Source organism: Castor canadensis, chromosome 17 (genome assembly GCF_047511655.1).
Source record: "Castor canadensis chromosome 17, mCasCan1.hap1v2, whole genome shotgun sequence".
NCBI lineage: Eukaryota > Metazoa > Chordata > Mammalia > Rodentia > Castoridae > Castor > Castor canadensis.
Window position 1 is genome coordinate 51,784,288 of NC_133402.1, and position 60,948 is coordinate 51,845,235.

At 47.8% G+C, this 60,948-nt stretch overlaps 3 protein-coding genes, 1 non-coding gene and 1 pseudogene across 8 annotated transcripts; 3 read left to right on the top strand and 2 right to left on the bottom strand.

Moving 5' to 3' along the window:
- Positions 1-2,901: 2,901 nt before the first annotated feature.
- On the top strand, positions 2,902-7,976 carry Ppm1m (protein phosphatase, Mg2+/Mn2+ dependent 1M). 3 transcript variants are annotated; one of them, XM_074059915.1, is made up of 10 exons: positions 2,902-3,140; positions 3,716-3,839; positions 4,450-4,704; positions 5,126-5,238; positions 5,596-5,680; positions 5,779-5,897; positions 6,091-6,154; positions 6,375-6,482; positions 6,592-6,740; positions 7,052-7,976. In XM_074059915.1, exons 1-10 carry the CDS (start codon positions 2,917-2,919, stop codon positions 7,158-7,160), a joined length of 1,350 nt encoding a protein of 449 aa, XP_073916016.1. In that variant the 5' UTR covers positions 2,902-2,916; the 3' UTR covers positions 7,161-7,976. The 3 variants fall into 3 exon arrangements, with proteins under 3 accessions (XP_073916016.1, XP_073916015.1, XP_073916017.1); XM_074059914.1 differs by having other exon boundaries at positions 7,077-7,976; XM_074059916.1 differs by having other exon boundaries at positions 4,450-4,668; positions 7,077-7,976.
- A 1,700-nt stretch (positions 7,977-9,676) lies between these two features.
- Wdr82 (WD repeat domain 82) lies at positions 9,677-32,628 on the bottom strand. The gene is made up of 9 exons (XM_074059917.1): positions 32,159-32,628; positions 26,068-26,165; positions 22,274-22,340; positions 17,300-17,399; positions 16,677-16,793; positions 15,825-15,980; positions 15,247-15,316; positions 14,251-14,393; positions 9,677-12,493 (listed from the first exon to the last, which is right to left on the bottom strand). Exons 1-9 carry the CDS (start codon positions 32,317-32,319, stop codon positions 12,464-12,466), a joined length of 942 nt encoding a protein of 313 aa, XP_073916018.1. The 5' UTR covers positions 32,320-32,628; the 3' UTR covers positions 9,677-12,463.
- Positions 13,621-13,721, bottom strand: LOC141418737 (small nucleolar RNA U13). Its single transcript, XR_012443383.1, has one exon. It is a non-coding gene; the product is annotated as a small nucleolar RNA U13 (small nucleolar RNA).
- On the top strand, positions 22,722-22,815 carry LOC141418659 (U6 spliceosomal RNA; annotated as a pseudogene).
- A 13,438-nt stretch (positions 32,629-46,066) lies between the features above and the next one.
- Positions 46,067-51,046, top strand: Glyctk (glycerate kinase). 3 transcript variants are annotated; one of them, XM_074060394.1, is made up of 5 exons: positions 46,067-46,169; positions 47,979-48,394; positions 48,604-48,755; positions 49,361-49,536; positions 49,817-51,046. In XM_074060394.1, exons 2-5 carry the CDS (start codon positions 48,018-48,020, stop codon positions 50,681-50,683), a joined length of 1,572 nt encoding a protein of 523 aa, XP_073916495.1. In that variant the 5' UTR covers positions 46,067-46,169; positions 47,979-48,017; the 3' UTR covers positions 50,684-51,046. The 3 variants fall into 3 exon arrangements, with proteins under 3 accessions (XP_073916495.1, XP_020034906.1, XP_073916494.1); XM_020179317.2 differs by lacking the exon at positions 46,067-46,169 and adding an exon at positions 46,220-46,402; XM_074060393.1 differs by lacking the exon at positions 46,067-46,169 and adding an exon at positions 47,684-47,832.
- Positions 51,047-60,948: the final 9,902 nt, after the last annotated feature.

The window sequence follows — 60,948 nt, forward strand, 5'->3', positions numbered from 1 at the left end:
TCAAGCCCCAGTACTGCCAAGAAGAAAAAGATTTTTTTGCTTGAGTTTGCACAGTATATTGTTAATGTATCTCTGGAAGGATCCCCAAGAGATTATGAACACAGGATGTCTCAGGGAGAGGAACCAGATAGCCAGGGAGTGGGTTTGTGGTGGAGACTAGCTGGTAAAGAAATACACTTTTATACCTTTTGGATTTTAAGGTGTGAAAATATTAAGGTAAAAAAATCTAAAAACAAACACATAGCTGTGTGTGGTAGTACAAGCCTATAATCCCAGCAGTTGGGAGGCAGACTGATGAAGGAGGATGATTTGGAGGCCACTCTGGGCTACATGGTGAGAGACCATGTAAAGTAAGTAAAAAATAAAATAAATATCTTGTCAAAGAACAGAGCTAGAACTCAAATAAACCCATTTTGTGGCTGGATGAGGTGTATCATGCCTGTAATCCTAACTAATCCGGAGGCAGAGATCAGGAGAATCGTGGTTTGAAGCTAGCCCAGGCAAATAGTTCGTGAGACCCTGTCTCGAAGAACCTATCACGAAAAAGGGATGGTAGAGTGGCTCAAGGTGTAGGCCCTGAGTTAAAACCCCAGTACCATAAAAAAAAAGCAAAAAAACCCAAAACAAAACAAAAACTATTTTGTGAGTGAAAACTGTAAGATAGAAACCTTTTTCTTGGCTCACTCCCCTGCTGCCCTACCCCCACCCACAGCACTGGGTGAGAGAGGCCTCTGGCCAGGAGCAGGCGGGCTTTGGGTTCATTTGAGCAGTTGGGTATCTCTTGGGAGTAAGGGGTGGCATGGCCCCTGGGAGAGCCCAGCCCAAGAATGAAGACAGATCTACCCAAGGAATCTCATCTGACTTTAGACCCCAGAGGAGAGACTGGAAGTTCTATGAAGAGAGAAGAGCAAACACGGGCCAATCTGTAGCCTAAAGATCGTGACCACAGCAGTCATAATTCTCGAGTCCAAATATCAGGCAAAAGCAAAGGCAGATGCCCAGCGCCTTCAGAGCTCCCCGCAAGCATCTTTTCTTGGAAAGTTGTTAAAGGGTGTGCTTAGCGAAAGAAGAATGTAAACTGAAAGAAGCAAGTTTGTGTTCTTGACAAGACCAGATGTAGTTAGATAGCACAGCCTGAGGAATCTGGGTAGCATTAAGGAACCACCCAGGCCACTTTGGAACAGAGAGGATGGCACTGCCATAGGACGCCACATGGCTCTGAGAAAACAAAGTGGTTAGATTGGGATGCAGACTGTGACATCTGGCTGCCCAGAGCTTCTGTGAAAACATCTTAGGATAGGACTTTCACCTTACCTGGGCAGTGGGTTAAGGAACAGAGTGAGTTTTCCTTGTTTCTTCCAATTTCAGAATTTAAAAACCTCTGGACCATCAGTTGGTAGGGGTGAGGAGGCAGCCCCATAGACTTAATTGGGCCTGTCTTAGCTTGAGTCCTGGTCCATCTCTGTCCTGATGAGAGGTGTCCTTTGGGACACCTTTCTCTGACATTGACTCCACCCTCTTGACACCTGAATCAAGCATCCTCCATCAGGTCTTCTATTACTCGGGTTCAGTGGGCAGGTGCCTGGCTCATCTCTGCTGTGCTTTGGTGCCCAGCATGGGCCTGGCACACACAGTATGTTCTGTAAATTGGCCTCCAGGCTGCTCTGGAGTTGAGGTGTTTGAGCGATGGGATTCTGGGCACAGTTTTCTGCCCTAAGAACCTTTCTTCCTTGGGCTGGAGGAACTTCCAGGGGGGACAGGACTGGCTTCCTGAAGGAAGTGGGGCCTGCTGAACTTGGGCCTGGGCTTAGGAGTGGAGGTGGAGGTAGGGACTCCTAATGCAGCCATCCGTGGGCACTGGCTAGCTTTGGGGACTTTGAGTTGGCTTCCTGGAGGAGGAAAGGGGAAGAGAAATCCCCTAGGGAGGGAGGGTGGTTTTGACTCAGTTGTAATGTCAAAATGGAAACACAGAGCCCTGCACATCACAGACTTCCCCTCTGAAAGCCTGAGGGCCACCTTATGAAATGGAAATAGCAGTCCTGCACAGGGAGTGACAGAAGGGTGACAAGGTGCTGTGTAAAGGGGGACATTGCTGCTGACCTCACAGGGACAGCTGGTTAGGGATTAAGAGATTACAGCATGTTGCATGAAGCCCACATGAAAGTCTTTCACTTCTTTTAGTCCCAGGACCAGACTCTCATCAGCTGGAGCCTTTGGGGGGACCATGATGCTCCTTTAAATTCCCATACATTCTTCCTGTCCATCAGTTAGTCACAGCCCAGTGAGAATCCTGCTATGTGTGTTCAGAGAAGACGTCTTGACTGGAGGGACAGCCATTTGGGAGACTGGCCTTTGGGACAGGAGCAGTCTCTTGGGAGGGGAGGGGCCAAGGTGACCACAAAGCCACCCATGGGGGGGGGGTGGTGAGGAACGGAGGCCTCCTGAGGGAACACAGTCCTCTGACTCCCTCTTACCCAATGTGTCAGTCTGACAGCTCCAAGGACGTCCTGTCCCCAGCTTCCCCTTGCGCAAGGGCCCCGCCCCGCAGCAGAAGGAGGCTTGAGGTTCTGCAATGCTTTGAATGACCCTACAGAGCCCCCTGGGCAGAGGGCGGGACTTCCCCTCCTCTCACAGGCCGCTGTCGCCCAGGTGTGGGTGAACGTTGCGCTGTGTGACTCAGGCAGGCGACTCCACCTCGCTGAGCCTGATTAACGGGGCTGCCAACAGCGCTCGCTTCCTGGGACGTGGGGAGGATCGCCACGTCGGGTAGCCCAGGCCGCGCACGCACGCGGCTGGGGCGGGAGGCCGGGGAGGGGGCGTCGCCGTCCCCGCCCCGAGCCTGGCCGCTTCCTCCTCCCAGGGGCGGCGGCGGTGCGGGTGCCAGGCGCAGACCCCGGCCCGCGCGCTCGCCGCGCCATGTCGGCCGGCTGGTTCCGGCGCCGCTTCCTGCCGGGGGGTCCGCTGCCCACGCCGCGGCCGGCCGGGCCGCACGCCAGCCCCGTGCCCTACCGGCGGCCCCGCTTCCTGCGCGGCTCGGGTTCCAGCCCAGGCCCCGCCGACGCCTCGCGCCGCCCGGACGCCCGGCCCGTGCGCAGCCCCTCGCGAGGCCGCACGCTGCCCTGGAACGCGGGCTATGCAGAGTGAGTGCCCCGCCCCCGCCCTACCCGACCCAGGCTGGGCTTCTGCGACGCTCTGGGGAGCCAGTGTCACCCCACCCCACCTGTGGATCACCCCTTGCTGCGCTCACCTCCGACCCCTGCATCCTCCCCCTCAGCCCACCCCAGTGGTCTCTTTGGATCTCTAGAGCCCCTCGGAGAAGGATGGAGCCCGGGGGCTTTGCAAGATGAGGACAGGAGACTGGGGTTCCAGCATTCTGGGCTTTGGAGATCTTCCCGTACCCTTCCCTCGCATTTCACCCTGGGTTTGGCCTGTGCGGTGTGGAACAGGGTGGTGCAGAGATGGGAAAGGGACCCCAGATCACCGCCCCCCAGGAAGTCCACCCTCACCTCCAGCCCTGGGCCAGCAGACTGCCTCCACAGGGTCTGGGCCCTGAGTTTTTACCTTAGCAAAAACACTAAACACAAAGTTTACATCGTAGCTGTCCAGCTGTGTGGCAGGGACAGCACACAGGAGCTGTTGCTCCAGCTGGGGGTCTCTGTGCCTTCAGGGACATAAATGTGTCCCTAGAGGGTCACTGACCATTTTCCGGCCTCAGAATCATCAACGCAGAGAAATCTGAGTTTAACGAGGACCAAGCTGCCTGTGGGAAGCTGCGCATCCGGCGATGTGAATTCGGGACTGAGGAGGAGCAAGAGTGGCTGACTGTGTGCTCAGAGGAGGTGAGTGCAGCCGGCCCAACACCTCTTTTTTTTTTTTTTTGCGGCACTGGCGTTTGAACTCAGGGCCTCATACTCGTTAGGCAGGAGCTCTTACTACTTGAGCCACTCCGCCAGCCCTTTGTTGCGATGGGTTTTTTCAAGATAGGGTCTCTCTTGAACTATTTGCCTGGATTGGCTTTGAACCTCGATACTCCTGATCTTTGCCTCCTGAGTAGCTAAGATTACAGGTGTGAGCCACCGGCACCCGGTCTTGAGCCTCTTTTTCAAGCTGCAACCAGAGCTGGGTGCCAGTGGCTCACACCTACAATCATAGCTACTTGAGGGGCTGAGATCAGGAGGATCACAGTTCAAGACCAGCCTGGGGAACTATTCTTGAGACCTTTTCCGTTTCCAAAATAACCAGAACAAAATGGCTCAAGCAGTAGAGCACCTGCTCTGCAAGTGCAAAGCCCTGAGTTCAAACTCCAATCCCACCAAAAAACAAAAGCAAACAGAAGCTGGGACCAGTACAATCACACTCGCCTTGCAGCCCCATATCCTGGTTCAGGCTGGGCCAGGGGGACAGGTGGGGAAGCCAGGCAGAAGCTGACCCGGAGTCCTTCCTGTGCAGTTTCTGACAGGTCACTACTGGGCACTGTTTGATGGGCATGGTGGTCCTGCAGCAGCCATCCTAGCTGCCAACACCCTGCACTCCTGCCTGCGCCGGCAGCTAGAGGCTGTGGTAGAAGGAGTGGTGGCTTCTCAGCCCCCTATGCATCTCAGTGGCCGCTGCGTCTGTCTTAGTGACCCCCAGTTTGTGGAGGAAAAGGGCATCCGGACAGAAGACTTGGTAATCGGGGCTCTGGAGAACGCCTTCCAGGAATGTGTGAGTGTGGCCTTTGTGGGGAGGGAAACAGAATTTTTTGCCCCCAGGTACCCGAGGATTTGGGGCATCCCTGTGCACCAGTCACCCCAGGTCCTTGGACTGGGAAGGCAAGATTGGGTTGGTTTGTTCATTACTAATCACCATCATCACCATCTTCAGCCCTCCCACTTATCTAGCACCTAGTATGTGCTTGTTGCTCTTAATGGCATCATGTCATTGCACTGGCTTTTGGCCCTTGGCGCAGGTGCTGGTTTCTGTTCCAGTTTGGAGTAGCACTTCCCTTATGTAGCTCTCCTGATACAGGGGTGGGGAGTCATGGCTAGACTTGGGGCTGGAACTGCATACCTGCTGTGGGAAGTGAACTGGTGAGGGGCTTGGGGTAGAGTGGCAATACAACTGAGGTGGCCTTGGTTTACACCAGGATGAGGTGATCGGGAGGGAGCTGGAGGCCTCGGGCCAGATGGGTGGCTGCACAGCCCTGGTGGCTGTGTCTCTGCAGGGAAAGCTGTACGTGGCCAATGCTGGAGATAGCAGGTAAGTGAACCCTTGGAACTGGGCAGAGGGGAGAGGAAGTAGGGCGCCATAGAGGCAGTGGGGACAACGAAAGGTGACTGAAAGTGGAGTATTAGAGACTAGGATTGACTGACTGAGTTGTTGGTATTTGTACCTGGTGTATGTCCAGTGTGAGTGTGGACAGTGCCAGGGAGGGGAGGACCTTGTGCCAGGCTAGAGGGCTGAGTCTTCACCCTACAGGTCCTAGGCATTCATTGAGGACTTCAAGCAAGGGATGGGCATGGTTGGAGCTGGCCCTGATAGTTGGAGGGGCTGATAAGAGGGTGGCTACGAATGAGAGGAGGTTGTCTTACACACCCTTCCCCCAAACCCATCCAGAGCCATCTTGGTGCGGAGGGATGAGATCCGGCCGCTGAGCTCTGAGTTCACCCCAGAGACAGAGCGGCAGCGGATTCAGCAGCTGGTAGGTCCCCTTAGCAGGAGGTGGCTCTGGAGACCCAGTTCCCTGGGTCCAGGGGCCATAGGAGAGAGCCTGACTTGTGCCTGGCCTCTCCACTCTAGGCCTTTATCTACCCTGAGCTTCTGGCTGGTGAGTTCACCCGACTGGAGTTCCCACGGCGGCTGAAGGGGGATGACTTGGGGCAGAAGGTTTTGTTCAGGGATCACCACATGAGCGGCTGGTGAGCGGGATGGGATAGGGGGAGGTGGGGAGGGAGAAGCCTGGGATCCAGCCTTAGCTGGGTGGCCTAGGGTAGTCCCCCTCCTCTACTCAGATAAGGTGGGCACTGGGAGGGCGCAATAGCTGGGTTCAAGGTTGGGAGAAGATAAAGTAGAATGTAGGCCTTGGGCTGACCCTGGATCTGTTCCTGGTAGGAGCTATAAACGTGTGGAGAAATCGGATCTCAAGTACCCACTGATCCACGGACAGGGTAGGCAGGTCAGTGCCTGGGCCTCTATCAAGAATTCCTCTTCAGTTGCTCCCTGGAGGTGGGGACTCTATTGTGCCTTACTACTGGCTGTGGCTAGTGTCCTGGGATCTGCTCCCTTGTCTCTCAGCCCAGGGCTCCTCTCTCCGTGTGTGTTCAGCAGTGCCATAGCCTAGCACTGTGCCTTTGTTGGAGCCGTTCACCATCACCTCACGCCTCCCTTGCCCCCAGGCTCGGTTACTAGGAACACTGGCTGTCTCTCGGGGCCTGGGAGATCATCAGCTTAGAGTCTTGGACACAAACATCCAGCTCAAGCCTTTTTTGCTCTCTGTCCCACAGGTAAGGGGCCAGTATGGTCCACCCCAGCTTCCTACAGCCCAGAAAGGCAGAGTGAGACTGGTGGGAGCTGGGAAGGGAGCACTGAAGGATCCCCAGGCTTAACTTGCAGGTGACTGTACTGGATGTGGATCAACTGGCACTGCAGGAGGAGGACGTGGTTGTCATGGCAACTGATGGGCTCTGGGATGTCCTATCCAATGAACAGGTGGCATGGCTGGTACGGAGCTTCCTCCCTGCGAACCAACAGGACCCACACAGGTACTGAAGCTACTGGGGACCTGCCTGGGCCTGGCTTGGTGCCGCCAAATAGTTATGGCTGAGAAGACAGCACTGACAGTGAGCCCAGTTCAGGGCAGATGGCCAGGATTGGGGTGTCTCAAGTTGCCCGGGGGAAGAGAGGTTGGTATGGATTTCAAAAAATCTTTGGCTGAAGATTCTCGTAGTCGTTTGTGGCCCTCCCAGGCTTGTCGCCTTGGCCTAGCTTGACTACATTCTTTGGGTGCCCCAAGTGTTCAGCTTTGTGCAGAGACTGGAGAGCTGGCCTTACCCTTTTTGCTCTGTCCCCAAAGTACATCTGCAGGATGGTCTTCACAGGTTCTCGGAATTGGCCCAAATGCTGATACACAGCACACAGGGGAAGGACGGTTCCATGGGGGAAGGACAGGTGTCCTACGATGACGTCTCTGTGTTCGTGATTCCCTTGCACAGCCAGGGCCAAAGGGACAGTGGCCACTGAGGATTCCGACACTGCATTCCAGAACCTCTCCAGGGCTGGTACAGTCTGAGCATCCCTTACTATAGCTAAGAGAGGCCCTGCCTGTCCTGTCCCCAGTCACAGCCCAATTTTCTTGCCTTCCACCCCAATTTGCCTGTTTCATGGGGATCATACCAGGCAGGGAGAGCTGGAAGGAGGTGGCGAGCCCAGCCCTCTAGGTCCTGCCTTTTGCAGTAATATCCCTCTGACGGAGACATTGTACAATTTAGGAGCCTTGTGAGGCTTCTCAGACAGGATCCTCAACAGCCCCAGGTGTTATTCTCAGATAGGGACATCTGGGGTAAGGGTATTAGCCAAAGATGCCTTGAGGGGCAGGCAACCTGTTTTGATGCAGATCTCCAGTCCACGTATGTCAGGGCATCCATTCCATTCAATCCCAGTCCATGCAAGGTGCCTCATAGAGAATATTGGGAGCCCTCTGGAATGCCATCCTGATATGCCTGAGGAGAAACCAGCTAAAGTTGGGGGACAGCAGAAAGGAGCCAGAGGGGCTGGGAGCATGACTCAAGTGGCAGAGCACCTGCCTGTCTAGCAGCTCAAAGCCCAGTGCCACCAAAAAAAAAAAAAAAAAAAAAGGGAGCAGCTTTCCAGAGTTGGTGGGCAGACTCACCTTCTAAATGGTTGCTTCTCCCTGGCCCCAATACTACCCTAGTCTAATGCCAACAATGCCTTTATTTTGTTGCTCCTAGTCACCTGTTATTAAATGTTTGTACGCAAAAGAGCCCTTGTGAATCATGAATTGCTTGTACAGCTTGGATACCTTTTTCAAATTCATGTGACCTTCCAGTGGATTCCTTTTAGCTCCACCTTGTAAACTTGCATGGAATCAAGACTGTTATATTTTGTCGGCTGGCACCCTCCCGCCTGCCTCATTGTTACCAAAGAACAGAAAGGCCTTTTACCATCACCTGTGAGCTCCGGGTTTGAGTTACCAGGTTTGCTTTTTTGTTTGTCTCTACCCCATCTCTCCTCAGATCTGGGGTTTGAATTCAGGGGCCTCAGGTTGGCTAGGCAGGTACTCTAACCAGAGCTATGCCAGCCCTTTTCTTGCTTTTGAATGCAGATTTCTATAAAGCTAGGTTTACCTGGAGACAGTTAAGGCCCCTAAGGCTTGTTGTTTGATAAACAGTTTAGTTCTTCACCTTCGCCACAACACTGTGTTGTCATCTAAAACTTGGGGAGGCTTAGGTGCTCAAGAAGTATTTGGTGAATTATAAGACAAATTGCCTTCAAGACCCCAGCTTTGCCTGACTCACTTCTAGTTTACATTTAGGTGACTTACCAGGCAACTCACAACCCTTGAGTGCAGCCAGGAAGATCCGGTAGCAGCTGATAGTAAAGCTTGTATAGAACTGACCTGCTGCCCATTTAGATTTCATTTTCTACACATTGTTCAGGAATAGGAAAAACTGTATCAGCTAGTTCCCATTTTCCATGTTAACTATTCCAGAGTCTAGGACTTCTGGCCCTGACAAACTGCTTGACTTCTCTAGCTCAGGGCAGCCTCTCCATGATTCTCCTCAGGCAGCTGGCAAATGCTCAAGTGCCACTCTACCAGCCCCCAAGATCTGACTTCCTTCTTCCTCAGCACAGCCCTCTCCACCCCCCGAACAAAGCGTGGGCAGCACCCTGTGCCTGCGTTGTATCACACCAGGTGCTGAGCAGCTCGCCCCCACAGCCGGCTGATCCTGCTTCCGACCCAGCCTGCTACCTCTTCCCTGTTCTTGCCTGGGGAGTGGGTACAGCAGGTCTTTTCACTGCAAGCAGGCCAGAGGACTAGCTGCAGCAAGGGCAGCCAGCTGATGGCGTTGTGTCTCTCAGCAGACCTGAGGCTGCAGCAGCCCTCTCACCAGCTCAAGGGGTTCTCTTCCTTCTTGAGCAGTCTTGGGAGAGCCTATGCATGGCCAGGTTGTTTGGTCCAACCTCCAAAGTGGCAGGCCAAGGTTTTCATCTCTGGTTCACAGATGCAGGAAGCAGGTCCTACAGCCCTGAGGATACTAAGATAAAGCAGCAGGCTCCAGGAGTTATCAACTCACTAGCCCAGGAATGAGTTACCAAGCAACTAACTAGGACTACTGTTAGAAGGCCTATCCTTGCCCTCTGTGAGACAGGGTCCAGCAGGATGAAACTTACTCCAACGAGAGGTGCCGGTCTCATCAAGGTCTAATGCAAACAACCTGAGGGAAGGTCTGAAGATGGTCGGGTCAGGCTTGCTTTTCCTAGTCACTCATTTCTGGCCCTATGGCTGGGATGGGTCTGGATGTTCCAGCCCACACGCCTTAGTTAGCAGGGGGTCTGAGAATCCACATAGGATTAGAGAGCGCCCCATGTGAGCTGGGGCATAGTAGACAACCCATCACTCCCTCCCACCCCTCTGGGAACCAGGCAAACAGTGCTACAGAAACTCAATGGAAGAGGCTCCAGCCATAAAATTATGTTTATGACTGATAACATGGAAAAATGTTTATATGTTAAGTACAAAAGGGACATAAAATTGTATATACAGAATAACAACTATGTAAACACACCAAGAATCTATGCACAGAAATGTAGAGAAGAACATTTAACATCAAAAGATTAACAGTGGTAGCATTTGGGCAGCAAACTGATCCTAAAATTCCCAGATTTTCCTTAATAAGCAATAATTATGATTGCAACAGGGAATTTTTTTTTTCTTTTTTTTTTTTTATAAAAACACCCCACTGGAGAGCTGGGAGTGTAGCTCAAGTGGTAAAGCGCTTGCCTAGCAAGCTCAAGGTCCTGGGATCAATCCCTAGTACTGCAAAATAAAACAAAAACCCACTAGAGCTGGGCGTGGTGGTGCACACCTGTAATCCCAAGTCAGGAGGATCCTGAGTTCCAGGCCGTCTCCAAAAACAACCCTCCCCCCACTAGCTGGGGTTTGAGCAGTTAGCTGTAAAATAGAAAAAGTGGCCTTGGCCCAAGCTCTTCAGAGGGTGGCGAGAGCCCCTCTCTGATACACTCCTGCATGCCATCACCACCCATCTCACATCACTCCACTTTGAATCTTTCCATTTCCTAACTCACTCAGCTGCCACAGGGCTCAAAAATAGAGGCTGTGAGTAGGTACATTTTCAAAAGACATGGCACACAGGAACTCAAATCATTTCTTGCTACTAGGCAAGCCACTATCTCTCTGAAGTTCCTAATGTGAATTTGCTATCCTGAAGGTGGGCAGTAATAGCTCACATCATTTGGTTCCTTACAGTCCCTCCACTCTGGGAGGGCAGAACTACAATGGGTGACATAGCAGCACTTGCAGATTCCAGTCTACTTTTGACAAAGGTGTCTGCCTCTTGCCCTTTCAATCTGAGTAACAAGTTGAAAAATAATTGCTTTTAAAAAATAAAGAAAGTGCTAGTGGTTCATAGCCTGTGCCTGAACAGAAGCAGTGATGGCTTGATTTACATCCCTCCCCCCCAAGTAGCTGTGTTCCCCTGGGTAAGTCACAACCCTGTGGGGCCTCAGTTTCTGATCTGCAGGGAGTGTTGCCTACATAAATGGTTGGGAACTTAGTCAAGTAACATGCCACTTGCTCTGCTCTAAGGAGGCCATACAGGGGAAGAAAAGGCCATGGGCCAGCTGCAGTTCTCAACTTGGGCCTAGCTAGAGCCCCTTCCTCAAGAGAAGGCAAGAAAGATATACCAGGTAAATGAGAGTGGCCTATAATTGGCAAAGAAGCTTCAGACTGATGCTTCAGACAAACACTCTGGTTCCAGCACCCTGTCCCCAAATACAGCAAGCCAGGAACAGAAGCCATGCAAAAGTGACTGTCACACATACACAGGTGCAGACAGAGCATAACCAGGCAAAAAGGAGACTAATACTTTAGAGAGGGCCCCAAATGTGGCTTGAGGAACACAAGGGAATCACCCCAAGACCCTCACTTAGCTGCCATAGAAATAGCAAATACTAGAAGCTTTGCTTCATTTAGTCTCCCAAAGGAAAAAAGGTTAACAGGGAAGGCTAACACTGGTAAACACTATTAGCAAGGACGTAGTCCGGGGTGCAAAACTCCCTCTCTTTCAGCTGAACACTTAGAAACTATAGACAAGGTAGATAGATATGCATACACACACATATATGCATATATGTCTGCACAAGTATATTTAAATGGAGGCACGCACACTGTGCTAAAATACAAACAGAAGTCAAAGGTCATATATAAAAAAACCTAAGTATAACATATAACACAGGCCTAGAACCAGCTCTTCGGTGGGAGCTGGGGAAAAGGGGTGTCATCTGCAGACTATGTACACGATTTGTGGTTGGCAGGAAAGGAAGGCATCAGTGTAAACAACTCAGACTTACTCCACAATACTGGCCCACAGAAAGTGTGATGCATCTCAGGTACAAAAATAGACTCCTACCTTGCTTTTGTACAAACCAAGCTCAGTAGGCCCCCAAAAGGACTGTGGGTTTGTCTTGAAGATGGACTGTACCAGGCTGTTTCTAAACCTTCCAACCCTCAGAACTCACCTGCTACCCCTTTCCCTCCCTTTCAGGCTCTTGGGTCTGTTTCTACCCTGTATTAGAGCCTGAAGCCTGCCCAAACCACCCACCCTCTCAGGACTAACTGCACGGCTTCCTGACAAGAAAGGTTCTTCTATATCTGTCCCTTTCTCTGACCCCAAGGTATGTGAAGACTTACTTCTGTAGAACATTTGGCACCTAAGCAACACAATGGTTGTGGAATAATGCCACAATTACACAGGGAGACCCAGTAACAAGACATGCAGGGTGAGGGCAAGGGGCACTGAGCTGCCCTAATATCTTAAAACCAGAACTGAGGCTTCCCATGCATTTATCAGGATGGGAAAAGGGATGTGCAGAATTGATGACTTCACCGGCTCTTCAGCAGCAAATACATTCAAAATTGAAGGCGTCTTGAGAGCTCCGCTATAACCGAATTGTGAGTCTGGTCACCCCTCTGGAGGAGCTTGGTGCAGTGACAGCTGGAAAGGCTAAGTTCCAACTGAATCTGCAGTGCCAGAGTCCTTTTGATGAAGCTCAGCAACTAATCTGTTTTTCTTTTGAGTAGATGTACAGCACATCCATGGGAAGGCCATATGAAAGGATGTTTTCCAGCCTAGTCAAATGATCCAATCCCACTGTTATCTCAGTCCCCTCTGAGTTTTTCCACTTGGTTGCCCTCACTGTACAAAATAGCCGAGTAACATCAGGGTCAGTCATCAATGGTGGGCAACCAGAAGGCCTGAAAAGAAAACATACGTAAACTTTAAAAAGCCAAGTATCTCCTCACTGTAAAGCATTTGTCATACTCCCCCCCACCCGCAGTATGAAGATGCCCAACCCCAATTATGGACGAGCTATGGCCTGTGGCTGTCCCTCCTTACTGACCAACTGTGGCAGTCTATGGAGACAAACACTCCTGGTCTCTGCAAATAGGCTGGTCTGTTTCCCTCCAACACTTACAATACCACACCAGCTCAGTATTATAAAGGAAAAAGAAACGTACTGCTTAGGAGGGGAGTGCTTGGGTAACACGGCCTCACTGCTAATCTTAAGGTGATTTCAGACAGGTCTTCTTTCTAAGCTGAGCAAATGAGGATAGCTCACCCAGATATGAAAAAAAAAAAAGGAATGGGTGGTTTTACTTCATTCTTTCTTTTTTTTTTGTGGTAGTTTTGGCACTGGGGTTTAAACTCAGGGTCTCACACTTGCTGGGCAGGTGCTCATATCACTTGAGCCATTCCACCAGCCCTGACATATGTTCTTATTAGCTTGTTTAAAAAAAAAAAAAAAGGGTGGTGGTGGAGGCACTGGGATGCCCCCTCACTGGGTCTCAGTGGTAAAGATTAAAAAAAAAAAAAAAAGGGAGGAAGAGGAGTACAATGTGCCCTGAGTCAGGATGGGCGTGAAATGCCCAATCCTCAACTACTGAGGAAGTTTAGGAGAAGAAACTGTAGGCTGAGACTCACTGATCCTTTACTCTGCTGGTATTATTACAGAAGCAAGGGCTTGGAGTTAACTGTAAGTGACGTAAGAATTTCTGAGGAATTCAGTGTAAAGAGGAATGGAAAACTAAGGTTGAGTGGGGTGCGGGTAGCTCATGCCTATAATCCTGGCTACTTGGGAGGCAGAGATCAGGAGGATTGTGGTTTAAAGCCAGCCTGGGGAAATAGTTCATGAGACCCTATCTCAAAAATATCCAACCACAAAACAGGGCTGGCAGAGTGGCTCAAGTAGTAGAGCACCTGCCTACCAACAGTAAGGCCCCGAGTTCAAATTCCAGTATCACCCCCTACCGCTCCAAAACAAAAACAAAAACCACCACTCTGAAAGGATACAGTCACAAAAGGCTGGTTCCTTTTTTCTTCACATCAGATAGGTAATGTGCCAACGTCTTAACAAAGTTTAAAGGAGGCACATTACACAATCACATGAACCCCAATCATCACACCTGTGTGGTTCAAAATATTTTAAGGAGCAAACCAGGTGCCAGTGGCTCTGCCTGTACCCCTAGCTACTTGGGACCTAAGATTAGGAGAATCTCGATTTTGAAGCCACCCAAGGCAAGCAGTTTGCAACGCTCACCTCCAAAAATCAGAGCAAAATCAACTGGAGGTATGGTTCAAGGAGCAGAGTGCCTGCTTTGCAAATTGAAGCCCTGAGTGAGTTCAAATCCCAGTACCACACACACACAAAAATAAATAAAAAATTTTAAGGAGGAAAAAAGATGTTGAGCATAGTCCAGGGAATTTGGGCCTAAAACTCTGGGCCAGAGGGAAACCTGCCCTGCCCTCTTGGGAGCCAGAAGTGACCCACATTGTGAAAAGAATAAAAGTAAAAAGACCATCCCAATCACAGATCACATGACAGGTGAAATAGGTAAGATGCCAGTGGAGCAACATGGTTGCCTAGACCTAAGTACAACACAACTGATTAAACTCATTGACCTCAACTGGAGAGGGGCACCCATGTGGAAGACAACTTCAACTGTTCACATACCATGTTAGAACATGCGCTGGCAAATGTCATGAACTTGGGGTTGAACTGCAAACAGGTAATGGGGCCTGTGTGTTTACCATCCAATACAGCTACTTTTATACCACTCTCTCCATTCCAGACATGGATCTTGCCATCCTCTGAACCTAAAGAGAACGTTTAAGAAAATGTAATAGCTCAAAACAAAGACAAGTAAGAGAAAGAAATACAGATTAAGGTCTGGAGACAGGCAATGTTCACACCAATCCTCAGAAGAAACAGAGAGAGGAGACAGTGAGGGAAGGACACTTTGGGAACTGATCTTGGTCCTGGGCAAGTCATACACCTCCCACCCCCTTCTCCCTTTTCATGATCTTATTATGTAGCCCAGGCTAGCCTGCTTCTGCCTCCCAGTGTTGTGGTTAGAGGAGTGTACAGCCATGCCTCTCTATCTTTTCTCATCTACAAAAGGGGCTGAATGACATTAGCTTACCAACATAGACCAACTGAGATAACTGAATGCAGGATTACATCAAGACATTAGAAATGCTAATAAGGTAGTGATTTTAGAGTTTAACCCTAATACTAATCCAGGAATAAAGCCACTTCCAGTAAAGAAGAACTCCAAGCCTAGTGCTTGTGGTGCATGCCTGTAATCCTAGCTACTTGGGAGGCTGGAATCAGAAGGATCATGATTCCAGGCCAGCCCAAGCAAATAGTTCTTGAGACCTCCCAGCTCCAAAAACAACCAGAGCAAAATGGGCTGGAGGTGTGGCTCAAGTGGTAGCATGCTGACTTTGCAAGCATGAAGCCCTGAGTTCAAATCCCTGTCCAACAAAAAAGCAAACAAAAAAACTCCAAAGTCAAGTTGATTTAAAGATGCTATACTACTGGCATGATGTGTCATACAGAAACCTGAAAGCATCTCTTAAACAGGGACTATCTCAGTCTGCTTAATAACTTGAACAAACAAACGCACAGTACCAGAGAAACAACCCTGAGGGACATAAGGAAGCTCACCGATCATAATAAACTGAGAGTCTGGAGTAAATGAAGCCTCCAGTGTGACAGCTTTGCTGTTGGCATAACCCTAAAATGAAACAGACCAGTTCTCTTGTTATAGGGCCACTAATAAAAATTCCAACCCAGCACATGCATCTCTTACTTTTCCATAAAACTCTTTGTCAAGCACAATGCTACCAAGGTTCCAAATGTGACTCCCACCCTTCACAGTTCATTCCCAACCCTCAACTCCACATTCAGGGGAGCAAAACTATTTTATTTTTAAGAATAATTTTATGGGCAGGAGATGTGGCTCAAGCAGAAGAGCACCTGCTTTGCAAGCTGGAACACAGAGTTCAAACCCCAGTCCCACCAAAAATAAAAATTAAAATAAAAAAAAATAAAATAAAAACTTGGGTCACTTAGTGAGAAGTGAATGTCTCAGAATCCAAAGGAAGTAAGTTCATGTGCAAGAAATTGCAAGCCCATATCTTGATCATTAAGTCAAGGATAGGTATTGATCATCCAGCTAACCCAACTCTCAGCCCAGGAGGTATGGGCATGGAAACAGCTATGCTCAAGGCCGACAAGCTCACCCCAAACGTGTGCATCACCACTCCCTTGAATGCATCGATGAGACGGATGAAGCTGCCATTTGTGGAGATGAGTATGAGTTTACCATCATTGCTGAATTTAAGTCCTGTCCACTCACAAGTCCGATCATACTGCATCTTAAAGGTTGCAAATGGTCCCTGAAAGAGATAAAAAAGTTTCCCCATTCAAGGTACATAAATAATTTCTCTGACAGAGCCAGTTCCTAGTCTAGCCCTTTAGATTCCCTTTTTTTTATTTTTGATGGTACTGGGGTTGGACACAGGGCCTCATGCTTGCTAGGCAGGCACTCTACCACTTGAGCCATGCCCCTAAGTCCTTTAGTTAATTCTGAGATAGTCTCATGTTTTTGCCTAGGTTAGCTTGGACTGTGATCCTCCTATTCATACCTCCCATGTGGCTGAAATCATAGCGATACACTACCATGCTCAGGTATTGGTTGAGATAGGGTCTCAGTAACTTCCTGCCTCAGTTGAACAGTGATTCCTACCATCTCTGCTCCTGAGTAGCTGGGATTTTAAGTGTGAGCCACTGGCACCTGGCTCCATATTCCTTTTTGAGTGGAAAATCAGAGTGGATGGACTAGTGCTCTGTTACTCTCTAAAATGTACTATATACTTCCTCTACTACAAAAAAATGCTTTTAAATGTTCACCTCACCCTTAAAACTTCCAAACATCAAGATAGCACAAAGGCAGCTGGAATTGTGTGGCTCAAGTGGTAAAGCGCCTGCCTAGTAAGCACAAGGCCCTGAGTTCAACCTCCAGTACCGCAAAAAAAAAAAAAAAAAAAAAAAAACCAAAAAACAAAAAGAGTCAAAGAGTGTCAAAGAATTACCTTATCAAAAGAACGAAGGTCATAAAGTTTGACCATTTCAGAGTTGACACCTGCAGCAAAAATTAATCCTTCTGGATCAAAAGAACAAACTGGCTTGCCTTGTAGATGCATGAGGCCCTAAGAGAAAAGAAATATGACAAAAAGTTAACAAATACAGATTTCATCACTACATACTTTACTTTTCCCAATGAAAACTAAGAAAGGGCTAAGAACAGATACCTGTTCTGCCTATAGAACAGAAAAAGCAAACAAAAATTTGACTAAAATGAAGCTTTTAAAAAGGAAGTCATCAAATAATAATAGATTTCTGATCAACCCTAACTATAGAAAATTATAGACAAGAGTTCGAGTAGAAACAAATCCCCTGAGGCTAAAAACCATAGCTCAAAGGCTCTAGGAAAATTTTTTAAAACACTGTGTCATGGAGTGAATGCAATCTGTGCTAGAGTAGGGTATTTGCTGCTAACCAAGCAGCAGCCTACCAGAAGAGAGGTTTGCTTTGACATTTAAGGAGACTCTGGGATCCCAGAATGAACTACTGCTCTCCCCCCTCCTTTAGAGGGAAAGTTAATAATGCCTTCCACAGAAAATGCTCAAAAAGTATAACTGTGAGGTACCATTACCTGGCAGTTAGGAGACCGGAGATCCCAGAGTCGAATGGTCTTATCAAGAGACCCAGAAATGAAAGTGTCATCCACAGGTGACATGGACAAGGCCACCACCCTGCAATGCATCAAGATAAACAGGAGTTGAAGCAAAAATTGGAATGTGAACTCTACACCACTATACCTACTTATATATACCTGTCCTCCCAAAACTGCCATTCTAGGAAACACAAGCTTATCTGGAGTATCAAAGACAACTAGGACAATAAAAAAAGCAACTTAAAGCCTCAGTATAAAAATGATTCTAATGCAATCAAAATCACAATGAGGTATCATTTCACATCCACTAACATAGTTGTAATAAAAGAGTTGATAACTAAGTGGTGAAGATGAGGATGGTAGAGAAAACTGGAACCCTCATATTTTGTTGATGGAAATGTAAAGTGGTACAAATACTTGGGAAAAGTTTTTCCAAAAACAGTCACGATAGGACCCGTGAATTCTACTCCTATTTAAATACCCCAGAGAAATGAAAATATATGCCCACATCATACCAACACTTCATAACAGCCAAAATGTAAAAACAACCAAAATGTCTGTTAACTAATGAATGGATAAACAAAAATGCATATACATACATTCATACGATACAATGCAGTATTATTTGACAATAAAAAGGAATGAAATACTGAATCATGTGACAATATAAATGAACCTTAGAAACATGCTAAGTCAAAAAAGCCATACACAAAAGGCCACATAGTATGACTCCATTTATATAAAATGTCTGTGTAAGTAAATCTACAGAGACAGAAAGTAGATTAATTAGTAGTTACTAGGGGCTGGAGAGAGAGTGCTAATGGATAGATTTCTCTTTGGGGTGATGAAAATATTCTTGAATTGGTAAGGCTTGCCCAGGTGCTGGGGTTGGGTCCCCTTGCTTCTCACCCTGCTCTGTTCCTCACCAGCTGTGGGGCAGTGAGTGGGTATAGTAAAATAGCATGGCTGGGAGAAGAAAATGAAACCAAGAGGTGGGGTTTTGTGAACTTCCTAGGAAGTGATTTGGAAGTACTATGATGCTGAGACACAGCTGCACAGCAAATAAACAAGCAAACAAAAATCAAGAGCTGGCTGGTGGAGTGACTCAAGTGGTGGAGCACCTGCTTTTTAAAATAAAGGATTTAAGAAAAACTGGGTAAAACTCTAATAGATTCAAAACATGATGCTGGAGGAGTAGCAACTCATGGTTTGAGCTTCCTGATTTTCAGAGGTAAAGTGGAAGACCACTAGTGAAAACTTAGGCTCAGGAAGGAGAGTCTTTAATTCATAGTGGAGGGAACAGAAACCCGCCAGGTTGGAAGAATAAGGGGCCTTAGGGCTGGAAAAGAAGGGAGAAGAAACCTGAGAGATGGAAGACATAGAGGGAAAAGAGGCTTCAGTATTATGTGAGAAACAAGACTCAAACCTTTTAAGGTTTTTTTTGGCAATACTGGGGTTTGAACTCAGTGCCTCACATTTGCTAGGCAGGAGCTCTACCACTTGAGCCACTCTGCAAGCCCTTTTTTGGTTGGGTATTTATCAAGATGGGGGTCTCATGAACTATTTGTTGTGGTTGGCTTCAAACCATGATCCTCTTAATCTCTGCCTTTGGGGTAGCTAGGACTATGGGCGTAAGATACCAGCAGCCAGCTCTTTCAGTGTCTTGTGATAGACAATGCATGGAGCTGAGAAAATAACCAGGGATAGCACGAAGAATAATTTAATGAACTTAGTAGCAGAATCTGAGTCAGAGGAGGAAGGAGAAGGAAAGGATTCTGAAGTAGTTTTCAGACTAATACAGCAAAGATCTTATTTGGACTTGGGACTCTGAGAAGAAAAAGTTGGCAAAATGCCAAATAGCACCCAAAACCCAGGAGGAAGAACCAACAGTTATACCCAAGCAGTTAAGAAATTGGAATGGACTATCTAACCTTGTATTTGGCCTCTCCCTCAAAACCAAGAGGTAAGTCATAGTGAGTATAAAAAGCATCTATGCACAAGTCTGTCATGTGTACAAATTTCAACGCTCCATCAGAAGTGACCCATTTTTAAGAAAAATAGAAAAAAGACAAAGGCTCTGCAAGCAGAAGAGCTAACAGAGGAAGACTTAATCTAGGAAACAAGAAAATTTCAAAAGTGTAATTAGTATCTTCAGCAAAACACATGAGGAGGTTGAAAATACAGAAAATTACCATCTATATGTCTTAGAAATTAAGAATTCAGGAGCTGGGGGTGGGCTCAAGTGGTAAAGCACCTGCCTAGCAACCACAAAGCCCTAAATTCAAATCCCAGTACTACAAAAAAAAAAAAAAAAAAAGCAGAGACTCAGACTGACAGTCTTATCACTGGTATCTTGTATGCTACCAGAAGTCAATGGGCAAATATCATAAAGTTCTATAAGGCTTTCAATCTAGAACACTGTACCCAGCTAAATTGGAGTTAGACTTTGTTATCCTCAAAGACTTTTTTAATATCAAAGAATTGAGGGGCTGGTGGAGTAGCTCAAGTGGTAAAACACCTGTATGAGCCCTTGAGTTCAAATCCTGATACTGCCAAAAACTAACAAACAAACAAACAAGAAAGAAAACAAACACACAAAGAATTGAGGAAGTTAGGGCTAGAGATGTAGCTCAGTGGTAGAGTGCTTGCCTGGCATGCACAAGACCCTGGGTTCAATCCCCAGCATTTAAAAAAAAAAGAGGGGAGTTCATTTTTTGGGTATTTTCTGAAAAAAATTACTCAAGAATATACTTTAGCAATCTAGGGTACTTTTCTACTATCAAAATACTAAAACAACCAAACAAACAAAAAATCCCCTACCAACCAAAAAACAAAAATCTGGGGGGGAGTGACCCAATTAATGTATACAAATCTAAGTAAATGTAAAAACAATAAAATTAAATTAAACAAACAAGCAAACAAACAAACCATTCACACCTTACTTAGCAGAGAGGAGAGCTTATAGCTTAGTTGGGAATGAGGGGAAATTATCACCTAAATGCTGGTAAAAGTGTTAGAGCACTGCCTAGCAACTGAAGAACTTGAGTTCAAACCTCAGAATCTCAAAAAAAAAACAAAAAAAAACCCCAAAATGCTTAATGGTAACTATCCTAACTTGCATAGGGGTGAGAGGAATTGTGCCAAATCAAACAACAGATGGGAAAAGTCATAGAAACAGGTTAAGATGGCAAGACACACTAGAATAGAAAACAAAAGCTGAATGCATCAAAAGAAAGGAAATTTATGTGAGCACTGGTAGCTCACACCTATAATCCTAGCTACACCGGAGGCTGAGAACAGGACGATCAAGGTTCAAAGCCAGCCTGGGCAAACAGTTCATGAGACCCCCATCTATAAAAATAACCAGAGCAAAATGGATTGGAAGCATGGCTCAAGTGGTAGAGTATCTGCTTTGCAAGCACAAAACCCTGAGATCAAATCCCAGTCCCACTTCCCTCAAAAAAAAAAAATCAGAAGGTTAAGGTTAAATAATCGGGAACATTAGAGCTCTTAATTGTAACCAGTACATTTGTGAACATTACTTTGAAAACAAGCAAGCAAAACCATCTACTTACTGTCCTTTGTCTGGAACTACACAGTAACCAAAAGATGCTGCTTCCTGTCTTCAACAACACAGAAATGTATTGCCCACTCAGAAGTGCAACCTCTAACGGACTACACAGCCCATCATAAGGGCTCTATACCACTTTAACCACCTTGGGTTGACCGCTGTACATTTGCAAATGAAAGCAGGAGGAAATATTCCAAATGATAAAGTATTAGCTAAGGAAATAAGTGTTTTAACATTCAATCAAAATAAAAAAAAAAAAGAAAGACGAAAAAGTTGAGGGAAGTGGGATGTGGGATAAAGGACAAAGAGAAGCAACCTGCATTACAATATGGACCCGGTAGATAAACTTGACTTTTAAAAGGGCTGGGGACGTGGTTCAAGTGGTTGGGCTCCTACCTAGCAAGCACAAGGCCAAGTTCAAACCCCAGTACAGCCTAAATAAACAAATGTAATGGTCAGTTTTTTTCCCTTTTGCATTTCATTAAGATCCTCAAGGAGGGCGGTGTATGTGTGTGTGTGGTAATGGCTCATGTGGTATAGTACCTGCCTTGCAAGTGTGGCTCCCTAAGTTCAAGCCCCATTACCACCCAAAAATACAAACAAAAGAAAAACCACATGGGATTTATTACTTATGAAGTGTAAGAGTACATGGTAAAAGTTCAAAGCCCTGCATTCAAATTCCAGTACCAAAAGAAAGAAAAATGTGGTAAGTTGGAGCCTAGAGTTGACTGACTATAGAAATTCTTTATTCTTTTCTCTTTTTTTTTTTTTTTTTTTTCAGTACTGGAGTTTGAACTCAGGGCCTACATCTTGAGCCACTCCAGCAATCCTTTTTTGTTAAGGGATTTTTTGAGATAGGGTCTCACAAACTATTTGTCTGGGCTGGCTTCAAACTGTGATCTCTGCCTCCTGAGTAGCTAGAATTACAGGTGTGAGCCACCCACTGGTGCCCGGCCAGATTTTTTATTCTTTGTGGCCACTATCTTTCTGCCTTAGGTGCAGGTAGGCACCCAACCAATAGCACCTGGAAAGAAAGATGGCCAGGGAACGAGAAAGGAAGCATAATTATGTTTTTTTTTTTTTTTTGGTGCCAGTAATTGAACCCAGGACTTCCCACATGTTAAGCTCTGTCACTGAACTATGCCCCAGTTCCTTACTTAACATTTTAACTGAGATACCAGTTACCTCTGAAGCACCACCCCTTCCTCCACAACCTCAGTAAATCAAGAGCTGACTATTTATCAAGGGTTAACAAGAAAGACAAAAATGAATGTCAAGCAGTCAGTGAGTACACAGCTTGAGTCCACTTATAAAATCTCACCACTCTTCTATTCTCTGGGTTAGCTCAGGGATAAAATAATTCTACAACACTTGGGTCTTACCTTTTGTTATGTCCTGGAAAGTATCTGATGTATTTGTTGTCATGCAAGGATAAGTAACGAATAGTATCTGTAAGATAAATAAGATATATTATACCATTTAAAAAGAATTTCCTTTGTATTTTCATTTTGAAAACACAAGGTCAAAGAACACATTGTATTCCATCACCTAAGCAAAGTATGAATAAACAATGGTGAGTAATTCCTATTGGCAGGTTAAGAGTGTGCATGTGGGGCTGGAGTCATGGCTCAAGTATTACAGCACCTACCCAGCTATCAAGAGGCCTTGAGTTTAAACCCCAATAGGAAAAAAAAGTTCAGTTCAATAACTCAAGAACAATTTAAGTTTACAACATATATAGTAATTTTTAAAATCACAATTTTGTATGGAATTATCAGAATGAAATCCCTCATATTATTAATGTATGGAAATTTAAAATTAAAAAATAAAGTGCTCACTTCAGCAGCATGGAACGATACAGAGAAGATTAGCATGGCCCCTGCATGAGGATGACATGCAAATTCATGAAGCATTCCATATTTAAATAAATAACTGTTTTGGGGGCTGGAAGTTTAGCTCAGTGACAGAGCACTTAGCCAGCATGTGTGAGGGCCTACGTTCAAACTCCATCATCACACAGACACAAGTAATTTTTTTTAAAAGTCACTGTTTTACTACCAATCTTTGGCTTCTTCATAAATTACAATTAACTTGCCCTGAAAATATACCCTGGCCAGGAAAAACAAAAGTTTTAGCACTGATCTTCATGCCTGGAATATGACAAACCTTTAAAACAAAAACAAAAAACCCAAAGCACATCTTAACTGCTGAGGAAACAGGCTGCTCAAAGATGTGAGCAGCCACACTGAGCTGAAGACTAAGCTGGACCGGTAGATGTTCAAGGTTGTACGGCAGTGCCACCCTTCCCAACATTCATTTAAACAAAGAAAAAGTAACCTCTTAAGATATTTTAAAAATTGACCTCATGAAATATACCAAGGCATAGCAATGCGATTCTGATAATGTCAAAGAAAGGAATAATCATAAAGATTTATGCTTAGGAGGACTGGAGGCATGACTCACATGGCAGAGCATTTACCTAGCAAATTTGAGGCCCTGAGTTTAAACCCCAGTACCACACACACACACAAAAAGATCTGTGTATATCTTAAGATGTACACTCTTAAGAAATGAATGATTCTGGGCTGGTGGAGAGGCTCAAGAAGCCTGCCTAGCAAGTGGGAGGCCCTGATTTCAAACCCCAGTGTTATCCCTGCTCCTCAAAAAAAAGAACTGAATGATTCTATCTGGAAAAGTACGTAACAAATAGATGGGTGGTGATAGGGGAATGAATTACCATGAAGAACAGAACCAGAAGGCTAGGATATAGCTCAGTGGTACAGCATTTACCTACAGTGTTCGGCACTCTAGGTTTGATCCCTAGCACCACAGTAAAAGAGAAAAAGAAATCATTGTTGAAAACCAAGTAATAGGCTGGTGGAGTGGCTCAAGAGGTAGAGTGCCTGCCTCACAAGCGTGAGACCCTGAGTTCAAACCCCAATACTGCAAAAAAACCCAAAAACCAAACAAACCAGAAACAATACTAAATTCCAGGAGAAAAAAAGCACAGAAAGAACATTATAGCCATGCATTGGTGGCTCATACCTGTAATCCCAGCTACTCAGGAGGCAGAGATCAGGAGGATTGTGGTTTGAAGCCAGCCCGTGCAAATAGTTTGTGAGACCCTATCTCAAAAAAACCCACCACAAAAAAAGGACTGGTGCACTGGCTTAAGGTGAAGGCCCCGAATTCAAGCCCCAGTACCACCCAAAAATGGTCTAAGGTATTAAGGATTAAGTGGTTCACCCGATGGCTTACAAGGGTGTTTTCCAGTAAGACAGCATTTAACCTAGTTCAGTTCCATAACTGAACTCTACGTGGTTTCCTTGAAATCATCTTCAAACCTCTCAAATGAAAACTTAGTAAGTATTCTTGGTTATTTTAATGCTAGGAACTACTCACCTGCCCTAAGGAGGAAAGATTTCCTCCCCATTACCTGGATTCCCAGAGATGAGCAGGGCTTCGACGTCCTCTTTGCCCCACTTGGTAGCTGGTGCACTGTTCCTGGCAAGGCAGTGGCCTGTACAGTTATCTCCTGTACCGGGTGGTATCATAGACCCTCAAACTGTACAAACTACTACCTCAGCCTGGAATCAGGCAAAAGGAAACAGAGCACTGGAGGAACTCTTCAGGATGCACTTGAGGCAGGAAAGGCAGCATCCCCACAGCAGAGGCCCGGCAGCAAAGCTGCAAGGGCCTCACATTTGCCTCATCTTGCACTACATTTGGAGAATCCTCGTTTAATCACACAGCAAAGCAGCCCAACAGAAGAAATATACCAGTCATTCAGATGATCACATACATATATTTCCCCAGCATCCTAATGTTTTATATTTTTGTGCCAAAGCATCAACTGTACTGCTTATTAGAAAACTGCTTCTAAATAGAGGTTTGAGAAACAGAAATGACATACTTATTGAAACTCAAGTACAGGTAGAAAAGTCTCATTAAAGGAAGAAAAAAAAAAAAAAGACTTCTGCCCAGTTGCTCTGAGATAAAGATAAAAGAGCAGTCTAAATAATCCTTGTTGAATGAAATTAGAAGAACCTTAGTGTAAAAAGTGAAATAATTAATAAGCCAGTAATGTAAGCTAAAAAGAAAAAAAGCCAGGTGCCGGTGGCTCATGTAATTCTAGCTACTCAGAAGGCGGAGATCAAGACTGTGGTTTAAAGCCAGCCTAGACAAATAGTTCTCAAGACCCTCTTTAAAAAAAAAACAAAAACACCCCATAAAAAAAGGGTGGAGTGGCTCAAGGTGTGCAGCCTGAGTTCAAACCCCAGCACTGCAAAAAAAAAGAACTCCCAACAGGAAAATAAGTGTTATAGCTCGATTACCAAGACAATGTGCCACCTTAGGAAGACTTAGTCTATGGGAAATGCAGACAGAAACAATTTATTACACAAAGAAATTCATGTGTTTAATTTCAAAAAACAGCTCTTTACTCATCAGAGATATTAACTTTATTTAAAAACACAAAGGAACTGGGCACTAGTGGCTCATGTCTACAATCCTAGCTACTTGAAACGTTGAGATCAGGAGGATCGTGGTTCAAGACCAACCCTGACAAATAGTTCACAAGACTGTCTCCAAAAAAAAAAAAAAAAAAAAAAAACCACAGCAAAATAGACTGGAAATGTGGCTCAAGTGGCAGAGTGCCTGCCTAGCAAGTGTGAGGGCTCAAGTTCAAACTCTAGTACTGCCAAAAAAAAAAAAAGCTAAAATGTTGTTCATCCTTTTTGGCTGTGTTTTGAGACTGGGACTATTATGTTGTTCAGGCTAGCCTAGAACTCATGATACTCCTGGCCTCAGCCTCCCCAAGGACTGGAATTACAGGTAGGCCTGGAATATTGTGAATGAGGAGGTCCAACAGTTTACCACTTGCTGTGTGTCAATTATTCTTTCCTTTTGTTTGTTCTAAATATATTATTTCAAGTCTCAAGTACAAATCATAAATATAATCAGTTTCTTCCTGTTTCCACCCCTCATTGTAAACCAGAGTTTTCCACACTCAATTCCAAGTTCAGCATTCTTTCAGTCCTAACAATGTAATTAGCATTGTTAACATCACAGGAAAATATTTAAATAAAGTAACTAGCCAAAGCAGAAGCAGTCACAAAGATTCCTATTTAACAAAGGAAACCGTTACCATAACCTTCTAAAAAGAAGTCTTGCTTACCATCTATTTTGTTAGAGCTGTAAACAACTGTGTTTGCCGCATGAGTGTATCTGATGAGGTCCACACCATATTTCTTACTGTACAGGGTTCTCTTTGGTCTGAGAAAATAGAGAAAAACAAAACATCAAAATCCTCCACAAAAATCTGAGATCTCTGTGTAAAGAGTAGCACCTGAATGAGGTGAGGATCTTGGTAAGTTCTTACACCAGAAACAAACACAATTTTCTTCCAAAAAGAGGAAACAACCATCAATCGATGGGTATAGTGATGTGCCTATAGTCCCAGCACAGATGATCTCCTGAGCCCTGAGTTTGAGGCCAGTCTGGGCAACACAGAAATTCCATCTCCTAAGCAAAATCAAAGCCAACAACAAAAATCACGAATAGCCATCTAAAGAATAAAGAAGTCTTTCACATCTGAACACCTAAAGTGGAAGACTTTACCATAACATTCAAAAGTAAGCTTTGAGAAAAAGGACAATCTATTTAAGAATAAAAGCACATGCAACAACGAAAGTAATAACTTTCAGCAGAGAGGGTATGATGACACCACAAACCTAAGAACTTTACTTAAGTCGTCCACATGGAAAATTCTTTCTTCAAGGAATCCAAGCCAGTGCAGGGGCTCACATCTGTAATCCTAGCTACTCAGGAGGCACAAAGCCAGTTCCAGGCAAACAGTTCTGTAGATCTCGAAAAAACCCACCACCAAATGGCTCAAGAGGTAAAAGCACTGGCATATGAGGCCCGAAGTTCAAACCTCAATGCAGAAACGAAACAAAACAAAACACCTGAAACCAGATACAAAACTGCTTGCCTTCTCAATGTACTCTGCTCTTGCAGAACATTCAGCCTCCCTATCCTACAGGTTGGAAGCATTTGCTGAGCCTTTCAGAAGGCAAGCCTAACTCTCCCTTGAAAACTAGTCAGTGGTTTTTTTCTTTTCACTTTGTATGTTTAAAAAAAAAAAAAAAAAAAAAGCCACACATTTCCAAACCCGATGTTCTAATCCATTTGTCGAAGCTCGTTGTTAGATGACTTCCTCTACAGAACTGTGAAAATCAAGCTAAAAGGGATCTCAGAAAAATCTCTGACCAATTAGGACATGCAAGGCCCTGAGTTCAAAACCTGGTACTGCAGAAAAAAACCCCATAAAAACAAACAAAAACCTCCAGTACCACCAAAAAGAAAAAAAAAAAAAATCTGACCAAAAACTGTTACACACTGGTTAAATTAAAAAAAAAAAAAGGTCTGGGTGTGGTGGCACATACCTGTAATCCCAGCACTGGAAGGACTATGAACACAAAGCCAGTCTAGGCTATATGCGATCCTGTCTCAAAATGTTAAAACAACACCCCCTCTCCCCAAAAAAATATCTCTGGAAAACTACATTTGGTAAAACTCTCTATATGCAGCAAGTCAGAAAAGAAAACCTTTAACACAATTTTCTATATTTAGGTCTTACAATAATTTCAAAATCCTGTATCAATGTCTACTGAGAGTTTTAGTTTATGAAAGACAAAACCCTCTCAGTGTAAAATTCTCTTGGAAAACCTGGATGCTAAACAATCAAAAGCCAGGCAACCTTAAGAAGTCAATCGTGGCTTGCAGACTGGCTCAAGTGAGAAAGTGCCTGCCTCGCAAGCATGAGGCCCTGAGTTCAAACCCCAGTGCCACAAAAAAAAAAAAAAAAAAAAAGTCAATCGAGAGCCATTTTAGTTTAATCCTATAATTCCTGCACTCCAGAGTCTGAGGTAGGAGGGTGCCAAGTTCCAAGCCATCAATTTTCTTAATGTCAGTGAAGCTGAGGGCTTTCCCTACATAAGACCTATTTCCAAATAAAACTTAATTGTATGGGATTTCATACAAGATTATCATTACTGAAATATTACATCACCCCTAAAATGATTAAGAGCTGGGCACCAGTGGCTCACAACTATAATCCTAGCTACTTGAGAGGCTGAGATTGGGAGGATCATGGTTGGAGGCCAGTCTGGGCAAATAGTTCATGAGACGCCCCCCATATGCAAAAAATAACCAGAGCAAAATGGGCTGGACATGTGGCTCAAGTGCCTGCTTTGCAAGCATGAAGCCCTGAGTTCAAATCTCAGTCCTACAAAAAAAAAAAAAAATCAACAAAGACTACCTGTTCCAGTCCATTGTCTGGGGTTCTGCTATATGCTTACTGCATGGTAACTTGGAGGAAGGCCTGAGTCAGTGTGTGCTTGCTCTCTAAAGACACTCAACTTTGTATGTATCAGTGGGAGAAGCTAATCCCAGTATCTCAGTTTAGCTACAACAGAAAAGACAGGGCTGGGGATGTGGCTCTGTGGTAAAGAGCCTAACATTCAGGATGTTCTCGGTCCTATAACAACACTGCTAGCTAGCTACATACATACATACATACATACATACATAAATAAATAAATAGAAAGGGCCAATGTTAAAGGCTGTGGTATAACATTTTTGGATTTATTGAGATATGGCCTGCATGTCTCAAATTTATCAAAAACATTAACCATGGCTGGAAGCCAGCCAGGGCAAATAGTTTGGAATACCCTACCTTGAAAAAAACCCTTCACAAAAAAGGGCTGGTGGAGTGACTCAAGGTATAGCCCTGAGTTCAAACCTCAGTGCTGCAAAAAAAAAAACCAAAAACCAAAAAACAAAAAAACCCAAACAAACAAAAACCCAAAAACCCACTAACCTGGTTTGGGAATGTACCTCAGTGGTAGAGGATTTGCCTACCATGAGCAAGGACCTGGGTTCGATCCCCAGCATCTCAGGTAAACAAAACAAAAAACACTAAACCTGAGATTTGTAGCTAATAAAAAGAAATCTATTACCTCACTTTATTTCCTAGCTTGAAATTAAGACCTTAATGTATGTATTCATTTCAAGGGCCTTTACACATGTCCACACACAACACTTTTTCAAATATTTTGGCAAGCTTCTTCCCCAAAACTATGATTCCAGAGATGAGTTGTGAACAAAGAAAATAATATTAAAGCCTTCTGAGTAATTTGCATTACTACCCCAAAATAGCTAGGATCACAGGCATGAGCCAGTGGTGCCCAGCTCTATTATAAAGTTTAAGTGAACATTAAACTGGAAAATACTTGTGGGTTGGGGTCTGGCTGCTTGGCAAGCTCAAGTCCCTCAGTTCAAACCCCATTACTCCCCCCCCCCAAAAAAAATCTGGTTCTAACCATTTTTTTAACATTAGCAACATCAAATAGAGGTATTATGCCTTCCAAGAAAACACTACTTTTCTTCTAACACTGGATGGTCCTATCTACACTAGTGGCACTTTTTTTTTTTTTTTTTCCACCATTACCAGTTAAAAAATTTTAGGGGAGCCAGGCACCAGTGGCTCACACTTGTGTAATCCTAGGTACCTGAAAGACTGAGTTTGGGAGGATTGAGGTTTGAGGTCAGCCTGGACAAATAGTTCAAGGGACCCCTCCTTCCCCAATCTCCAAAATAACCAGAGCAAAACAGACTGGCAGAGGCTGGCATAGTGGCTCTAGTGGTGAAGTGCCTGGCTAACAAATGTGAGGCGGAGCTCAAAGCCCAGTACCTTAAAAAAAAAAAAAAAAAAATCAGAGCAGGCTGGCACAGTGACTCCCCGATATAATCCTAGCTACTTTACTTGAGAGGCAGAGATCAGGAGGATTGTGATTCAAGGCTAGACCAGCAAAAAAGTGAGACCCCCCCCAACTCAACCAACAAACCAGATACAGTAGTGTACTTCTGTAATCCGAGCTACTATCTAACGGGAAAATCAAAGTCCCAGGCCAGTCTGGGCAAAAGTTAAGACCTTCAGGGTGGGAACATGGCTCAAGTGTAGAATGTCTACCTAGCAAGTGCAAAGCCCTGAATCGCAAAACCCCAATACTCACCCCTTTCCCTGAAAAAAGCAGTTGGAAGTGTGGTTCAAGTTGACAAATGGAAGGAAAGCTCTGATTTCAAACACCACCAAAAAACCAAAAAAATTCCCAAACAAAAGCTCCAGTGTCACCAGTGTGGGGAAGATTAAGGTGGCAGGAGGGGCTCAAATGGTAGAGCAACGAGAGCCTCCTGAGTATGCAAAAACACAAAACAAAGCTAGTTGTGGTGTCCTTCAAGTTTCTTTCAAGGATGTTCTTTTTTTCAAGGGAGTTCTGTGAAACACTGTTTTTACCTTAAGTTTTTAATTATGTAAAAACAAGCATGAACAAGCTATTGTTTTATAAAACTGGCATAAAACAGGACTTTATGTCATCATCATCCTTCCCAACAGGTTGAAATTAAGCCATATTTGGGGATAAGCTGTGAAGAAATGCCATCAACAATCTTCATTTCCTTTGAATAAGAATATGCATTTCCATCCTCAGGTAGGGGTGTGTGTGTGGGGGGGGGGTTTCCCTGATCTGTGCACAGCACTAAACATTTCAAGCAAATCAGCTTCAAGTAATTTCTACCTCCAGGTGTCCACAATCACAACACACCCACCCCCAGGGACTTTATATGTTACCGTCTCTTCCCAACAGATTCAAGAGGGCAGACCAGGACAGAAATCCGTCTACGAACACTGACTCAAATAACCAAGCATCTGTCCAGCTAATACTTCCCTGTCCCCCAGGACCACCTTCCACACACTCTAGGCAGATCCACTGCCAGTTACATCATAATTTCTCATGGCTCCAGTGGGGAAACAATTGGGGAGAACATTACAGCTCAGTCCAAAACAGCATTACTTTAGATAAATTTACAAATGCAGAGACAAGATCCAAAAGAAAAATATCAGTTGTTTAAAAGGGGGGGAGGAGGAGGAAGGCAAAAGATAACAGCTAGACAAAGAAAAATAAGAAACTAGGTAACAAAATGAAGTCTGACAAAACCAACACCACTGAACTAAAGCCAACATCCCCTGCTTGGGAAAGGTGACTGAAGAGAAATCAAATTTAGCCTAAACTAGTTTCTGCTCCAACGGAGGTTAGCATTTAGCAAGGACTTGCACCAAGTCCACAGGGGTGAGGTCAGGCTGACAACCCTTCCCTGTCGCCCCCCACCCCCAGGAGATGAAAAAAGGCAAAGTGCCCAGCTTTATAAACGACTGCAAAGACATCCAGGTGTGGTGGTTCTCCAAACGACAGGGCACAACATACAACTTTCACGACCAGATTCAGAATTTTGATAGTTCCAACTGACTGTTCGGGGTTTTATTTATTTGTGTTCGTTTGTTTTTAGAGAAGAGCCTTAATATGTAGCCCAGGCTGGCCTTGAACGCTCACTTTCCTGCGATTAAGGCGTATACCACTACACGCGGTTAAACTGCTTAAAATAAAAAAGCACAAGAAAACCCACCAAATTGTTCTAGGATGCTTTGTTTTGTTTCGTTTTGTTTTTTTTTTTTTTTTTTAAAGAGAACTCACATTCAGGTCGGGATGGAACTGGCCAAGTTCGCTTGCAAGGAAAACTTTCAGGAATGTTGTTTTAAAAAGTTCACTATGAAACATAGGCCCCGGGTCTCAAGGGAGTCAGAGAAAGGCGGCAGGAGGAAGAAAAAGCCGGGGTGCGGGGGAGTGGCACAGCAAACCCGCTCTGACGGCCGAGAATGGCACCCGCACGGCGCGATGGTAGGAGAAGCGCGGGGAGCCGCGGGGCAGGGGCCGGGCGCGGTGCCAGGGCTGGATCGCGGTCACCGCGGAGAGGGCAGCGGGAGCCGATGCTGTAGGAACGGGCAGCAGGGGCAGCCCCGCAGGGCTCCGCGCCGACCCGCACCGCCTGACACTCACAGGGAGCGGAAAACGGCGGGCGCGGGCGCGGGGGCACGGGCAGGGCATTTAAAGGTCAAGGTCAAGGAGGGGTTTGCCGAGCGCCGCAGAAACGCTCCGAAGGAGACCCGAGGCGCACAGAAATGCTGCTGCTCATGATTAAAACTACCAAAAAAAAAAAAAAAAAAGGCCTCTAGGAGGGAAGCGAGTGGGAGGGAGTGCGAAACAGGCCAGGGTGGAGGGCGGGACGCGGGCCCAGGGCTGGGTCACCGGAGGGACGAGGGAGGGAGTCCGAGCCGGAGCCGGGCCCGGGGCCGCCGCCGCCGCACTCACTTGCCCTCCTGGCAGTCATAGAGCACGATGGAGTCGTCGTCGCTGCTCGAGATGACCGTCTCGCCATTGGGGCTGAAGTCAAAGCAGTTAATCTTGTCCGAGTTCTCGCGGAACACCTTGGCGACGCGGAAGCTCCGCAGCACGCTGTCGGTCAGCTTCATGGTGGCTGCTGCTGAAGGCAGCGGCGGCGACGGCGGCGCAGGGCCGGGGCGGGGCCGAGCGGCGAGCGGGCGGGCGGGCTCCCGAGGGCCAACCCGGGCGGTTGCGGGCGCCGCGCTGGCGGCAAGCGAGATGGCAGCGGAGCAGTCGAGCCGCTGCCTCTTCCTCTTCCCAAGGCAGTGCTCTCCGGCCTGGACTGTGGGGCCTCGCTGACGGTACCGCCCGCCTCGAAGTCGCCTCAGAGCCAACCGGCGCGGCGCCGGCTCATTGTGTCCGCCATCTTGGGGCGACAGGCAGAAGCCGAGGGCGAGGAGCCTCAGCCGCCACGCATGCCGGGAAAAGGGGCGGGGCGGGAACGGAGGCGCGAGGCGGGAGGCGTGGCGGTGACGTCAGCGGCTGCCTCGGAGTGTGGTGGGAGGTGGCAGTGCTGGGGCGAGCTGTGGGGCCTGAAGGGCTGGGCCGCCTGAAATCTTCCCCAGAAGGCCGTGGCGAGCCGAGGCCCAGCGCCTTGGCGCGTGTGATGGCGCCCCCTAGGCGCAGCTTAGGTGCTGCAGGGTTCGGGTGTGCCCCCTGGAGGCTTGATCTTGTGAGTGGACCAGGTGAATTGATTACAGGTGGGCTAACCACTTCTCCACCATAGCAGCCGCTCGGAGGGCCACGAGCTCTCTCTCTATAATTTTATTGGCTCAGACCATATGTGAGACTGCACACATTTTGTGTGGATGAGGTCTTTTCCTTTGGGTATACCAAACACCCTAGTGACCACTGCCCAGAACTTACCATTCTTTGTTGTAGTATTGGGGATTGAACTCAGGGCTTTGCTAGGCAGTTGCTCTACTGCTTGAGCCACATCGCCAGCCCCACTTTTAAGAATTTAAAACGTATTTCAGGGCTTGCTTAATATGAATGAAGACCTGGATTTGATCCCTAACACCAGGAAAGGAAAAAAAAAAAAAGATAAAACCCTAGAATGGAAGGAGACATTCAGCAACTGACTGTAGGAAGATGTGATATCCAGAGATACACTTATAAACCTGGACGATGGTAAAAACTAAAATGCAAACACCAGGACAACGAGGGTCTTCCTGAAAAGAACCTGGGGTTGTGTCCCACCCCCTGACAAAAAAGGAGAACCACAATTCCTACATATAAAGAGAAACTGTTCTCTAAGGGAAGAGGAGAAGATTCTGGCTAAGTCTGGGTTGCCTGTTGCCTCCTGACAAAGAGCAGAGCTTCAGGCTACAATTTGGGATCTGGAAAAAGCTGGTTTGAGTGAAACCTGAATGGATGGCAGATTTCCAAACTGCAACGTAATTGAAGAAAAGTCCGCACCCCAGAGCACTCCCTTGCTTCCTTGTAATCCTTGTGGCTTTATTTCGGAGGCTGGGAAGCAGGCTGTAGAGTCAGTTCTGAATCTTAAGATGTGTCAAGGTGCTATGTGCTAGAACTGTTCTCTGAGGTAGCCATAACTGTACTGAAGCTCCTGCAAGTCTTTCGTCTGACTACACTGCTGTGTGGAGAGATGGAACACTGTAGATGAAGAACCAAAACTATCTTGACCTAAGAGCCACTTACCTTTTGTATCTGACCAGACAGCCTCCTAACTAATAGATAAAATACTCAGAATTTGTCATTGACCTTTAGCCTTCACCAACCCTACAGCTAAGAATGCTGTAAAGTATATTTGAAACCTGTTGAAGAGATGTCCTTAGCCTACCTCATGCTCCCACAGATAAAATTGGCAAATGTATTGATTTGGGGTTTTTTTCGGTACTGGGGTTTGAAATCAGGGCCTCCCACTTGCTAGGCAGATGCCCTACCACTTCAGCCACTCTGCCAACCCTTTTTGTGTTGGGTATTTTTGAGCTAGGGTCTCAAGAGCTATTTTCCCAGGCTGGCTTTGAGCTGTGATCCTCCTGTTGGGTCTGGGAACCGAAGGGACAGATGAGTGAGTCAGTATCCCATCCCCCACGGAGAGCACTATGAGCCCTGCACCCTGAGGAGATACAGGGTCTCATAAATCTGCCACGGGGCTGATAGATAGGATGCTCTCAAGGTTGTTTCCCCTGATAAGAGGCAAACAGACCAGCTCATCAAAGAGAGCCCGAGCGTGTGAATCCGAGACCAATGGAAAGAACCCACCTAACCCTTACCCTAATCCAGAGTTAAAGTGTCCACAAAAAGCCCCAACCTTCACCTGAGCAGGGTGTCACCAGTTTCCCGGCTCCACTGCACTGCTCCAGCTGCAGCCTTTTCTTTTTCTAATAAAACTACCTGTGTGTGCACTATCCGTGTCTTGTGAGCTTATTCCTAAACCCAGCTAAGAAAAGAGCCCCTGGAGTGGCCCCTCTGTACCCCACCACACTCCTGATCTCTGCCTTCTGAGTAGCTAGGATTACAGGTGTGAGCCACGTGCACCCTGCAGCTAAATGTATTGATTTTTTACTTTTTTTTTTTTTTTGTGGGATTGGGGTTTCATCTTCCAAAGCAGGTGCTCTACCACTTGAGCCACACCTCCATACCATTTTGCTCTGGTTATTTTTAAAGATGGGGATCTCATGAACTATTTGCTCAGGGAGGCCTCGAACCTCCATCCACCTGATCTCAGCCTCTCAAGTAGCTAGAGTTACGGGTGTGAACCACCTGTGCCTCTTTTTTTTTTTTTTTTTTCCTGTGACTATAAAGTTGATGCAGTCTCTTCCACTGGAACATATCATTAAGGGTAATTTGAATCCATGTCCCTGGGCCACAGTCACTTATATTTGGCTCAGAATAAACTATTTTCTTATTCCCTTTAAAGCAGAGTAGTTATGTGGACAGTTGGGAAGCGAATACACCTAGGAGATGCTTTTATTTTTTGGCCTGTGTTAACTTAAAAAATAACCACAGAAACAGCTATAATCTATTGTATGTTTTCAGCCAAAAGAAATCCTTGCAGAGTATCTTTCAAGATTGTACTTCTGTACCTTTTCCAGATTTCACTGTTAAGAAGCTTCCTTCCAAGACTTGACTTCCTGATTATTTTTAGAATGCAAAAAGTCATTTTTTCATATTTTAAGAGCATTCTCAAACACATTCTCACTGTTTCACTTCCTAGCCTGGCTCCTTGCCTTACTGTAGTGGGCTTCTCCTAGCTTTCAGGCCAACAGCCTCACTGCCTTAATGGATGGACTTTGAAAGTGATCCAGAATGGTTAGCTCCAGTGGAAAGTGAACAGAGGGAAAGCTGTAGTTAGGAGTGGACCAAATTGCCTTAAAAAGAGAATCAGTATCAGACTTAATTTTTTTTGGTGGTGGGGAGGACAAGCTCTCCCCAGGTAGCCTTCAACATTCTCCTGCCTCAGCCTCCCAATAATGGGATTATAGGTTTATACCACCACGTGGGGCTGGCAATTTGCTATGTTTTTCTTTTTGGGGGGCAGCAGCACTGGGGCTTGAAGTCAGGGCCTCACGCTTGTGGGCAGGCACTGTACCGCTTGAGCCACTTTGCCAGGCCTTTCTTGTGTGGGTTTTTTGAGATAGGGTCTCTACTTGCCTGGGCTGACTTTGAACCATGATCCTCCTGATCTCTGTCTCCTGAGTAGCTAGGATTACATATGTGAGCCACTGGCACTGTAACTTGTCTTTTTAATGCAGAAAGCCCCTCACAAATCCTAATCTTTTGAGATATGCTTCTTTTGAGATAAATTTCTGAGCTAGAGTGCCACTCAGCAAGGCTTCCCTAGAGCTTGAGTAACTTCTTAGAAGAGTTTTGGAATAACTCAGATGACTTCTGGGCTGGTGGAAAGGTAGAGCACCTGCCTAGCAAGCGTGAGGCCCTGAGTTCAAACCCCAGTGTCACCAAAATAAATAAATTTAAAAAAATTAGGTGACTTCTTTGCAAAGGGTATGGAGTGTGGCTGAAGGAGAGTACGTGCATGCTCACGGCCCTGGATTCCAATCCCAGTGGCGCAAAAACAAAAAAGCAAGAGAGTCAGAAAGAGTAGAGGAAGAGAAAAAGAGGGGTGTGTGTTTAACTCCTAAAGAGAAAAAGATGGGATAGTTGAACATTACTGGAACTTAGGTAACTTTGTATAGCAATGTTCCAAAACACAGTTCCCATATAACCACTTCATACCTGCAAAGTGCTGGATTGGCTAAATGAGAGCTTCATTTTACTCCCACTAAGAGGAAATAAATATTCTATCATGGTCATGAATAGAGGTCATATTTTCCATCAACATGAAATTATAAACTCTTCTATGGCGTTAAAGACACCTCCAGCAATGATTTTATTCATTTAAATAAGTATATACATATATGTTTAATTTATTATTATTTTTGCAGTGCTGGTGATTGAACCCAGGGCCTCATGAATGCTAGGCAAGCCTTCTTCATCCCCTCTTAATTCTGTTTTAATGTTGAAGACCCAGGTTCTGAAAGGTCAGGTAACTTTCTCAAGGTCACACAGCCCATGACCAGTAGAGAATGGAGTCACGATGTACTTCTACACTGGAATGCTCTGGCCTTGTATCCAGGGCAGAGGACAAATAACCATTCACGTTTAACAAAGGCCATTGTTGACAAACAATGCCTTCTTGTTCTGGAAAAGATGCGATCTTCCTTTTTAAAACCTTCATTGCCCAGAGACTGGACAATCTGCACTGGCCCCAGAGCCTTTATCTCTACAGCTACAAAATTGTTTCCAAATGCTTAAAAGCCCTTTCTGACAAATCTGCCCAGGGATTACCATATCTACAGATTGTATATATTCTTTTTTGGGGGGCGGGGGCACCATGGGGTTTGAACTCAGGGCCTCATACTTACTTGAGCTACTAGATTGTGAATGTAGTGAGGCCCATAGTGGTCATGTGTGCACTGAATGTGTTCTGACTTTTTTCTTGCCATATCCTTAACAATACAGAAAAACAGCTATTTGCACAGCATTTACAGTATATTAGGAATTATAAGTAATCTAGAGATGATTAAAATGATATAAGGAGGACATACTTGGGGTTGTATGCAAATACAGTTTTATATAAGGGACTCAGGCATCCATGGATTTGGGAACCTGTGAAGGTTCTCGAACCATTCTCAGTGGATACTATGGCAGATACCAAGGGATGACTGTGGCCCTGCTTGGGTGCCGGCCCCTCATCAGTGTCTTGCCTAGTCATAGCTGAGCTGCTTCTACATGAGCTATCTGTGCTCTGTCTCTGCCTCCCACTGAGCAACCCTGCAGCAAGCACGCCATCCTTCCACCAGAGAAGTAGCCAACACTTCCATGCCAGGAGGGAGTGCAGGAAAGGGGAGCTCCTGGAAATCTTGAAGCCCACTCTGAGTTAAAGGGCTTTTTCTTAGCCAGGCACCAGTGGCTCAGGCCTCTAAATCCCAGCTACTCAGGATGCAGAGATCAGAAGGATTGTGGGACAAATAGCTTGTGAGACTGTGAGGGGAGCAAACATGAGGGATCATAAACAGCAGAAATGGCTCTGGGAATGTAAAGGAAATAAATGGCAAAAATAACTTTGTCTTAGACACGGGAGATAAAGAAGCATTCTTAAAGAGAAACAACATCTAAAGAGATGAAATATAGACCCCTTATGGAAGATGGCACAGCATCTCACCAAAATAATGAGTGGTAGTCCTAAATGTATGCGGCAGGTCTCAGGGACAGGATGGACTAACAAGGCCCTCCTGGAATGCCAGTCTAATAAGGATAGGGTCAACAAAAAGTTAATTAAACAGCCAATTATAGCTGCAGCTTCAAAGCAGAGTGTGTGTGTATGGGGGGGGGGCGGGGGCGGGTAAGCCAGGCAGAGCCCTTTATTACCTCCCAAACTTCAGCCATTCTTTGGCTTAGCTCTTTCACCAAGTCCCACCTGTCAGGGTGCTTTGCTTTCCTTTCAGTAAACTTTGTGCTTGTTTTAACTCTTAACTCCTGGTCTGGTGTTTTCAGTCAACTGCATCAGAACATACTCGGGTATCAACACCCATCTCAAAATCACCCAACACAAAACCGGGTTGGTGGAATGGCTCAAGTGGTAGACCACCTGCCTAGCAAGTGTGAGGCCCTTAGTTCAAATCCCAGTACTGCTCCCCCCACCCAAAAAAAATGGACTGGAGGTATGGCTCAAGCAGTAGAGTGCTTGTTTTGCAAGCTCAAAACCCTGAGTGCAAACCCCAGCCCAGGAAGGAAGGAAGGATTTATTTCCTCCTTTCTTTTCAATTACTAGCGTAACTTTTTCTCCCAGTACCCTGCTCCGTATCTTAATAACTAACTGTAAAATTAGTTCAAATGCACACTCCTTTTCCTGTGCACTTACCATTTCCACATTACAGGAAACGGAACCGGAGTCCTAGGCCAGAGACCCAACTCCCTAACTTCCAACGTGTTAGGTTAACACATGTGGGAAGAAGGCAGCTCTGCGTTTCAGCCCATCTTCAGCCCACCTTTGCAACAGACATGAGCTCTAGATTTACTTTTTTTTTTGGTCATGCTGGGCACTGAGCCCTGGGTCTTATATGGCCAGGCAAATGATCTACCAAGTGCTCTTCCACTAAGCTATATCTCTAGGGAAGTTTTAGATTTTTTTTTTTTTCTGGGATTGGGGTTTGAACTCAGGGCTTTGAACCTCTTACTGCTTGAGCCACGCCTCCAGTCCATTTTGCTTTGGTTATCTTGGAGATGGAGGTCTCATGAACTCTTTGCCTGGGCTGGTCTTGAACCTCAATCCTCCTGATCTCAGCCTCCCAAGTAGGTAGGATTACACCTGAGACATGAGCCATAGGAACCTGGCTCCTTTTTGCTTTTAAGTAAAGGTAATATCTTTGATGAATCATTAGATTTAAATAGAGGAAGAGATCCTGCAAGAGAGAGGTATGCCTAATTAAGCAATCCCAGTCAAAGTGTGGCCTGGTGATCATTATCTCAGTTTTGGTTCTGGGAGGAGGTCTAGAGGAGTTATTGTCATCACTTGAGGGGAGCAATTTGGTTCCCATGAGATAATTGCTCCTGCTCTAGGGTGCGGCTCATCATTATAGGTAACTACCCTCATTTACGAGGTGGTCTGTCCTGGGAGGCTTGCTGTTTCCTTGGGGGTAATTTCGGTTCCTTGTCATAAAGATGTTATTGATCAGTCCTTGTCATTCTCAGTATCCAAGGTGGCTACAGGATTCCCAGAACAAAGGAGATAAATGCAAAATGAAGGCAGGAATGTCTCATTTTTATCCTGCTTTTAGTTAACCTGTAGGCCTAAATGAGGAATCAGTGCTATTTAACAAAAGCAGTTTCTGAGAAAGATAACAATTAAAAGGTAGTTGTAGCTGGATACGGTGGTGAACGCCTGTGATTCTAGCATGGTGGAGGCTGAGGCAGGAGGATCATGGGTTCAAGGCCAGCCTGGCTACACAGCGAAACCCTGTCAAACAAAAGAGGTAGCTGTCAGGAGAATAACAGGCAGAGACTGGTTATGATGGAAACCAGGTGCACAGACCTTCAAACAACAAGCCTCTGACCAATCATGTTTTCTTAAGATTCACAGGTCTGGAAGTGTGGTGACTTTTAGACCAACGTAAGACATGGCCCTTGTTCTGGAACTGACCATTTCTCTAGATTAGTGAACTGTCCTGGTTCACACCTGTCTGAGACTGAGGTAACATTCCTATGCTGGGTCTGGGGGATCAGAAGACAAAATGAACCAGTGTCCCCATCCCCCAAGAGAGCACTGTGAGCCCTACCTCCTGTAAAGGGACATGCCGTTTCACAAGTTATGGCCCCCTGGGGATGCCTCAAAAATGCCACAAGGCTGATAAACAGGAGGCTTTCACAGGACTGTGCATATGTTCCTATCGAGATGTGTTAAAAGACCACTCCACTCCTGACTCCCCTTCCCAACAAAAAGGACCAAATAAAAAAACCCCTCTATTTAAACAACAGGGAGCTACCGATTTTCTGGGCTCCCTGTCTCCAGGGGCAGCTTTTCCCCTCTAATAAATCCTACTTTGTGTGCCGACCTTATTGGTTCACGAGTCAATATGCTGCCTCATGAACAAATTCTTTGGCCTGTGGAGGCAAGAACTCTTGAAAAAAAAAATCACAAAAATAGGTCTGGTGGAGTGAATCAAGGTGTAAGCCCTGAGTTCAAACCCAAGTACCACAAAAACAAACAACAACAACAAAAAACAAGTGTTGCTTTCCATGTGGGAATTATTTATTTAAGCAGTACGGGGGTTTGAACTCAGGTCCTCAAGCTTGCTAGGCAGGTGCTCTACCTCTAGAGCCATACCCCCAGTACTTCACTGTGGATTTTTTTTGGTGTGCTGGGGCTTGAGGTCCAGGCCTTCACCTTGAGCCACTCCACCAGCCCTATTTTTATGAAGGGTTTTTGAAGATAGGGTCTCTGGAACTATTTGCCCAAGCTGGCTTTCAACAGAGATCTTCCTGATTGCTGCTTCCTGAGTAGCTAGGATTATAGGAGTGAGCTATGGGTGCCCGGCTTCACTGTGGATTTTAAAATGGAGTTTTCAGACCCTCTTATGAGCCCTGCTATGGCACAATATTTGTGTGCTCCAAAATTTATGTTGAAACTTAATCTTCAATGCAGTCGTATAAAGAGGTGGGTCTTCTTGGAGGTGATTAGGTCATGAGGGCTTGTCCCTCATAAGTGAAATTAAGGTCTTTTATAAAAGATGCTTCACGGGGTACTTCACAGGGTATCTTTTACCCTTCCACCATCTATCATGTGAGGTCATAGTCTGTACCTTCTGGACGATATAGCAGTAAGGCACCATCTTGGAAGCAGAGAGAAGGCCATCACCAGACACCAAACCTGCAGCGCCTTGATCCTGAATTTTCCAGCCTCCAGAACTATGAGAATTACCAGCACTGCAAAAAAAAAAAAAAAAGCAACACCTCCCCAAAACCAGAATTATGAAAAATAAATTTCTATTGGTTATCAATTTCTGTTGTTTACCTTAAAATACCTGGTCTGTGGCATTTTGTTATAGCAGCACAAAGGAACTGAGAGACACATTCAATAATTCACAATACTTTTCAGATTGAAATAACTAAACTGAGTTTGCCTTTTTTTTTTTTTAGTACTGGAGTTTGAACTCAGGGCCTATACCTTGAGCCACTCCACCAGCCCTATTTCTATGACTTTTTTTTCACAAAAAATAGGGTCTTGCAAACTATTTGCTTGGGCTGGTTTTGAACTGCAACCCTCCTGCTCTCTGCCTCCATAGCAGCTAGGATTACAGTGTGAGCCACTGGTACTTGGCTCTGAGTTTACCTTCTTAAAGTACAGACTGAACACATTCACAATCATTCTTTTTATTTTTGGTTCTAAATCAATTTTACATTTCCTACTGGTCCTGAATTCTTTATCACTTGTCCACTCACAATTAAAATACAGTTGGGGGTTGAGTATGTAGCTTAGTGGTATGTTCTTAGCATTTGAGGTCCTGGGTTTGATCCCAGGCATTTAAAAAAAACCCAAAAAACTAGAGCGGGTGTGACCAGAAATCCCATGAATTGATAGAGTAAAAATGTGCCTTGAATAGCAACCCAAGACTAAGGCAGAGGAACTGTCCTTGTGGAAGCAACTTTTCACTTTGTACTCCTGCTCTCTGGTATTAATCAGTGGACCAGGCTTTCTTAGTTTGTGAACACACAGCACAATCTTGTTCATCTCCTCAATGTTGCTCATGAAAGAGTATTCAGGGATTGACAGGTATGACCTGGAACATGCTGGTACATGTGTCAAGATGAATGCCAAGGAGGATGAACCAACACTTCCTAGATGATTTGAAATCAATGAAAGTAGATTAAGCTTCTGAGATATAGGTCTTGATTTCTGAAGTTTCATGGATAAAGTCTGTGTATCAACTAGAACAGGCTAAGTTGTGCTGCAGGAATACAAACCCAATACATCATAAGTGGTTTAAAACATCAAAGGTTTATTTTTCATTTTCAGTTCATGTCCATTGTTGGTGGCAGAGTGGCTTTTCCAATCAGCCACTCAGGGTCTCAGGTTGGCAGAGAAACTTATACTGGATTGTTGATCTCAAGCTTGTGTCCTGGTGAAGTCAATGATTGAAGATACTGGACCAGGAGTTAAGAGTGAATCAAGCACAAAGCTTATTGAAAGGATAGCAAAGCATTCTGGAGGGTGGGACTTGGTGAAAGAGCTAAGTTAAAGAAAGGGTGAAGCCTAGGGGATAATATAGGGCTCTGTCTGACTTAGGTTCCCTCTACTCTACTTTGAAGCTACATTTGTAATTGGATGTCATTTAACTAACTTACTGAACCTGACTATTTGTCCTTATCAAACTGGACATTCCAGGAAGGTCTTGTTAGTCCACCCTGTCCTTGAGACCTACCATATGCATTTTATGACTACCTCTTGTTATCTTGGTGAGAGCCACCGTTTACATTTATAACTCCCTTTTGCTACCTTGGGGGAAGTTTGCTGTGTTACTTTTGAGGAGTCTGTTTCTCATCTCTAGATATTTTTTAAATGGTCTCTGTCTCCCTCACCTAGGAGAAAGACCTCTGTATTTTATTATCTGGGTTAGAGGCTCCTTAGATGTTCGTTTTTAAGGGTGCCTTCCTATCTGTCTCATCTAAGACAAGGTCACTTTTGCCATTTGTTCCCCTCTCAAAAACCACCATCTTACCAGGTGCTGGTGGCTCATGCCTATAATCCTAGCTACTCAGGAGGCACAGATCAGGAGGATTGAGGCTGGAAGCCAACCCAGGCAAATAGTTCGTGAGACCCTATCTCAAAAAAAATCCTTCACAAAAAAAAAAAAAAGGCGAAGGCCTTGAGTTTAAGCCCTAGTACCACAACAAAACAAAACAAAACAAAAGAAAAAAACAAACCCAAAACCAAACCAAACCGAAACAACAAAAACCACCACCACCATCTTGAATACTGCAGCTGCCAGATCCAAGGGAAAGACATGCTCAGGAAGGTCTCATGTGGGCAACTAAATGCCCAGAAATGACCCACATCACCTCTATAATAGGTACTTAGAAACTGCTTTTGCTAAAACCCCAAAACACTGACTCCTTTACCTACAAATGTCCAAAAGGTAATTAAAAGCTTGGCATTCCTGCTTCCATTTTGTTCTTTATTTTATTTTACCATTTTTACATTTACTTACATGTGCATAGTGTTTGTGCCACCTCCTCCTCCCCCCTCCCATTTTTTTCTGTGTCCTTTGTTCTGAGCCATTCTCTCTTGCAGTCATCTTGTAACCACCTTGGAATCCAGGAAGGACAGAACTGATGGGAGAACATCTTGAGACAGGAGTCGAAGTCCCCCTACCAGGCAACAATGACTCTTCTATGGTAACAAGGCCCCACCTGACCAATACTGAGATATGAGCAAAGAGAACCACACCTCTGATCCGCTGTGACCGGAACTGTTTAATAATTCACACCTCTTACCCCCACCCCGTCCCAATTCTTCATTTTAAACATAAAGCCCAAGTCTGTGCCCTGAAGAGGGGCTTAAATGCTCACTTTGCAGTTTCTTATGGCAAGCCTAAAAATAAATCTCCTTTCTCTACCCTTTACTCTTTATCTGGCTATTGGGATTGAGTGCTAGACCCAACATATGGAGCCCCTGGAGTTCAGACCTCTGGCTTAGAACCCCAGTTCACTTCCACTCCTAATTGATTGGCCAAAACTAGTCACATGACCTCACCGAAGGGGCCAGAAACTACAGTCCTCCCATGTGCCTGGAGAGAACTGAACTTACTTAACAGCTGCCAACCACCATCCTCAATTTCCATGGTTTGAGGTTGGAGGACAACAGGATAAATGCCAATAGAGGAGTGGGGACATTAGGGGATTGACTGTGTCAGCTCTGCCATGGGGAGGACATGGACACATGTGCCTCTTCAGGCATCTGAAACCACAAGTGGCTGCACATTAATCTGAGATCAACTTCCTTAACAATATTTATTTATAGCAGGGTTCCAGATCAGAAAGTCCAAATTGAGCTTTCTTCGCCCCAATTTGCATCACTCATTACCCCAATGACTCCCTTGAGCTTGGTAAGGGATTTTGTTACAAAGATCCCTAAAACTTAGCCAGCCCTTTCTGTGATGGATTTTTTTTCCAGATAGAGTGTTGCAAATTCTGCAGGGGGCTGGTTTTGAATCTGGATTCTGTTGATCTCTGCCTCCTGAGTAGCTAGAGATTACAGGATTAAGCCAACAGCACCTGGCTTCCTTCAGCTTTTCTTTTTCTTTTTTTTTGTGACACTGGAGTTTGAACGCAGGGGCTCAAGCTTGCTAGGCAGGCACTCTACCACTTGAGTCATTCCACCAGCCCCAGCTTTCTTGAATAATGAGGAAAACTTATATTTTACCTTTAATCAAATAGCCTCTTCAGTTTTTTAACTCATAAAATAGCATCTCACAAGAGGTAACATGTATGTATGTAGGCTTAACAATACCTTAATCTGTTTAGAACTATTATTATTTCTTTGTATAAAATTATCAATAGATATTTAGATTGCTTTATACTTCATGAAATCTCTGGTTGGAATTTCTCTCCTGTCCATTGAAAAGGACAAAATATGTCACTTTGGCGGGAGAGTTATTCTGAGCTACAGGCATCAGAGAAACAACACATGTCGGAGGACACCTTGCCCTTCCCCTTTCTACCTAAAAGCAGAACATGAATTTCCCATGAGAAAGGTGACCTTTTGTACCAAGAACATTCTTCGCACCAGACAGTGGGTGTGATTCTGCACACAAACCTCACTAAAATGACCCTGACCCTCCATCGGCGCTCCGTATATCTCTCACAATTAACCGCCCCTCGGAGCCCAAACTGTTTTTTTTGTGGTACTGGGATTTGAACTCAGAGCCTACACCTTGAGCCACTCCACCAATTTTTTTTTTTTGTTAAGGGTTTTTTCGAAATAGGGTCTCATGAACTATTTGCCCAGGCTGGCTTCAAACCGCAATCCTCCCGATTTCTGCCTCCTGAGTAGTTAGGATCACAGGCGGGAGTGGCTCATGCCTGTAATCCTATCTACTCAAGAGGCAGAGATGAGGAGGATCCGTTGGAAACCAGCCCCCAACAAATAGTTTGGGAAACCCTATTTCGAAAATACCCAACACAAAGGCCCAAGGAGTGTCTCAAGCGGTAGACACCTGCCTACCAACCATGCAGCCCTGAGTTCAAACACCCAGTACCGTCCACTCCACAAAAAATAAAGCTCCGGAAGTACTCAATGGTAACTGGACCCTACGGAATAAAAAGAATCACTGCAATCTTGCGAGACCCCACCGCAAAAATGAAGACGACACCAGAAAGTTACTCCTCGCAGGTTTCCCAGCTGACTGTGCTGAACAAATACCCTGCGCCTGGCTCCCGCCTCGCAGGCACCCCACTCCACTTCCGGTTTCCGCTCCCCCCCCCCCGCGAGTACTTCCGGTCTTCAGAGCGGAAAGGCCCAGCCTGTGGGGGAGGGGGTGTAAGTCTGCGTTGTAAGGACCCATATGGCCTTTGGAGGAAATTCCTGGCCCGGGCGACAGCAGATATGGGCGACAGCGGACCTGTGTTTCTAGAGTCACCTGGCATTCTGCAGCAGCCACTTCTCTCGCGAAGGCTTGCGGCCCGGGCTTTAGGGTGACATCACTTCCGGGCGATCTGCGGGCAGGTGTATCCGGAAATGGCGCCAGCCCCATGTGGGTCGGAGGAGGAGTTAAGGCTGGTCCTTTGGTATTTCCGCATTCCTCCCTGGAATGTCCTGAAGTTTAGAGTAGAGTGTGTTTTGAATGGAGTTGGCGGATTTGGCAAATAAAAACGCAAGTCTTCCAGTTAAACTTGAATTTCTGATGAGAAACGAGTAATTTTTAGTTTAAATATATCCAAAGTATTGTACGGGACATATTTTTGTTAAAAAGTTACTGATCTGAAAAATTCAAATTTAACAGCGTTCTGAATTTTATCCGGCAACCTTAACCTTGAGCGTCCTCCCTCCCGCTCTGGACTCTGGTATTCAGTAGCGAGGTTGAGGTCCCCTAGGCCTTTGTTCCACTGGGAAATAGGTATAAAGTTCAACCAGGCTGTAAAAATCAGGTATTTTAGATGCTAAGATTCTTTTAGCTCCAAGTCTAATGGGCAAGCCCCAGGGATCTCCTGGTGAAAGGCACGTTTGCAGAGTCCCCACGGCGGTACCCTTTGTGCTCCCTTTCACAACGAGTTAGGCCAGGTTAATCTTATGGGAAAGCTGAGAACCAAGTGGGCTAAATGTTCGAAGTCTGGAAGTTGCCATGTTGTTTTGGTGTGTGGTAAACCGATGTTCAGTGTTCTCTGTGTTAACAGTGGACAGCACCAAACACATAGTCTGAGGGTATCAAGGGAAAAGTATTATTATTATTATTACTATTTTTGGTGCTGGGACCTCACCCATACTAGGCAAGAGCTATGCCACAGGGCCACATCTCCAGCCTCTGACAGCATTATTTTTTTTTTCTTTTTTTTTGGGTGGTTATGAGGTTTGAACTTAAGGCCTGCACTTTGAGCCACTCCACCAGCCCTTTTTTGTGATGGTTTTTTTTGAGATAGGGTCTCTCAAATTAGTTGTCCGGGCTGGCTCCGAACTGCGATCCTCCTAATCTCTGCCTCCTGATTAGCTAGGATTACCGGTGTGAGCCCCTGGTGCCTGGCTAGTAGATGCCTTTTTATAAATTTTTGAAGCTTTATTGTCCCTAAACCCTTCTCCAGGGGTTCCTGACCTTCACCTCAAAGTTTCTCTAGCCTTTATCCTGCCCAGTGGGGAAAATGACTATTTGGATTCAGTTATGGGAGCCTGTTCCAGCCAGTGGGCTCTGACCTCAGTGTGCAGTGTAACTCGGCTTGGTTTGCTATTTCAGAGCCAGAAGGGGTGTTCCTGGCAGAAGTGAGTCTTGCCAGTTATGTGGGTAGAAGGGCATCTTTTCCTATGGGGCAGATTGGCCCCTGTAGCACATGGGCTTTTGTAGTGCCTGAGGACTTCCATGAGTCAGACTTTGTTGGTGTTCTTGATTTGTAGCTGGATGTCTTGCTGGACTGACCTGGGTGCTGAGATTCCTCGGGCTGTATGCCCTAATGAGTCTGCAGCCTCCCCACACAAACCTAGTGATCCCAGGCTTCCCAGCCAGTCCCATGAGCTAATGAAATAGAATAGGCTGGAGGTTAATAGGCTCTGGGTCAGTTCGTGGGGCAACCCATAGCCACCTGGCAGTAGAAGTTGTAAAGAGGGGATGTACGAGTGCCAGAAAGGGACATTGCTTCTGGGTGAGGGTTCAGAAGTGCAGATGTGGAAAAGGGGTAGGGTGGGAGACTGCTGGTAGGAATTGCTCCCTTTGTGAATGATTAACTCCCAGTCAAAGAGGGTGACAGGGAGAAGGGCTCAGTTAATAGGAACTTTGGACTTGGGGCAGAATGTGCAGAGGGCCCTAGTGTGGTCTGTAGAAGAGGACTGCTGAGTGGCAGGGCAAGGGCTTTAAGGACTAGAGTGAAAGCAGGTAGCTCAGAGCCTCAGGAAGTCTTCTTAAACTGAATAACTAATTTTTGCAGCAGTAGCTGTGGGAACCACCCACCCTAAGCCCTCACAGGGGTGGCCTCAGGGTGCCTTCTGTCTCTGGCCTCACTAGTGTTTTTTTACTCCTAGGCAGCTATGGATGCAAGGTGGTGCTGAGAGCAGTGAGGCATGGCTGTAGCCCTACAAGTCTTGCCCTGTCTGGTCCGAGCCCCCTCACGTCCACTCCTCTGGGGGGCCCCAGTGGCCCGGATGGCTAGTGGCATGGCTTTGGCAGAGCAGGCACGACAGCTATTTGAGAGTGCTGTGAGTGCAGTGCAGCCGGGCCCGATGCTGCAAAGGGCACTGTCCTTGGATCCTGGTGGTGGACAGCTGAAGGTACGGGACCGGAGCTTTCAGCTGCGGCAAAACCTGTACCTAGTGGGCTTCGGCAAGGCTGTATTGGGCATGGCAGCTGCAGCTGAGGAGCTTCTGGGCCAGCATCTCGTGCAGGGTGTGATCAGCGTTCCCAAGGGCATCCGTGCTGCCATGGAGCAAGCCGGCAAGCAGTAAGGAGCCTTGGGGGGAAACCTAGGCTCAGACTCAGGCTGGATCAGGGCCTCCTCAGAAGCCTCCCTTTTCTCCTGGGTCTGGCCTGGCTCCAGGGTGGTGTCAGTGTGGTCCTTGCTCATGCCTTCTTTACCCTTTTTGCTGAGAAATCAGTGGGAAAAGAGGGGTCCACCCCCATCTCTTACTCTCTGATTTTCTCCCTACTCAGGGAGATGTTGCTGAAGCCACACAGCCGTGTCCAGGTGTTTGAAGGTGCAGAGGACAACTTGCCGGATCGTGATGCACTCCGGGCTGCGCTGGTCATCCGGCAGCTGGCTGAGGGGCTCACAGCTGATGACCTGCTGCTTGTGCTCATCTCAGGTTTGCATGCCAGATTGGATTAGGACAACTGGCAACAGGGAGGGGTGAAGGTGCTCTAAATACCAGGTCTTTGAGAGACTGATCTGAGCCTCCAGAGTTACTGGGTGAGGGTGGGAGCAAGGGAGGGAGTGAGAAGCCTGAATGGTGGCCTTGGGCCAGTCATCTGCCCTCCCCTGAGCCCACGGTCCTTCTCCCAAACTGCCCTTGTTGGGTATGGTGAGAGGGTGCACAAGGCATGTCATGTCAAGAGTTCTTGCAAAATGTCATTGCTGTTGTTATCTGCACTAATGTTCCAGGGCTGGAACCTAGGTCTTTCGGAGCCCTCTCCTTGGTCCTCTGCTATTTATCCTTGTTCTGCCCCTTGTTCCAACCTCTTAAAGGAATGGTTTTTCCAGTGCCTGCTAGGATCTGGGGTGCCCCAAGGCAGGTGACAGCCTCTGGTGACCAGGGCTTGATGACTCTGTGCACTGTCATGGCATGTCCACATGGGGGCACCCTAACCCTTCTATCCAAGTCCACCTTATTCATGGGCTTGTCAACCGTTGCTTGCCTGGTTCTCTGGGTTGGGATGTCTCCTCTGTCTGATGCCTTCACTAACTCTGCAGGTGGGGGCTCAGCCCTGCTGCCTGCTCCCATCCCACCTGTCACACTGGAGGAGAAACAGATGCTCACCAAGCTGCTGGCGGCTCGTGGAGCTACCATCCAGGAGCTGAACACCATCCGGAAGGCCCTGTCCCAGCTCAAGGGTGGAGGACTGGCTCAGGCTGCCTACCCTGCTCAGGTGAACACATTGTTCTTCCTCCGGCAGCCCCGGGGTCGTTCCCTCCCCACCGCACGTGACAGGGAGATGAAAGCCTAGACCAGCATACAAGTGTGAGTTCACAGGGCCAGTCTGGCGGGGTGTGTGGAAGGGGTCCCGGAGAGGAGGAGAGGGGAGTCCCTATGGCCAGGTGTTCTGCAAGCCTACCTGAGAGTGGTGACAAGTGGGCAAGGATAGATCCTTAGGGCCTGTGGCTGGGAGGAGGTGGGACTGAGCCTTTCCCTGTGTGTCTCTTCCTTAGGTGGTGAGCCTGATCCTGTCAGATGTGGTTGGGGATCCTGTGGAGGTGATTGCCAGTGGCCCTACTGTGGCCAGTGCCCATAGTGTGCAAGACTGCCTGCATATCGTTGATCGCTATGGTCTTCGCGCTGCCCTACCACGTTCTGTGAAGACTGTACTCTCTCGGGCTGACTCTGACCCTCATAGTCCCCACACCTGTGGTCATGTTCTCAATGTAATCATTGGCTCTAATGTGCTCGCTCTGGCTGAGGCTCAGAGGCAGGCAGAGGTACTGGGTTACCGGGCTGTGGTGCTGAGCACAGCCATGCAGGGTGATGTGAAAAGTGTGGCCCAGTTCTACGGGCTGCTAGCCCAAGTGGCTGGAGCCCGCCTTACTCCATCCATGGCTGGGGCTTCTGTGGAGGAGGAGGCCAAACTTTATGAGCTGGTAGCCGAGCTGCAGGTCCCAGACCTGCAGCTGGAGGAAGCTCTGGAGGCTGTGGCAGAGGCGAGTGGCCCAGTCTGCCTGCTGGCTGGTGGTGAGCCCACAGTGCAGGTGAAGGGCTCAGGCAAGGGTGGTCGGAACCAGGAACTGGCCTTTCGTGTTGGAGTGGAGCTGGGAAGACGACCACTGGGGCCTATGGATGTGCTGTTTTTGAGTGGTGGCACTGATGGGCAAGATGGGCCCACAAAGGCTGCTGGTGCTTGGGTCATGCCTGAGCTTGCCAGCCAGGCTGCTGCTCAGGGTCTGGACATGGCCACCTTCTTAGCCCAAAATGACTCGCACACCTTCTTCTGCTGCCTCCAGGGTGGAACACACCTGCTGTACACAGGGATGACAGGTACCAACGTCATGGATGCCCACCTTCTGTTTCTGCGGCCTCAGTGATGGCATACGTCACATTTTTGAGAGACCAGGAGAGGCCTATAAGGGCAGGGTTTTAGGAAGGATGAGGGTTGGTCCCTAGAGCCTCACCATACTTTCGGGCCCCTCTTCTCCTCAGCCTTGGCTGCTTGGTTGGCTTGCCCACCTCCCACACATCTACATGTTCATTCCCATCAGCTAGATTGGAAGATTGGGGCTTCCTTCCATCCTGTCTTTCTGTAGTGGCAGCAGGTAGCCCCAAGGACCAGACAAGCTCCTTAGCCTGCTTGCTGTCCTTGTTCTCCCCGCCAGGCAGCCCCTCTCTCTGCCCAGCCCTTCAGCCTGTTCTGTAGAGTGAAGACTGAAAATAAAACAGACCACACTGCGGCTTCTCAGTGCATCTTTTCTCAGTGTAAAGACTTGCAGGGAGCTGTGGGGGAGGGCAGTGTGGTATGGCCACATCCAGGTGCCAGGGCCTGGCTGTTTCTCACATCCCTCTTCCCGGCATGCTCAGGACTTGTGTCATGTAAATGGGAAGCTGCCTATCTCTCTAGAGCTTGTGGATTGAGTCTGGCTCCTTGCAGCCTCGATGTGGGTGAGTAGAGGTCCCCAAAGAGGACAGGCCTGAGAACTGCCACCCATCCAGGTAGGTGTCTTTGTAGCATCTTTGCTACAGTCTCTCCACCTCCTGCTTGTTTGCCTCATTGCTCCCTGCCACCAAGGACGTCCCTCTGTATTTGGACAGCCGCAGCTTTGGTTGCACTGAAATCTGCTTTACCACCTAGCCCTCTGTTGATTGAGGGGCTGCTCCAGGCCACAGGACACTGGACCTTGTTTTCTTGTTCCAGCCCCATTTTCCTAGGCTGAACATCCCAAGTCCTTCACAGGGACATAACTCAGGCCTGATGCCAGCCTTCCAGCACTGGGGCCACAATGAAAGGGTCCAGCAGTCCCTCCTGTCACAGCTGGTGGTGGGAAAAGAGGTGAGTAAGGAGGAGAGCAGCAGTGGAATGACTTCCTTCTCCTCGCTGGCAGCCTGGGTTGGGAGAAGGAGGCGCCACTGTCCTGGCTCCCCAGAAGCCCTCTTGCTCAGTATTGGAGCTCCCCGCTGGCTATCCTCGCCGTGCGCCATGGCTCCAATCCCTATATGAGTGAGCAGTAGAATCACATAGGAATAAAAAGCCATAGAGAACAACGAGGCCTGGGGCTGCTCCTGTGGGCCCTTCCTCCACCCTGAGCATGCGAGGGGCTCTAGGCCAGGGCTGGCATGCCCTCCTCCTGGGAAGAGCCTCTTTCCCACTTGGGCTCTGGACATCCTGCCAAGCAGGCAATTCATGACTGGGGGACCTGGTGCACATGGCAGATCTTGGGCCCTGAGTGAGCACAGTAAGCTGGGATCTGGGTACCAGAAAGGTTTAGGGAAGGAGGGAGTTTGCTTGCACCACTTTCCTTCTGCTCTGGTGTGGGGTACCTGCTGACAAGGGTCATAGTCTCAAGTGATACTGTTCCCCCATGCCAGTGCTTATACCCTGGTGTTCTGGCAGTCTCCATTCTTGCTCTTGGGAGTGTATTAGCACTGGATGTCAAGTTGCAGGCAGCGCTGGGACCAGGGCTGAGGGCCTGTGTGTAGTGGGCACGTGAGCATAGGATGTAGTGAGCATGGCATGCTGGGAAGGGGAATCTCTGCACATGCAGGTGCTCTGCACAGGGCATGGACACTGCTTCTGTGCTTGGCTGCCTCCATGTTGGGTAGGGTCTTGCTGGATGCTCCCCTTGTCCACTTGGCCTTGGAAGCCAGGGCCTGAATTGGGCCCTTACCCCAGATACCTATCTCTCTTTCTCTCACGAGGCTAGATTTAAAATGAGGTAAACCCCCACAGTGAATGCTCAGTAGGACTCAGGATGTGCTGTATGGGTGGATCATCAAGCGCTCCCTGCCTTTGGCTTTTGGCTCCTCACTCTCCTGGCTCAGGTCCTGATGCACCCTTTCATCTCCACTCCCTGAAGCTTTACTTGGCTAGAGGCTTTCTCCTTGAGTATGCCCCCTTCCTCCGTTCTCTGCGCTTGAGATGAGTGGTGGGCCTCACAGCCTTTTGGGGTCAGCTTATTCAAACCCCTTTGTCCTATAGCTGGAGAAACAGAAGGTGGTTTATTTGGGGCTACACAGCACGTCAGCCACAAACTCTGGATAAGAATCTGGTTAGAACCCCATTCTTTGCCGTCCTCTGGGGCTCAGACACCCTGGGACCTATGAAGGGCTCAGCAGAGCCCAGGAGATGTACTCTTGCCTTCCCTGCTGCCCATTAAGGGTTTGGGGTTGGTGACGTGACCCTGCTTGGCCTTTCCAGGGTCGATAAAGCAGATTTGGTCTCTTCTTTGCTGGGAGAGGCAGCTCCCATATGGGTGATTTGTTGGGAACCATGTGCAGTTGTCTGTGGCTGTGTGCACACAAGTGTGTGGTAGGGGTGTGTGTTCCCAGTGCAACCCATGACCAGTTTACTGAGCAGGCCTCTGAACTGCTCTGCCCATCCCAGGGTGGAGATGCAGTTTGGTGTAGTTAGAATACTGGGAATACTGTGGAACATACTGGGCAGGGAGGCCATAAATGCTGGCAGGAGCTAGTTGGTAGAGGGCCTTGTCTGCCCATTGAGGGATTTAGCATTGACAGCATGGCAAGCTCATGAGAATTTTGGCAGGGAGTGATGCCATGAGGCTGTTGTAAGATTTTCATATAAGACTTCTTTCCTTCTTTTTTGGTACTGGGATTTGAACACAGGACCTCATGCCTGCTAGACTGGCGCTTGAGTCACAACCCCAGCACTTTTTTTTTAAACGGTGCTGGGGATGGAACCCAGGCTAGGAAAGTGCCCTATTGAGCTACATCCTCCCAAATTGTATGATTTTCATGCTGAGGGTCACCTTCCTTTTTGCAGGGGGTGTGGGATGAAGGCATGCAAGGAGATAGGAGGGTCACAGGTGGAGAGAAGTACATCATGGGGCTCCAAGAACTTCCTCCCTCGTCCCCTTTGCCTCACCCTTTAGGTGCCCACTCTGAAACCAAGGCTGGAAGCCCTGCTCAAATATCCCTGGGAGTCACTGAGCCCCTCTGTCTCTGGGAATGTCATCAGAGCCTTGAGGATTTGGGGAACAGAAAGACTGGTCAGCTGGTTGATGCTTTTGAGGGCATAGGGACCCCACACTCATGTAGGGCCTGGAAGGAACCCTGAAGTAGGGGTCAGATTCTTGTCTTTCCACCTTCCTTTCTCCAAGCCTCAGTTTTTTCCTCTAATGGGGATAATATCCTTTCCATGCTCACCTCTTTGGGGAGGTGTTGGAAGCAGGGAGATGTATGTGAGAAAGCTCTGAAGAAGTGGGGGCCCAGGGAAAGAGGAAAGGGAAGGCAAAGCATTGATGTCTTCCAAGAATTGCAAGGTGATCTCTGCTCAGGGAGGACACCTTGCTAGGCATGGCCAGGTTATAGTGATTGACTGAGGCCAAGCAAGCAGCCTGTTTTCTGACATTGGACTGACAGTGGCAGGCGATGGTCCTTTTATTTATTTATTTATTTTGTGATGCTGGGCTGGGAATCAAACTCAGGGACTTGTACATGCTGGGAAGTGCTGTACCTCTGAACTACTCCTCTAGGCCAGTGCATGGTATTTGAGTCTAATGATCAGAAGGGTGTATGGTCTTCCAGCCTGGAAGAGCACCCCCTCCTGTCTCAGGAAAATAGGCAGGAAAGCCTTTCTCCCTCTGGTCTGGGTCATGTGTGAGGCATACAATGAGGTTCAGATTGGGAAGGGGAAGACTGGCAGGACTTCCCTGGCTAGGAACCCCTAGCTGGGTGGGAGGATTTGGGGTACGCTAGGGGAGGAGAGGACTTATGCATAGGGTGTGTGTGTGTGTGACACTGACACTCCCGGGTGGTGGGGAAGTCAATGACCTAGGCAGACTTCTGTGTGAAATAGGACCATGAAGTTGTAATGAGCTGTGCCCAGCCCAGGAAGGATGGCCTTTCTCTTAGAGACAGGGATGTGTGAGAGTCACAATCCTCCCCAGGTGACCACTAGAGCCAGTCTGGAGGCTTTCTAGCTCCCCTTCCATGTTGCAGGCTGGTGCATAGTGGCTGGAGGGAGTGGGCTGGGGGGTGACCATGCGACTGTATCAGCTTATGTCCACAACTCTGATTCTGCCTCTGTACATGTTCCATGGGGAAGGGGAGCAGGTAGGTGGCAGGTACCGCCCTTCTCAAATGAGGAGGTTCTGGCCAAGGGTGAGGGAGAGTTGCTATAACTTCCTAGTTCTTAGAAGGGCCACTATCCTTGGCAGTTCTGCCTCATGGGACCGTACCCACCATGATTTGGTTCACTGATGACTCGGGGGTTCAGGGAGCTGTAGGACCTGGCCTTGCCCTAACCACACAGTCTGGGGCCAGCCCTCAGGATGTACCCCATTGGGAAGTACCTCCGTCCCTAGCTTCCGCTGAGAAAGGGGTGGGGCTGCTGTGGTCTCTGCCTCCTTAGTCCACACCCACCAGCTGCCCAGCTTTAGGCTTTCAGGATCTCCTAGTGGTCCTGGGTTGTTCCAGAAAGTGCACTCACAGCCTCACTTAAGAGCCACAGCTCTGGCTCCACCTGCTCCCCGCACCCTACCCTGTCCCACCCCTTCCCACAGAGCGCCTGTCCTGCCAGGCTCCAGGAAGCTGACTGCAGGAACATCTAGGTTCTGGCCTGATGCAACTGGGTAATGCTACCCTGGGGACCTTGTCTGGGGGAAGCTGATCAAAGACCCCTAGAGAAGGGAAAAATGCCCCACATTTCGTGTGGCTCTGGGGGTCAGCAGCTTGGAGGGAAACCTGTGAGCCTGTGGCTGGGTGAGATCTCTCCCCTGCCCCGCCCCTCTACCTGGGCAGTGGGGACAGCCCCAGCACATTCCATCCAACAAGCAAACCCCCACAAGGGACAGGCACTCGCGGGGGTCACAGCCCTGTGGTCAGTGCAGCTGCTACCACCTGGCAACCCCATAGCTGCAGCCCAGTTGGGCAGGGGTCAGAGCATGGGCTCCAGGACTGGGCGGACACTCAAACCCTCCAGGGTGGACTGTTTGGGCAGCCTGGTGTCTTCCCACCCTGTTGTGTTCCCCAGAGGGTCTTCCTCTGCCCAGGACTCCCCACAGAAACCAGGCACCAGGCAGGGACAGCCTGCCAGTTTCTGGCCAGCCTTGTCCGTCCTCCCTCTGCTCCTGCTGACCACCCAGGCACCTACAGCTGGTACTCTGCTGCTCCCACTGCCTTGGGCGGGGAAGCATTGCAGCCAGGACTGCCCACTCTCCCACCTGCCCCCCAGGGCTCTGGCTGCCCCATGCCCCTGTCCCTGAACCCCGAGCTCACCTCAGTGGCGCTGTCTCCTCACCAGAGGCACTGCAGTGTGAGAACTGTCCCGAGGAGCCGGTTCTCAGCTGAAACAAAGAGGTGGGGGAGAAAGAGGGGGGCAGCAGGAGAGGGAGAGAGTGAGTGAGCTGGAGAAGGAGTGGAGGCTGGAGGGGGAAGAGAGAGGGAGAGGATGAGACAGAAGAGAAGGGAGGGGAGGACAGCGAGTGCCACTGCTGATAGATAAAGCCTGACTCTGGGGACTGAAGGGCCAAGAAAGGAGGGAAGAGGAAATGGGGAGGGGGCGGAGGAGGTGAGGGGGGCCAGACTGAGGGGAGCAGAGGACAGACTGTTAGGGGCGGCAGGGGGAGCAGGGACAGGGTGAGGAGGTTGGGGCAAGGGAGGGGGCGTGGGCAGGAGGGGGAGCGGTGGGAGGGGCAGGCTACTGACTGGTGGGCTGGGATGGGGTGGGCAGAGGGGCCCCACCCCTGCCCAACGCCAGGCTCTGGTCTCAGGGGAAGCCAAGACTTGAGTGGGTAAAAGGCCAAATGGGGGAGGGGGGGAAAGGCAGGGAGAGGGACCAACCAGGCAGGGGGCAAGGCACTAGGATGGTGGGCTGGCTTGGGAGGACAGGGCCAGCCACAAAGGCAGGAGAACAAAGGTGTCTAAAGGGAGGAATGGGCCCCTGCTGGCCGCAGGTGCACCAGCCCCGAGCATCCAGGACAGAGTGACAGAGCGTCCTGAATAGAGGGCAGGTCCACTCTAGGGTAGTGCAGGCTGCAGTGACTGCCTGAGGTCCAGGAGAGACCTCAGATGGCTGGGAGGACAGGCAGGGCTCCCCTTCATTCTTTGAGAGCTCTGACACCCGGGCCACACACCGTGACTGACTGCATATCAGGGTGCTGCTGTTACTGTCTTTTGTGGGGAGGAGCTGTTGATGGGGACGGGTCCTGTCCTGTGGCGGGGGACTGAAGCCATGACTGAGAACTGGGTAGGGGAACTTCCTATAGGGCCCCAACGGGAGGAGGGGAGGAGCATGGTGGGCACATGGGGGAAGGGATGGGTGGGGGCATGGGTCAGAAAATGGCCAGGGGTTAAGGCATTGCCACCCCTTCCCAGACCTACCTAAACTAGGGACTCCCATTCCACACCTCACAATTCTTGGGCTGCCTGATGCAGACCTAATGAAAGATGGAATAATGATCCACTTCTCTGTTGCTCCCCTGCTGCTGCCAGGCACTGCTGTGACAGGCAAGGGCACTGCCTGGGGACATCAGCTTGGGCTGCAGGGCTGTCTGTTTCAGTGCTGGGGGAGGAAGGGCAGAACGCCTGGGTAGCTGGGCTGGTCTAGCCTCCCCTCAGGCTTGAAGACACAGAAACACCAGCCACCCTCCCACCCCTGCTGACCAAGGGAAGTTCCTCTTCTTATCCCACCTAGGTACCTCACACACATTCTCTGAAGGGCAGCAAGAAAGGAGGGAGCCTTGTGCTTGCTATGACAGGAGGACTGGGAGAGAGTACACCTCCTCCCACCTTTCCAGACCCATCCTGCAAGAGCTAGATGCTGCTTGGACCCTGCCTATCCCAGCTTGCTATTACCTCCTCAGAGAAGCCCTCCTGTCTTACACAGCAGGGCCACATCAACTGGCTGCCACTGCTTCATCTGTTTCTACAAGAGAAAAGGAGGGGTCTTTCTTTTTCAGGAGAATCATGGTTCAAAGCCAGCCCAGGCAAATAGTTTGAGAGACCCTATCTCAAAAAATCTCATCACCAAAAAGGGCTGGTGGAGTGGCTCGAGGTGTAGGCCCTGAGTTCAAACCCCAGTACTACAAAAAAAAAAAAAGTATGAAAGACATTCATATGTTCTTTAGGGCATATGTCCAGCTATTGTTAATATTCAAATATTGTTAGTATTTTGCTCCATTTGTGTGCATGTGCACATATACACACAATTTTTTTCCCCCTGAGCCGTTTGAGTAAATTGCACACGTTTGAAAGCATGATTCTCTGGAGTCAGCCTGGGGAGCCCAGACCATGTTGTATGGAATGAATGAAGGCCTGAGACAGACGGTGAATGAATGAACAGATATCACCTACTCTGAGCCCAAGACCTGGGGACTGGCTCGGTCTACTCTGGGAGTTGGACCAGTCCAGGGCAGGAGTTGGGGGGAGTGCTGCTGGGCCTGTGGCCTTGGGAAGCGAGGAAGCAGGCGAGCAGGAGGGAGCGTTGCCCAATGCAGTGAGCATGTGGTGTTTGCCGGTTGTGGAGACATACAATATGTCTGCAGAGACAGCAGCAGGCAGGCAGGACGGAGCTGGGAGAGCGGGATGGCCACACCGAGGCACCTGGGCACACTTGGGGGACTATGATGGGTGTGAGAAGTCCCAGCTGCTGGAGGTCCAGGCCCAGCCTAAGGCATCATAGTCCTGCCTTTGGGACCCTCTCCAAAACCCCATGAAGGACAGAGCAGACCCAGGAGCCCACCTGACAGTTAGTCCATGCTGATCTGCCTAGAGAGCACAGGATGGGACTTGATTGGGGCTCATATTCTGATTCCTGACGCAGGTGACACAGGGCTGGCTTTTTTTTTTTTTTTGGTAGGGTCTTGCTATGTAGCCCAGGCTGGCCTGGAACTCATGGTCCTCCTATTCTATCTCAGCCTCCCCAGTACTGGGATTCCAAGCATGGACCATCACACCCAGTTTCAGGGCTGTCCTTACTGTATCCCCAATGTCCCCAAATGGCTTCCTTCAGATGACTGCTCTCTATCCCCCTTGACTCCTACCCAAAGGTCATGGTTAAGAAACTTGGTATTTAGAAATCACACTTTGAAGAGGATCTGAGCTATGATGCTCTGATTTTTTTCCCCTGCCTTGTAAATGTAGTCTCCCTCCTCCAGAAAGGCCTCCAGATTTCTTCAGAGCACAGCGTTCCTGGGAATGCTGGTAGTTCTGTTGGGGGCTATCCTGGTGTTATCCCCAGGAACTGGGACTTTCTCCATTACCAACCTAACTCTCTCTTGCTGCCCCAGCCCAGGCATGTAACTGGCTTTGGATGGATGCCAGTGCCTTGGTTGGTCTGATTAGGCATTGGGTTCCTTTGATACTCCTCTTTCTAGGATGTACAAAAGCTCATAAGCCCTGGGCTGGCTGATATGGGGGAGAGCAAGAAGGCCCCATTAAAAGAGGAAAGACATCCTGGTGCCGGTGGCTCTCACCTGTAATTCCAGCTACTTAGGAGGCTGAGATGGCAAGGATCGCTGTTAGAGGCCAGCCTGGGCAAGTAGTCTGAGATACCCCTCCCTACCCCATCTCCAAAATAACCAGAGCAAAATGGACTAGAGGTGTGGCTCAAGTGTTAGAGCACCCGCTTTGCAAGTGTGAAATCTGGAGTTCAAACTCCAGTCCTATCAAAAAAAAAAAAAAAAAAAGATGACCTGCCTGTGGGGCCATGCAGGCTTTCCACCTGCTTACTTGGCCAGTACTTTCCTTTCCTCTGCTGAAGCACAGGTGCTGCTGTCCAGATCTGTGGCCCAGGGTCCTCTCTGAATCCCATGGGGTGACCCCAGAGGGAGGCCCCCACCTGCTTCTGTGACCTCCAGCCTATCAATGTGAAAGCTCGGGGGATCCCGGGTTCTTCTCCCAGTGCCCACCCCCTGAAGAGATTTCAGTCAATTAGCACGTACAGTATTTACTTAATTAGGGTAATGACATAATTAGTGTAACTTGGGCTCCGTCACATGGCTTCAACATGCAATTAGAAGCTGTCAGCGGGAGGCGACATTGTGAAATGCTCATTCAATTTTGGTTCCAGCATGGAGGCCATAGCAGCTGCCTCTGCTCAGGAGGGAGGCAGGCAGTGGGCGGGTGGCAGGCTGCTGTGTGCGTCTAGTACGGAAGAGTAACCAGGGCAGAAAGGCAGTTTCTGGGACTGATGGAGTCCCTGATTGAGCCTACTGACATCACATATGGGCATAGTTACCCCCAACCCCAATACGAGGGCAAGGCAGCAGCTGTGGCTTCACTGGGGTGACTGAGATTGGCCTTTCTGCCCCCCAGGTCTCTGCCTGAAATGGTACCGCTAGCAGGCTGTCTTGTCTCTCTTTGCTGTTTCATACCCACCTCCTCATACCCACTGATCTGCTGGTTCTTCAGTGTGGCCCTGAGAGGCCACAGATGCGCAGGACTGGGGTAATCGCTCTTATCCTCATTGCAGTGGTGGGGAAACTGAGGCTCAGAGCAAGGAATGTGGTAGAGCCAGCTATGGCAGTGCTGATTCTAAGAAGCAGTCTGGGCTCCCCAGGCCTCGGCATATCACCCTCATCCTTAGAAGGTCTCCTGCCTCTCCCAGAAGTGGGCAGCACTGCTTTTGAGGCGGTCCTCTGGCTCCTGGCACCCTTAGCCTCCCTTCTGCCTTCTGCAGGGCTGGAAGGCAGTGTCTTGACCCTCTTGAGGTGACCCACAGCCTTCCCTGCATTCCCTCACCCTGCTGTGTTCTCACTCCACTCTGCAGTGCCTGGCTTGATGGGTGTCTAAAGACTACAGCTCTCTGCTCCTGCCTCAGCAGCCACTCTGATAAAACCATCAATGCTGGGCTGATGGGGCGTTTTATGACTCTGTCTTATGGACTCACATGCCATCCTGCTAAGTGGCACCAATGTCCCCATCTCTTGGGTGTGGAAACTGAGACAACAAACAAGATCTAGTAAAGAGCAATGTCGAGTTCCAACCCCCCATCTTAGTCATTGCAGGCTGGTGATGTCATCACACTGAGCATCTGCAAGTCTGCCCTGGCCTGGTCACATGGCTCTAGAGTAAGGGAGAAGCTCAGGTGACAGTAGGGTCTAGCTGGTAAGGGAAGATGGGGTGGCACTGAGTGGGAGGTCTAAGATGGCCCAGAGCCCAGGACCCTCCAGTTCAG

Coding starts and splice junctions, on each gene's coding strand:
- Wdr82 (XM_074059917.1), bottom strand. CDS start 32,319: ATGAAGCTGACCGACAGCGTGCTGCGGAGCTTCCGCGTCGCCAAGGTG. Junction 15,981..16,676: donor ACCTTCGTTCTTTTGATAAG/GTAATTCTTTGA, acceptor TATCTCTTTCAG/GGACCATTTGCAACCTTTAA. Junction 14,394..15,246: donor CTCTCAGTTTATTATGATCG/GTGAGCTTCCTT, acceptor CGTTCTCTTTAG/GTTCAGAGGATGGCAAGATC.
- Glyctk (XM_074060394.1), top strand. CDS start 48,018: ATGGCTGTAGCCCTACAAGTCTTGCCCTGTCTGGTCCGAGCCCCCTCA. Junction 48,756..49,360: donor GCTGCTTGTGCTCATCTCAG/GTTTGCATGCCA, acceptor CTAACTCTGCAG/GTGGGGGCTCAGCCCTGCTG. Junction 49,537..49,816: donor AGGCTGCCTACCCTGCTCAG/GTGAACACATTG, acceptor TCTCTTCCTTAG/GTGGTGAGCCTGATCCTGTC.
- Ppm1m (XM_074059914.1), top strand. CDS start 2,917: ATGTCGGCCGGCTGGTTCCGGCGCCGCTTCCTGCCGGGGGGTCCGCTG. Junction 6,483..6,591: donor TTTTGCTCTCTGTCCCACAG/GTAAGGGGCCAG, acceptor CTTAACTTGCAG/GTGACTGTACTGGATGTGGA. Junction 6,741..7,076: donor AACCAACAGGACCCACACAG/GTACTGAAGCTA, acceptor TGGTCTTCACAG/GTTCTCGGAATTGGCCCAAA.